The 72,089-nt window shown below is 37.6% G+C and overlaps 5 protein-coding genes, 1 long non-coding RNA gene and 1 pseudogene across 7 annotated transcripts; 2 read left to right on the top strand and 5 right to left on the bottom strand.

The window, feature by feature from the left end:
* Window positions 1-16,650: 16,650 nt before the first annotated feature.
* Window positions 16,651-18,639, bottom strand: LOC131023958 (photosystem II 22 kDa protein, chloroplastic). The gene is made up of 4 exons (XM_057953631.1): window positions 18,136-18,639; window positions 17,956-18,072; window positions 17,124-17,367; window positions 16,651-17,057 (listed from the first exon to the last, which is right to left on the bottom strand). Exons 1-4 carry the CDS (start codon window positions 18,319-18,321, stop codon window positions 16,813-16,815), a joined length of 792 nt encoding a protein of 263 aa, XP_057809614.1. The 5' UTR covers window positions 18,322-18,639; the 3' UTR covers window positions 16,651-16,812.
* An 11,463-nt stretch (window positions 18,640-30,102) lies between these two features.
* LOC131023954 (uncharacterized) lies at window positions 30,103-33,085 on the bottom strand. Its single transcript, XR_009101567.1, has 2 exons — window positions 32,344-33,085; window positions 30,103-30,458 (listed from the first exon to the last, which is right to left on the bottom strand). It is a non-coding gene; the product is annotated as an uncharacterized LOC131023954 (long non-coding RNA).
* Window positions 33,086-37,747: 4,662 nt separating this feature from the next.
* Window positions 37,748-41,866, top strand: LOC131023933 (filament-like plant protein; annotated as a pseudogene).
* A 48-nt stretch (window positions 41,867-41,914) lies between these two features.
* LOC131023941 (uncharacterized) lies at window positions 41,915-43,893 on the bottom strand. Of its 2 annotated transcripts, none has more exons than XM_057953606.1 (3): window positions 43,381-43,893; window positions 42,912-43,189; window positions 41,915-42,374 (listed from the first exon to the last, which is right to left on the bottom strand). In XM_057953606.1, exons 1-3 carry the CDS (start codon window positions 43,661-43,663, stop codon window positions 42,057-42,059), a joined length of 879 nt encoding a protein of 292 aa, XP_057809589.1. In that variant the 5' UTR covers window positions 43,664-43,893; the 3' UTR covers window positions 41,915-42,056. The 2 variants fall into 2 exon arrangements, with proteins under 2 accessions (XP_057809589.1, XP_057809597.1); XM_057953614.1 differs by having other exon boundaries at window positions 42,912-43,209; window positions 43,422-43,854.
* Window positions 43,894-50,889: 6,996 nt separating this feature from the next.
* On the top strand, window positions 50,890-54,579 carry LOC131023916 (chlorophyllide a oxygenase, chloroplastic). The gene is given in 10 exon segments (XM_057953570.1): window positions 50,890-51,184; window positions 51,695-51,931; window positions 52,289-52,393; window positions 52,556-52,825; window positions 52,913-53,060; window positions 53,156-53,340; window positions 53,432-53,544; window positions 53,684-53,834; window positions 53,836-53,979; window positions 54,076-54,579. Coding segments are annotated over 10 exon segments (1,602 nt in total). The 5' UTR covers window positions 50,890-51,103; the 3' UTR covers window positions 54,244-54,579.
* A 23-nt stretch (window positions 54,580-54,602) lies between these two features.
* LOC131023926 (uncharacterized) lies at window positions 54,603-55,315 on the bottom strand. Its single transcript, XM_057953582.1, has one exon. The coding sequence runs from the start codon at window positions 55,085-55,087 to the stop codon at window positions 54,785-54,787; it is 303 nt and encodes a 100-aa protein (XP_057809565.1). The 5' UTR covers window positions 55,088-55,315; the 3' UTR covers window positions 54,603-54,784.
* A 6,968-nt stretch (window positions 55,316-62,283) lies between these two features.
* Window positions 62,284-65,102, bottom strand: LOC131023909 (BTB/POZ domain-containing protein At1g21780-like). The gene is made up of 4 exons (XM_057953557.1): window positions 64,727-65,102; window positions 64,473-64,612; window positions 63,417-63,532; window positions 62,284-63,150 (listed from the first exon to the last, which is right to left on the bottom strand). The coding sequence occupies exons 1-4, from the start codon at window positions 64,840-64,842 to the stop codon at window positions 62,545-62,547; spliced, it is 978 nt and encodes a 325-aa protein (XP_057809540.1). The 5' UTR covers window positions 64,843-65,102; the 3' UTR covers window positions 62,284-62,544.
* Between the last annotated feature and the right edge of the window lie 6,987 nt (window positions 65,103-72,089).

Below are 72,089 nucleotides of genomic sequence, written 5' to 3'. Positions count from 1 at the left end.
CCTCTTGCGAGGAATAACTATTTCTTTTGAAGGGCAACATATGTGGATTCCTCTGAAATATGAAAGTCTCCCCATTTTCTGCTACCGGTGTGGTCTAATTGGTCATCATACACGTTCATGTGATAAAGAAACGGAGGATGATGGTAATGGTAAACAATTTGAAGACCTCTTATACGGTCCTATCCTCAAAGCTTCCCCTCTGAAACGCATCCGGTCTACCCGTCAACCTGAATCCTATACACCCAAATGCCTCTTTTCTACGCCAAACATACCACCCCCACCCTCTGGTCTTATCCAAAAGCAACAAGCGAACACCCTAACCCGTAATCCTCTGCGCAAACCCCACCCACCACCTCTATCTTTCAACCCAGTCCTTTCTGATCACACTGATAATACTACAGCCCATAAAAACAACTCTCTCTCTCATCTGAAACACACGGACTCTCATACTCATAAACACCCCTCCACTACTCTTCCCCACACCACCTTCCCATCGCCTACTATCACCCCTCCTGATACTAAAACGCACCAATCTTCCTCTTCCTTACCTACTGATAAATCTGTTCCTACAAACTTGGACATCATGCAACTACCTTTCAATCCTTCAAACCCATCCTCTAATCATGCTAAAATCAGCCCCTCATCCGAACCTATCATTTCCAAAGCAGCTCCCTTCACTCCAACTCCCAAACTTCTGAAGCTACTCAATATCCAACATATCCCCTATAACCCAAAACTCTCTCCCTCATCTGACCTTACTCAGGGAACTGAGTTTGCTGATAAAAGTGGAAAAAAGTGGAAACGTCGGGCTCGGAACCCCTCTGCCCTCCCTATACTTGACGTAGTGGGTGGTGACTTTGAGAAGAAGCGTTACTTGTGCGAGGAGGAAAGTAATACTTCTTCGACAAATCCTAAAGTTCTGGAGCTTGTTCAGAAAAAACTAAAGTGTACTGTGTTGGAATCTGAATCCCCCTCTTTTGCATCAACGGCGGAGATTGCCTCGGAGCAATCCCGCCGAGCACAATGAATTCCCTTGTTTGGAATTGTCGGGGGCTTGGGAACCCTTCGACAGTTCGTCAATTGGTTTGGTTAGCCAAACATAAGCGGCCCGAGGTGATTTTTTTGATGGAAACAAAACATTTGCAGGAGGATTGGTGTTGTATTCTCCCTCAACTTGGTTTCAGTAAGTTTTTCTCGGTTGATTGTGATTGTACGACTGGTGGACGTAAGGGTGGTCTTTGTTTGATGTGGGTAGACGATCTGTTGGTTAATATCAAATCATATTCTTTTCATCATGTTCTGGCGTCTCTGGATGATGGAGAACACGAGCCCTGGGATTTTTGTGGTTTGTACGAGTGGAGTGTTACTGACGAACATTATCTCACGTGGGAGCTTATGCTCTCCATTCTTCCCCAAGTCTCTGACAAATGGATTTGCGGAGGTGATTTTAATGAAACTATGTTTCACTTCGAGAAGCGTGGTGGTCATTTGAAAGCGGATTCCAGACTTGATAAGTTTTGCGAGACTATAGAGGTGTGTGGTCTTCATGATTTGGGTTTCTTGGGTGATCCGTATACATGGATGAACAATCAAAAAGGGGATGCGAATATTGTGGAGCGCCTTGATCGTATTTTTGGTAGTGAAAGTTGGATGTCTTCTTTCCCGGGGTTCGAAGTCCATCACCTTCTTAGAAAATCAAGCGATCACTGCCCGCTCCTTCTTTGCCTTGAGAAGAATTCAGAGGAGACGTTGAATCGGCCTAAGCCATTTAGATTTGAAGCAATGTGGCTTCGCAATGAGAGTTGTAAGCCTTTCTGTGAGAACTTATGGGCAGATGGCAGTTTGGTGACTACGACGGAGGATATTCGGGATAAAATTGAGAAAATGGGCAGAGAACTGAAAATTTGGGAAAAGAATGTCTTTGGTCATGTGAGGAAAAGGTGTTCGAAGATTAGGAAAGATTTGGAGGAGCTGCAGACAGTTCATAGGGAAGCTACTTCAAAGGATGAGCAAAAGCGGTTAGAGGATGAACTTGATGAACTTTTAAAATAAGAAGAGTTGGTGTGGAAACAAAGATCGCGGGCAGATTGGATGGCGGAAGGAGATAGAAATACGGGGTTTTTTCACAAGGTTGCTGAGGGAAGGAAGAAGAGGAATCATATTCGTGAGGTTCAGCGTCCGGATGGTACAAAAACTCGTAAGAATGAGGAGATGGATGAGGTGTTTAGAAATCACTTTCAGACGCTCTTTTCTGCGGGCCATACTCATAACCCTGATGAAGTTCTCCGCTCCATTAATCCTGTTGTTACTGAAGAGATGAATTCAGAGCTGTCCCGCCCCTACACCCAAGCTGAGATCACCCATGCTCTCAAACAAATGCCACCTCTTAAGGCCCCTGGGCCTGATGGTATGCCTGCTCTCTTTTATTCTGTTTTTTGGTCTTCGGCTAGGCATGATATTGTTCCTATGCTTCTTGATATTCTCAATAATGGTGTGTCCCCTGGCCCTATTAATTCAACTTTCATCTGCCTCATTCCGAAGAAAAAAAAGTGCACTTGTCCGTCTGATTTTAGGCCCATTAGCCTTTGTAATGTGATCTACAAAATTCTTTCAAAAGTTATTACCAATAGGCTGAAGTCGTGTCTCCCCTCTATCATTAGTGAGAGTCAGTATGCTTTTGTCCCTGGTCGGCATATAACGGATAACGCTCTACTTGCCTTTGAGATCTTTCATATGATGAAACATAATAAAGCAAAAAAGCTCATGGTGTTTTCGCTTTTAAACTAGATATGGCTAAAGCGTATGATCGAGTCGAATGGAGTTTTCTTGAGTCCATTATGCTTCATCTGGGTTTTAATGCTCCTTTTGTGGACTTGATTATGCGTTGTGTGGCTTCTGTTTCCTTTCGTGTTCTTGTCAATGGCTTTCCAGGGAACCAATTTGAACCTGGACGTGGGCTGCGTCAAGGTGATCCACTATCCCCGTTTCTTTTCCTCTTTTGTGCGGAGGCCCTCTCGAGGTTGCTGAGAAGAGCAGAAACTCATGAGCTGCTGCATGGGGCTCGTTCAAGCAGGACGGCACCAAGGGTTTCTCATTTGTTATTCGCGGATGATTGCATAATCTTTGGGAGGAGTAATGTGAATGAGATTGATCTGGTGAAGAAAATTATTTGTGACTATGAGGGTGTGTCGGGGCAACTGGTGAATTTGGAGAAATCCTCCATATCCTTTAGTGGAGGGATTGTGGAAGAGAGGCAGATTGAGCTTTCTTGTCGGTTGGGTGTTTCTCGGTCTTGTGCAAGATCGACTTATCTTGGTATTCCAAGCACGATTGGTAGATCCAAATGTGAGATCTTCCAAATGTTGATTGACAGAACTCGTAAAAAGGCGAAGGACTGGAAAAGAAGATTCCTTTCGGGAGCGGGCAAAATGGTTCTTATACAGTCGGTTCTCCAATCAATCCCGACCTATATTATGAGTTGCTTCGCTCTTCCTGAACAAATATGTCAACAACTTAACAGTGTAGCTGCCAGATTTTTCTGGGGTCAAAAGAATGAGGAAAGGCGAATACATTGGAGGAGTTGGAAGAAGTTGTGTACACCTAAAGGGGATGGAGGTCTGGGTTTTCGCGATATCTCCTTGTTCAACCAAGCGATGCTCGCTAAACAAGCGTGGAGACTTATTCTTAATGAGAGCTCTTTATTGGCTCGTTCTTTAAAGGCGAGATACCACCCGAGAAATGATCTACTCTTATCTAGTAATGCTCATTACCCATCTTTCGCATGGAAAAGCATACTAGTTGGTAGAAATTTACTGATGAAAGGTATCGCTTGGAAGATTGGAGACGGGGCTCGTGTTATGATTGGGATTGATGCGTGGCTGCCTGATGGTAAAGGCCAATTTGTGACCGCAAGAGTGGAAAATAGGCATGGTCAGTTGTGTGCCAAGGACTTGATGGATTCAGATGGTAGTTGTTGGAACGATGATGTCTTGAATGATATTTTGCAACCCGGGGATAGATGGAAGCTTCAAGCTCAGATCTCTATACGCCCAAATGAGAGTGGCAAACCATTTTGGCCAAGAGGAAAGTTTAATACTTACTCTGTAAAATCTGGATACAACTTGGCTGTTGAGCTTAATCTCCGCGATGAAGCCTCTTCTTCACGCTATCTAGGAGATCTCTGGAAGTGGATTTGGAAGCTCGAGGTCATTCCAAAAGTGAAGATGTTTATGTGGAAATGCTTATCTAACTGCCTTCCTACGGCAAAGGCACTGAGAAGCAGAGCTATTGAGATCGATGTCATGTGCAGAAGATGTGGTTCTTGTGAGGAAACGTTGGAACATGCTCTCCGGGACTGTGGGTGGGTTAGCACTCTTTGGGCTGTTTCCCCTATTCGTCTCCAGCCAGTGGCGCAAGGGATGAAATTTTCCATTGTGGAATGGTTTGACAAGATTAGATCCTGCCCTCACAATGAAGTTCATGCTCTTTTTGCTTCTCTTGCTTGGGCTTGTTGGTATGCGAGGAATCTACTTGTCTTTCAGAATAAAGAACTTTCACATATTGATTGTTTGAGAATTGCTGAACGTGCTCTCTGGTCTAAACGTATATGTGCTGCTGCTCCTCATCACTCTGCTCCCACCTTGAGCAACGAAGGGGAAGGTGTTTGCAAAATTGCTTCGGATGCGGCTATGAAGGAGGGATCAGGTGTTGGGATTGGAGCTGTACTGAGGCAAGAGGATGGCCAGCTGATGGGTTGTAGGTTTGGTTTTATGAGAGGAGCTTTTTCAGTGGTGGAGGGGGAAGCGCTTGCTTTGCTTGAAGGCCTTAAACTGTGTAGGGAGAAGGGTATGCGGGAGGTGATTGCAGAAACGGATTGTCAACAACTCTATTGGATGCTCGCTCGACAAGATAGAGATCTTTCCTACCTGGGTGACACCCTCGAAGAAATTCACTTATTGAAAGGTTCGTTCCAACGTTTAGCGTTCAGCTGGACGCCACGTGAAGAAAATTCCACTGCTGATTCTTTAGCTTCTTTTGCTCTTAGTTCTTTGTGTTGCTTGTCTTCTTTTGATGTTCTTCCTGCTGTTGTGAACTCTCATTCTTGATTTAATGAAGTCCCCTTCTTTGTCTCAAAAAAAAAAAAAAAAAATCTATCACTCCTATTTGTGGGCAATATCTCATGTGAAACAGTAGTACTAGTGCCCCCATACCCTTTTTCTTCTTGCTTTTTCCTTGTTCTTTTCTAATAATTGCTATATATATATATATATATATATATGTCATTTGCAGGGTTTTAATCCTATATAATATATATATATATATATATATATATATATATATATAGGGTGGAGTTCTATGGAGACCACTTCTTATATAGAGAATGAAGACCAAATCTTGTGCGTCGATCTTGCTTAATCTAACGGTGATCATTCGTCCATTAATTATTGTAATTTTTCCATATTTATTTATTTCCCTATTACAACTAATCAAATCTTTTATTTATGCTCAAATCTCTTCCTCACTGTTCCGTCCCTCTCTCCAAACTCACGTTCGTAGAAAATACTGATGAACATACTAATGTTCGTTGATATGTTCGTAGAAAAACAAACGAACATACTAAATTTTCTACAAACATAGCAACGAACATTAGTACGTTCATTAGTATTTTCTATGTGAACATTAGTATGTTCGTTTGTTTTTCTACGAACATATCAACGAACATTAGTATTTTCTACGAACGTGTGGGAGAGAGAGAGAACGTGAGTTTGGAGAGAGGGACGGAACAGTGAGGGAGAGATTTGAGCATAAATAAAAGATTTGATTAGTTGTAATTACGGAAATAAATAAATATGGAAAAATTACAATAATTAATGGACGAATGATCACCGTTAGATTAAGCAAGATCGACGCACAAGATTTGATCTTCATTCTCTATATAAGAAGTGGTCTCCATAGAACTCCACCCTATATATATATATATATATATATATATATATATATATATATATCATACTTTATGAATTGAAATTTTATTAAGAAGAAAAGAAAGAAAACATATAACAACCAGTTGATAGTACAAAAAAGATAATTAAGGGTCGAGCCTCATCAAAATCTTTTTTGTGAAAATCAAGTGAAAAAAACACTGATAAAAGGAAAAGAGTACCCGTCTATTACAATAAAAGCAAGAACAACAAAAAATTCAAGACAAAAGACGGAAAGATGTACGAAAAGTTGATAAGAACAGTTTGCTCCAAAAGAGACAACAACTAAAAGAGCCAGACTGAGCCAAAACCGAAACCAAAACTTAGCGCACTAGGAAACTGGGAAAATTCCTGCATAACCACTCCTAACCCCAACTTCCAAAGCTGAAAGCCAACATCAAAATGATTAATGCAATCAATCCATGCAAAAGTCGTACAAGAAATCGGCTACCCCATTCGAACCCGCATATGGTAAACCTGGTTGCTGGCCCGAAAGAAGCTGAAGAAGAGAAGTTGTTCTACATCAAAGCGACAAGCCACACCATGGGAAATGGTAAGAAGTTAATGGTGAGCAGCTAAAACCAGAGCTCAACACGGAGAATTCCAGCAACGACAATTGCGAAAGACTCCCCCTTCCCCACAGAGATGACACCAGGTGACCTATCGTCGAACCATCAGTGTTGGCTTTAATCTAAACATCAATAGGCGGCCACCAAATGATGCTTAAGAATTTCGATGGAGGAGCAGTGCAGGATTGAATACCAATTTTATGGTTAATGATATAATCACGCCAAGAATTTGACATGTGACCAAGGTTCGCACCTATAGCATCTACTTCCTTAAAAGCCACACACCCAAAATGAAGAGGTAGTTGCACATTGAACCGAACTCCTTCGAAATGACAAAGATTACACATATACCATATCGCCCAAATGAAAGTAATAATTATAATGTTCAAGCAATTGCACAGCTGAGGGCTGAAACTCACATTCCATGCAAAGACTAAAAAGATATTAATGTTAGGAGCAGGGCCGTACCTATATCTCACGGGGCCCTAAGCGAGAATTTTAAAATAGATTTTTATAGTGTAACTTTTTCATTCACGGTATCAATTAATATGGGACTAGTGTTTGATATTTAGCAAAACATAAAAACTACTCCCTCTGTCCCACCATAAATGAGACTCTTTGTATTTTGGGTGTCCCACCATAAGTGAGACTATTTTCTTTTTGGGTAAAAATTTTACCTTTTAAACACCTTTTTCACTTTTTTTTCACCTACACACAAAATACATCTTTCTTAATTCTCGTGCCAAAAAAAAAGTTTCACTTATAGTGAGACAGAGGGAGTACTAACTTTTAAAATTTGTAAAAGAAACAATATGAATTCACCCATAATAGACAAATATTTCTTACTTTAAAGCAAATACAATATGTTTTGCAATTTTAAAGGCAAAGATTTCTTACTTTTATCCAATTCAGTAACCATTTTTTAGTTTAATCTATGTGACCATGAAATCCATACTCTTTAAATTCATCAAACAATGAGATGAATTTTTGTAAAATATAATACTCTTACAATACATATAGTTATATATATATATATACACTTAAAAATGGGCCCCTAAAAATTTGGGGCCCTAGGCAAAGGCTTGTTTTGCTTATGCCTAGGTACGGCCCTGGTTAGGAGTTAGGACAATCAATACCATGAGGGAGATCAAACCAATTCAGGAACATTTTAAACTAACGTGACACTAGGACAATGCTAAAAAATGTTATTCATTGACTCTGCAACGTTGAACTAAATAGAGCAAAAATTCAGCATTATAAGACCATGGTTGATAAGACAGTCAATCATGGGGAGACGATCATGCAAAATACGCCAACACACCAAAGAGCGACGAGTAGGAATAAAGGCCTCCCATAGTCAAGTGCCCCAAGAAAATTTTGGGAATCGATGGCAGTTAGACAATAAATCAAGCGCTGTCGTTACCTGTCCGTGAATGGAGGGTTTTCAAAACCTAACATCAAAACGAGAACTAAGAGAGAAGAGCAAAATATTATAAACAATATCAGGATGAGAGTTCACAAAGTCTTCAGAGAAATGCCATGCTCCATCAAAGAAATAATCTGCAACGGAATTATCAAGCAGAGCATGCATGGAAGAGGGAATACACAATTTATCAATTAGTTTATAACTAAGCCGATCGTCCTTCCAAAAAAAAATCCTGCTCTCATTGCCTAAGAAACAATAGGTATTGTCAACCATGTCATTGATCTCCCATTTCAGACTTAGCCAAACTGAAGAAATCTCCAAAGTGCTTTTAGCTTTACTAAATGCATTTAAATAGTTGCACTTCGTAAGATCATAGCCAAAATCCTTCTAGATAATAACTTTTCAGGTCATTTTCATGAGTAAGCTTTTGTTCATGACATGGAAAGAGCGCATGCCAAGACCTCATTCTTCTTTGATAGTTCCAATGACATGGATCATAGATTTCATTAGCACACTCTACCAGCCTAGTGATGCGACGACGCATGCGCTTGGAAACATCAAAGAAGAATGAGGTCTTGGCATGCGCTCTTTCCATGCACCACTAACATTTGCAGTCCAAGCACCTATAATGAACCCAATCCACCTAGTGATGCGACGACGCATGATATTGGGAACATCATCCGCAAAATAGATATGAGACTTCTCATTACTACAAATTTGACTAGAGATGGAGGCATAGAAATCCAAAATCCGACCAATAGCCAAAACATTGCCCACTGGCGCCTTAGACTGCAAATGTCAGTGACCAATTTGCTTGTGGTCGACCAGACATGTCATTAGGTAGAATTAAAAAAAAAAGAAGGAAAAATCTGATACCAGCCTCAAGCTTCGACCGACCACGGTCTCTGTGGAACCAATATGAGACCTATGGTCTCCTTACCTTTTTTATAAAAGGGATAATTGCGTGAAAATACACAAACTTTGCCAAAAAATCATATTTGACGCGAAGTTAGGATTTTACATTTTAATACACCAACTTTCGTTGTTGTCCAAATTTGACACGATTTTCTTTTAATCTTTGATCCGCGCCTAAAATGCTTTATATACGTAAACATCATAAGGAAATATCTTGTTTTGGTTTAAATGTCCAAAATTATAACATAAGTGGGTCTTTGTATAATTATTTACAAAAATGGGTTGTTTTTTGAATTTTTAAGAATTAAGTCGTGTCAAATTTGGACAACAACGAAAGTTGATGTATTAAAATGTAAAATCCTAACTTCGCGTCAAATATGGATTTTTGGCAAAGTTTGTGTATTTAGGTGCAATTTCCCTTTATAAAATTTTGAAGATGTGTCATTATTTCATTGGTTGGATATTTTTAATTTAGATATTAAGACAAAATTTTAATATTTATTATATATTTTATATTATGTATATATTTATACTCCATCCGTCCACTAATTCAAGGCCTACATGAAAAAACACGGGTTTTAAGAAAAAGTGTATTTTTATTAGTTGAGTGGAGAAAGGGACCCACAAAATGTATTAGTTATTGATTGAGTGGAGAAAGGGACCCACAAAGTGTATTAGTATTTATTAGTTGAGTGGAGAAAAAATGTATTGATTATTGGGACCCACCAATTAAAATATGAATAAAAACTTACTAAAAATAGATAGGCCTTGAGTTGATGGACGGACCAAAAAGGAAAATAGGCCTTGAATTAGTGGACGGAGGGAGTATATATCAAAATTCATAATTTTAATTTCTCTATAAATAGAGACCTCATTTGTTATATTTGTACACACACTAAAATTTCATTTTTATTCTTTACATATTTATCTATTATCATTTCTGAAATTTTCAACTTTCTCCATTTTGCAATGGATCCCAAAAAAAAAAAAAATCAGATTTTTTTTGCAAATGTGTTTGAAACACAATTTGCTTGTTTGTAATTTCGTATTGTTATGTTATTAGTTTAGTTTGTGATTTCTTGGTACTGATATTTTCTATTTATTGCTAATTTTTATTTTTTGACAATTTTAGCATTTTTCATTAAAAAAATATAATTTATTTTTTATTTTTATTATATATAATTGTTATACTTAAAACAATATAATAATTCTCTTAAAAGTTGTGGTTGGATGGTTGGAGTGATCATTGATAAATCTCTCAAAATGTGTGTGGTTGAGTTGAAATGAATATTGGTGATATGAAAGAGAGAGAAATTAATTAAATATTGAAGAGGTTGGATGGTTGGAGTGGTTGCTGATAATAATAATAATAATAATAATAATAATAATAATAATAATAATAATAATAATAATAATAATAATAATAATAATAATAATAATAATAATAATAAGAAGAAGAAGAAGAAGAAGAAGAAGAAGAAGAAGAAGAAGAAGAAATCACCTATTCAAACACATTAAATCTCACACACACAGAAGTTAGAATGTCCAAAGGCACAGTAGTAATAAGTGTACTTGTAACCGTAAAGAACAAAACACCAAGATTGCTACCCAATTCGGTGATAAAACACCTACGTCTGGGGCCACACCCAGGGTAAATTATCCACTAATGAAGATTTAAAATATACAGAGGACTTGCATGAAAAGACACGATATTTTCTAGCCTCTATATATTCCCAAAACTCCACCAACAGTGAATAATTGAGAGCAAGACAACGACCTACTCTCTAAGCGTGAATGCTACACATTGACCACCTAAACCCAGCAATATAAGCTTACACCAACAGGCTGGTGTAAGAAAGCAAAGAAATAAACTAATCAATCAACGCTTTCAACATGAAATAAGCGAACTTACTTGACCACACACGCACACAATGTGTGCTCTGGATTAATGCACAAAAATATATTGCAAAATGTCGGGAGAGTGATAAAAACGCAGCAGTCTCTGTTCTTCTTCTTCAATGTCATTATGTAGGAAAACCCTAGAAAAGTTTGAGCTTGAATAGGTATCATAGATTAAGTTGGAGTTTATCTGTAATAACTGCTTCACATGATCTGTAGAATCATGGGCATGTATATCCATAAATCACGCAAAAGATAACTCCAAGAAATCTGCAAAAATTCACAAGTTGAAGGCTCTTAAACATCTCTGGTGCCACTTAGATCAAACACTGAAGGAGACAATACTAATTTAATGAAGAATATTCACAACTACACGCCATTGTCTACATAATAATGACAAATCAAAGTAGAGTATAGAAAAAATACACTAACAAGAGTTACAAAGGAAATCCTAGGTAGGGGATTATGAATTATATAAATTGTCTTAAAATGTCAAGTTATTATGTACGTGAATGTTAGATGTTTGGTAATTTTATTTCATGAGAACCGATACACCGCAAGCCATTTTGAGCACTGTTGATAAGGAGTTCACCTTAGCATTTATTTTTTCATTCTATTTTTTCTATTATTACTTACTCCCTCCGTCCCAATATTCAAGTCCCGTATTCCTTTTTGAGCCGTCCCATGTAACAAGTCCCCTTTCCTTTTTTGGCAATAATTAGGACTCAATTAAGCATTTAATTAAGTCTTTATACCCACTTGCTTTTCTCTCTCTCTCTCTCCTCTCTCTCTCTCGTCTCAACCCCACTGCCTCTCTCTATTTTCTCTCTCAATCTCCTCCACCGCCATCCTCTTCCACCGCCATCCTCTTCCACCGCTTCCCACCTCTCCACCTTCACCGCCTCTACCACCACTGCGCCGGACTCCAACACCTCCTGCTCCGCCTCGCATCTCCGCCGCCAACGCAACTCGCGCCGCCTCCAACACCTCCTGCTCCGCCTCGCGTCTCCGCCGCCAACGCAACTCGCGCCGCCTCCAACACCTCCTGCTCCGCATCGGGTCTCCGCCGCCTCGCGCTTCCGTCTTCACCGACTCCAACGCCACCGCCGCTTCGCGCCTCCTCCTACGCCGCCTTCCACCGCGGGCAGATCTGCTCAAATAATTAAGGGATTTGCAGGTATTTAGGGAAAATTGTCTGGTTTTGGTTGTTGGGGTGGGGTTGCATATTTACAGAGGGTGGTGCGGTTGTCGCCGGAGACAGGGAGAGAATAGGGAAGGAAGAGGGCGCTGGTGGTGGCGGCGGACAGATCTCTGGCCATGGTGGTTCTCTGCCCAGCGCCGGACTCAATTTTGCTAGATCTGGGAGAGAGACCGCCGGAGATCGCCGGAGAGAGACCACCGGAGAGAGAAGGTGGTCTGTGAGAGATAAAATTTCCAGAAGGTGGCCGGAGAAACCACCGGAAATGATTTTGATTAATTTCCAGTTTTTTAATTTTGCTATATTTGTATTAGTTAATTGAATTAGTAAATAAAATAACATTAAATAAAGTACTAATTATGTGGTCCCTACTACTTTTACATTCATTTTAACTCTCCTAAATACCCGTGTCCAAAAGAAAGGGGACTTCATTAACGGGACGGAGGGAGTATAAATTATGATGACTATCATCAAATTTAAAAATTACATAAAAATCAAAATTTTATTTAATCTATTTGACTAGTTGAAGTAACAATGAAAAGGAACAAATCATAATTTGATTTCTATTGCAATTTGTAACTCTGATATGGTCATAATTTATAGGATATATATGAGAAAAATAAAAATGAAAAGGATTTTTTTTTTTTTTTTTGATAAATGGGAAGGAAAATTGTTAACATGAACTACAAGTCAACAACGTTCAGAAATAGTATGCGACACACTGTCCTATTTATTTCATTTATTTCAAACTCCCATTTTATATATTGATAAAATAAACTCGGAAGTATCTTGAATTAGCCCATCCTTGTTGCCGACATATTTTAAAGAAGCAAACCTAATTTTGTGGCCCAAAATCAGTTTGTCATTGTATTGGGCCTAAAAATATTTTTCGACTGAAATATATCTAATCACATTATCTTGCAAGGAGTAATATTTTTGACGAAAAACTGTTATAAACTACAAATCAGTTTTCTAATAGAAAACATTTTATACTTCTAGAACTTAGTTCATTTTAGACTTCACAAATTGAGAAGCACTTTATTTGTTAGAATTAATTAGTGTCAAACAAAGAAATCAAGAAACAAAATTAAATAAGAGGAAGATCCAAATAGCACCGAATGGTGAAAAACATAAAGACGTCGGTTACTTAATTTAAATAGAGAAAATAAGAGAAAAATAAAATAAAATTAGGATTGCCATATGTCATCATCCCATATGAACTTGAAAACTCACAAATTCAAGCATTAACGATTCCGGTCTCGGTAAACTTTCTCGAGAAAAAGTTTTATGCAAAAAAAAAAATGAGTGGATTTTGAAAATAGCCACTTTTATATAGTAAAAATAAATTTTACTTATTAATATAAAAATTTTAAAAATATCCATATTTACTATTTTACCTTTACATATAAAATTTTTACAAATACCCACTGTTCACTGGTTGTGAATTCAACTCGAATTCACAATTGAAATCAAGTATTGGTTGTGAATAACAAGTGTTGGTTGTGAATTCGCGTGAATTCACAACCAACACTATTTCAAGTTGTGAATTCACAACCAATAAAATTTGAATTCACAATCAACACTATTTCAATTGTGAATTCACAACTAACGCCGATAATTCAGTTGTGAATTCAAGAACATTTGTAGAAAATTGCGCGATTTTCATCAATTTCTTCGTTACTTATATTTTTTTCGATTAAATTCAAATTGAATTCAACTAAAGTCTCCATCCCAATCATTCTCATCTCTCTCTCATCATCAACAATCAACTCTCCCCCAATTCTCCCTCTCTCTCACAATAAAAAATTAGGTTTTAATTGAATTGAAATTAGGTTTTAATTTAGAAATTCAATCGGTCATGGATACCGATTATCTGAGGGAGTTGGAGGGGAAGGCAGCGCATGACCCTACCGCAGCAAGGCGGCGCCGCGGGTGGTGGCGGGGCTGCTGATCGTGAGCGCAGGACCTTCAAGGTTGGCCACGACGGCGTGCCTGAAGGAAATCGGCGAAGTTGAATCAACAACAGCAGCTGTTATGCTAGAGATTGGCGACGAGGTTGAAGCGCAGCTGGTCGTGGAGGAGGATCACGGCGCCGGCTGATTTACAGAGAGATCGAGAGAGAGAGAGAGAGAGAGAGAGAAATCGGCACCGGCTGAGATCGGAGAAGCGGAGACGGCGGATGCGCCACCGCCGGGGTCGGTAGCTTTGCTGCTGCTGGCCTTGTCGTGGACGACAGAGTTGGCGGTGGCCGTGGGAGCATGCGGCGGCGCCGCTTGGAAGAGAGAGATCGAGAGGGCGTGTATAGAGAGAGAGAGGAGAGAGCGTGTAGAGAGAGAGAGAGAGAAATGAGAGAATTAGAGGAGGCTAGGATTTGCCCATTTATATAGAAGGGTAATTTAGTCCTTTAATACAAAAAGTGGGTATTTTTTTATATTTTTATTTGAGTGGGTAAAATTTATTTTTGCTATTTAAAAGTGGGTACTCTTATATATTAACACATAAGAAAATTAACATTTGACAACCTCTTTCAAAACAAGAAAAAGAATTTATTTCATTATACAATTTGCACCATTTGCAATTTTGTTACGTCTATACTCAGGGCCGTCTTTGAGGGCGGGCGAGCATGGGCGACCGCCCAGGGCCCATGATTTTCGGGGGCCCAAAATTTTTTATATCCTATTATATATACTATATTATTATAGGCCCTTTTTTTGTTATCTGCCAAAAAAAAAATTTAAGGCCCTAAAAATTTACATTCCATATAAATTTTGTAGCCCAAAAAATTATATTCCCAAGTACTATCTTTTAATGTGATATGAGAAAATAAAATGAGAAAATAAATTACCTAGTGGCCCAAGTATCTTTTAATTAAAGCAAAATTAGCGTAATTGCGTCTTTAATTCTGCAGCTGCAACACTTCGTCTCTCCCGCAGTCATAGCGATTATTCATCTTCTTCTCCAGAATCCAGCCGTTCTCTCAAAAATCTTTTCCCAATAATTTTTGAACCGTTAGAATCATGAAGATAAATATGAGAAATTATAGATTGTATTATCCTACAGTTTTATCTTGTTCTTCACATTTCAATCTTCAATTCCTTGCCCAAAGTAATCGCTTTCGCTTTGCAATCTCAGACTCAACTACCTAAATTCTGAAATTCGTTGGTCCAAAATTGTAAGATTCTTTTGAAGAATCGAAGAACTCAGAAGTCAGGAAATACAAGAAAATCTTAGAGGCTTCTGAGAATCTGAATTCTGATATGCTGAAATTCGTTGGTCCAAAATTCCAACTTTCGGTTAGTCTCTTTTTAACCTTTGTTTTGTTTTTATTGTTTATTGTTTTGTAAATGCATGTATTTGTTTTATTATTTATCCAACTATCGGTTAATGCTTGTAACTTGTTTATCCAATTCCAATTTCCAACTATCTGTTAGCATATATAATCTAACATTATATTAATTATTTTTCAGATTTTGATCTCAAATAGTTTGGGAATTGGGATAATTCAAAGTGCAATAATCGTCAATCTGATATTTGATATCTCAACCATTTACCATTAATTTATCCAGGTGTGCCATTGTTCTTTTATTATTGTCTTATCATTGATTTTGTTTGATGATTTGAGCTATAGCCTATATCAAAGTTTTATTTTATATAATTGTTGTGGTTTGACCGATTGAGTATTAAGCATGATTCCTAAGAAACACATTAAACACATTTCTGGAAGTGAGAAAAGGAAAAAAAGAAAAAGATTAGAAGAACTCACTAAATCGCAAAAAGGTGATATTGATAATTTTTTTGCTAAAATAGTGATAAAGCTGAAAATTCGCATGTGAATAATGCTGAAAAAAATGTGAATTCAAGTGTGTTGGTTGAAGTTGATGATATTTGTGAGAATAGAGATAACTTGAGCGAGCATGATATTTAGAGAAGAGCACGTTGAAAGCTTAGAAGCGCCTGTGTTATTGACTTTCAAGTGCGAGTCATTTTTTATCCACGTGCTTTTTCTATTTGTTATTTGCTAGGTTCTTTAGAACTCATGTCTACTCTACTTCTCAATTTTATTATTAGTGCAATGGGAGATCCACGGGGCTGCAGGGTCATTTAAATTCATGGATTTATAATTGAAAATTCAAATAATCAAAAATACACGAACTTTGATGAAAATTGCAACTAAAATATAAGTTAGACCTCCGAGCTTGTAAATACTTCTCATCATCAGAAGCAAAATCAACATCGGACGAACTTTCGATTGCCAATTAAGCCCTAATTTCACCGAAAGTCAAACTCAAGTGAAAATTGTAACTAAAATATAAGTTTATGTATTTTTTGGTTTAATTAAAAGTTCAGATAAAAATTACATTTTTTATCAAGATTTGTGTATTTTTTGGCCATAATTCCTTTCATGTATTCATGAAATTTCACTAAAATTGATATTAACTTTAGGAAATAATTAAACCATTGCATTCATGTACATAAAAAATATCTCGTTGAAATAATTTCCTTCGTGCATATTAATTTCTTCAACAACAACAAAACCGAGTTTCCTATATTAATTTTCTGACGTGGCCATTGCTCATTGGTTGTAGACTAGTAATTGGTCGTCGGCACAGTTAGTTAACCTTCCCGCCGGATTCAATCCGTTTACGAAGTTACTTTTCTCAATTCCACAAAATACGAAATATATAATAATATATAATTGTAAAATGTAACAGAAAAATCAAACCGACTAAAAGATGTTCTACTCACTAACAAAACACTACACACAAAATTAAGTTGTTGTTTCAGACTTAAAAACAATTATTCAAAAAAAAAATATGAACACATTTAATCTTCTTCATCGTCGGTGACAAATTTTCCCGTTCCCGGGTTAATTGCGGCGACGAAGAAGAAGACTATGTTGAACAGCAAAAGGGGTTCGAGTTCGCCGATAGGCACTCCGGTCTCAATGTTCAACTGCGCAAGAGCTCCTTTTCCGGTTATGATTTCTCCGATTAAAGAGAAAGCAATTCCAAGTTGAGCCAATCTCCCCACAAACAATTCATTAGCCTTTGTGAATCCGAATAGAGGACCTGCGAGTGCCCATAATCAAAATAAGTTTGATTTCAAAATGAGGTATGTGTGGTGAAATTGATTACCGTCTCCGAGGCCTAGGGCAGCCCTCAATCCCTTGCCGGGGGCAATGACGGCCTTGTCGAGGCCGGTGGCGGGGGCGTCGTCGACGAAGCGGCCACGGTCGCCCAAGGCACCGATGGCTCCAAGGAGGGTGAAAAGGATGAAGAAAAGGAGAAGAGGCTCTGCTTCATAGATTGGAATTCCAGTCTCCAAGTTTAGTTGTTGAAGGATTCCTTTTCCAGTTATTGCCTCTCCCAATAGGGAAGCCTGCACAAATCAAATTTTGTCACAAAACTAGAGGAATCAATGTTGTGCCTCCTCCAAGCATATATGATAAATCATCTTTTATCTATAACATGTATTGTTGACCAAGTATAATTTAGTTAGTAGTAATACATTTTGCCATCAAACGGTTAGATTGAAGGTTCGAGTCATCATAGAAAAGAACATGAGGAAGCATATTTAATTTTGTGATTAAAATAATCTTACTTTGTATAAATGTGCACAACATACAAGATCAGAGTTGCACATACATATTCATATATTTAATTTTCAAAACTAATGCATCACATTACATCTTTGAATGTCGTCTAGTAATTTAATCTTGTCCTGAAATATTACAGTTATACATTCTAATTTGACCCAATTGCGACATACAATTAATCTCATTAATAATGATCACTCATCACTTCACTTCAACATGAAAACTAATGTTCCCCTCTAAATTTTGGTATTTAATCACAAATACAGAAACAGCGAACAAGTACGTATGTGCGATGGCCTAATCGATGAAGTAAATTCATGAACCCTAGCAATTCACATAGCACAAAAAGATATTCAAGGAGAGAAACTGACAGCGAATCCGATCATAGCAACACGGCCAACAAAGAGCTCATTTTGTTTAGTAAATCCAATCCCACCAGATGTCCCAAAAATCCCATCTTCAACCTTAGTCTTTTCCTTCACTACTACCTGCAAAAGTTGTCAAAAATAAATTAGTAATTAAATTAAAATAATGGAAAAAAGATGAATTACCTTCTTAGCAGGAGCAGCTTTGGCTTTGGATTTGAAGAGAGCAACAGTAGTGGTTGAGGAAGAGAGAGGCGAAGCAGTGTTAATCCTGCAGATCTGAGAGAAGGGCTGAGGTTTAAGCCTTTGGATCAAGGATGGCTGCTCACCCTTCAACAAGGGATTTGCAGTGAGCAGCATTGTTTGAGCCATGATGATACTGATACCGATACTGATACTGATAATGTGTGTGTGAGAATATATGGAGTTTTGAATGTGGGAATGGTTAAGGTTTGTTTGCTTTATTTATTGCAGCAAATCTAGTGAGGAGAGTTTGTGAGTCACACAAATGGGTAGTGATGTGGATAGGGTATGAGGGAGGAGTCATGGTGCTCAGTGCATCCACGAGACCTTCGTTTTTCAATTTTGCAAATTTGTTGGTTGGAGAGAGAGACTATCAACTTCTTCTTCTCTACCTCTCTCTTTTGTTTTTTGCTTTTTGTCTTTTTTTGGACATAAACTTAGTAATATAGTGAGTTGGAAAGATCTCCAACACTATAACAAATTTAATACACTATTCTTTCATATACCCCATATGTTTAATTATTTTTAATTAATCTTAAATATTGTTAAGATTTTTGTGAGTTGTCCCAAGGGGACACCAAGCGGTGTGACCTCACTGTTCATATTAAACCTCACTGCTCTCCCCCAACTCACCCAAGTCAAAAAAAAAAAAAGATTTTTGTGAAATGGAAAGATCTGCCGTCGGGCGGCTCAACACCGGCGCTGCGCGGCAGCACTGCCTTCTCTTCGCCTCATCTATCTTTGTCATTTTCCAATTTTTAGGGTGAAATCGATCCCTAATTTTTGGGTTAAAAACAAAGCAAGGCAATGTGTCTCTCAACAAAGCAACAAAATGTAACTCAGTAAAGACCGACTTAGGGTTGTGCAGTCGCCGGACTTCGAGTAAAGAGAAGGGCTAATGTTGAAGGGGTTTAGGGATCTAAGGTTTAGGGGAAAGAGGCGATGGCGGCGGCTTAATACTGTTATTCGCTGGAAAATTAGAGGAAGAAGCAACGACGACGATGAGCGTTGCGTGTCGGATAAAGAGAGAGGTGACCGGTGAGTATGTTCTGCCGGTGGTCTATGAGAGACGCGCGAGGGACTCGTTCTGTTAGATTCAGAGGGGAAGGAGAGGTCACAAGAGGTCGAGGGAGGTGGCGGTGCGAAGGGTAGAGGCGTGAGGGTTGCGGCGTGAGGGTAGAGGCGGCGCGAAGGTGGAGACACGAGGTGGCGGAATGTGGATAATAGAGGGAAGGCGCGATCGAGAATGTGGAGAGAGAAAGAGTGAGTGATACTTTAATTAGGGTTTAGAATAGTTTAGTAGGTATAGGTGGATTAAATTAATGTTAAATAAGTCCTAATTATGTCCCAATTTAGAAACAGGTCATGAATATTGGGACAGCCCAAAAAAGAAAAACATACCATGAATAATGGGACAATGGGAGTAATAAATAAGAGAATTTTTTTTATGTTATTACTATTTTAAATAAATTAATTCAAACCATGGAACTTTGACTATTGTTTCCAAAAAAATGCAACTCTATGACAAATGGAGAAGCGAATGAGTATAATCAAATTCTGTTAACATTTGGGGGCAATGCATTTTATATAATTTTGGGCTATGATGATTATTTTGTTATGAATTTGATTTGGGATTTATGTAAGGATAAGATAGTGTTTTTATTAATGTTTCTTAAAAATGAAAGAGTTATAATAAATAGAATAGAGATTATGTATAAAATTATCCTTTTACTTTTATTTGCAACACATATGAGCTCACCTGATTTATTTGATTTTATCTTGTCATGCTCACATGGGCTGATTTTCAAATTAAATTAAGGGTAATTATATTCACAATCCCCATATTTTTCAATCTAAAATAACAATAATAAATAATTATACATTTCCCTTATCCATGAAAAAGAGTTATGTTGGGTCCCGGAGGGTCACTGAACTGGTGTATGGAGGGGGATACATCGGTAGCCTATTTTTCAAGATTAAAACTTAAACTTCTTTCGTTGACTGAAGTCAGTAGTGTTGATGTGATCAGTGAGAAGCAAGATTAGTTGAAAGAAGGTGTAGACTTGATACTGCTATTGTTTCAGTGGATAACTTCAGTATGAAGAACAAGTCGACAAACTGATAGTTCAGTTAAGGCTTCAGTCTAATCAGTTGTAATACAGAGTGAGTGTTATAAATCTTACTAACTACCCAGAGGTTTGTCAGTTAGACTGATAACACTTGGTGCGCGGAAACGATTTTAAAGAAATAGCCTTTAGTGAATCAGATTGTCAATTTTAAGGTTTCTCTTTTCAAGTTAATAGTTTTAGTATAGAAGCTTTGTGCACAGATAAAATATGAAATACTGAAAGCAGTAAATGACACAGAGATTTTTAACGTAGTTCGGAAAATCCTTTCCTACGTCCACGGTTAGTTGATCACACTGACAATCGATTACGCTTGTGCTTACGGATGCACAGCAAACCTATCAACTGAAACAATTGTTTCAGTACCAACACGTTGGGTTGGATTTCTCGTCTATTTTCTCAATCTCACATATTAGCTAAGACTTCACTTGTCTTGCTTGCGGGGGACTGAGAACTCTTTGAGTTTAGACAACCGTCTACAACTCTATCACTCAAACACTCTTTTCGCTCAGTTGAAAAGGGGTTTGAAAATCTCCAACTAGGATTACCGAGAACAGGCTCTCGAGTAATCAAGGACTAGGCTAAGGATGTATGAATATGATTGCCTAGACACTTCTAAGAGAGTGTTTATAAATCAGGAGAACTGATTTTTAGGGTTTACTCTCTTCGTCGATTCAAGATTGATTGCTAAGTAAGTGGCTGACTCGATATTTTGGCAGAGCTTCAGCGTAAGTCTTTGAATCGGTGAGGTTGAAGGTTGTTCCTTGAGCTCTATTTATAGGCGGAGGATGAGGAATAGATTCATTGGAGGAGGACCTTCTTCAAATACTGTCGTTGACACTTGATTTGATCTATGCTCAGGGTCTTCATTCTCTATCTCTTTTTTCGCCGAAAAGAGTATGATCTTCAGGCATGTGGAGATGGTGTTACAATGTAAAGTAACACGGATGAAGTAACTCTGCTCGGTGAAGGACGATTTGCCATATCCCAGCATTAAATGCACTGTCCTTTGCATTTAATGCGGCGTGTACCAGAAAATATCCTTTGTCCTTATTGGTTTAAGCGATATGTACTTGAATGCATCTTCAGTTCGTTCTTTTTGTAGCTTCAGTCCGTTGTATTCTCCTGATCCTTAAAACAAGTCTTCAGAGAATATTTCGGCTAAAGATTGCTTGCACATTCAGTACTAGTCCTTCATTTAGTCGCAATTACTTCAGGTGAACTTCAGTTGGTCGGTCTTCCAAACTTCAGTCCGCATTCTTCAGTCAACTCTTCATCAGTCTTCAGTCTTTTAGCTTTGCCTAGTGTTGCCGCCGGTTCAAGAACCGCCGGTTCCGGGCCCGAACCGGCGGTTCAGGGTCGAGAATCCGGCGAACCTGAACCGGCCCGGATGAAATGTAAAGGGCCGGTTTTCTGACCCTGAACCGGCGGTTCCGGGCTTTTTCCTTTTTTTTGTTTTTTTTCAATTTTTTTTGTATTCTTTTTTATGAAATTAAATGATTTGTGATGAAATTTCAAAATTCTAATTCAACTTAAATCTTAAAATATATAATATAAATGACTTGTGTAGAAAATTTAATGATTGTGATGAAATTAAATTATTTATGTCATATTTGTTTTCCTTTTATGCAATTAAATGATTTATGTCATATTTTAAAATTAAATTACTTGTGTTGAAAATTTATATTTTATGAAATTAAATGATTGTGAATTTGTGATGAAATTTCCAAATTTTAATTCAACTTTAAATATAAATTATAAACATGTGTTGAAATCGAAAATATAAACATGTAATAGTTTTTATGTCATATTTTTAAATTAAATGACTTGTGTTGAAAATGTATATTTTATGAAATTAAATGATTTGTGATGAAATTTCAAAATTTAAATTCAACTTTAAATATAAAATATAAACATGTGTTGAAATCGAAAATATAAACATGTAATAGTTTTTATGTCATATTTTTAAATTAAATGACTTGTGTTGAAAATGTATATTTTATGAAATTAAATGATTTGTGATGAAATTTCAAAATTTTAATTCAACTTACAATATAAAATATAAACATGTGTTGAAATCGAAAATATAAACATGTAATATCTTTTATGTCATATTTTTAAATTAAATGACTTGTTGAAAATTTATATTTTATAAACATGACAATTAATATATTTTTAACATAATATTTTGTTATGTCATCTTAATTCTTAAGTAATGCTTGTGTTTTTTTTTATTATTATTAAATGACTTGTGTTGAAAATTGAAATACAATAAAAGTACAATAATTCTAACACATTGACAATCAAAATAATGCATAAAAATTGAATTTATTCTATGTATACAAAAAATATTATAAGGATACAAATTACAATCTTCAAAATTGAATAAGTAAACAAACTAACACTAACTAAATAACTAATTCATTACAAGTTTACAATAAATTCCGAAAGAGAGTTGTCTAACAAGGGGAAAAAAAATTTAAGGGCTTGAGCTCAATTTTAATATAAATATTAAAATTAAGTGGCCTACGTATCTTCATTGAATAATGAAGAATCAAAGCCCACGTAGTTCTTTTACCTTAACTTACCTAATCGTAGTCCTCGCCGGGCTCGGATCGTTCGGACTCGGTGAATTCATCGTTTGAGCTCTCGTCGGCTTGATCCCATTCATTCTATTGTTGTCGCAACTCGGCTTTGGACCAATCATCAAGCAACATGGTGGCCTCCATGTTTCGAGGATCCATGTTGCTTCTTCTTTCGTCCAAGACAAGCCCACCAACGCTAAATGCTTGCTCGACGGAGACCGTGGAGGCCGGGACCGCGAATAACTCCTTGGCCATGGTGGCGAGTATGGGATATTCCCTCTCGTGCGTGGACCACCATCTCAAGACGTCAAATTGTATACCACCTACATTTTTGAAAGCAAATGTACTAGACAAATATATATCTAGCTCGTTAGTAGTATAGCTCCTTTGTGTATTCATAAATGAATAAGCGGCTTGAGCCCATTCGTTTTGATCAAAACTACTTCCTAAGGTGGAGGAGCCATATTGACCTTGTGAACTAGAAGTGTCACTTGAAGAGTATGAGGGGTTTGCAAGCATATATTTTTGTTCGTAGTCATTAAACAAAGTTCTAAGTGTGTTATCTATTCTATGTTTAATATCATCTAAGTTGGGAAGGTACCATTCTAGCATTTCATTGTTTCTTAATCTTGACTCATAGATATCTCTAAAGGTACCATAATAAATTTCTAATAGACGATAAACACCATCAATTTTCATTGTAGGATCTAAAATCTTAGCAATTAAAAAAATATCGGGAATTTCAAGAAAATATTTAAGCCACTTAATGATCATTTGAAGCAATACCAATAAACATGCAATGTTCTAAAACTTTAATACTAGTACAATAATAAACACCGGATAAATCCGTGGTAGCATTTTGAAAACCCTTTAAAAGTTGAAATAAACTACCACATTGTTTCCAATAAGAGGGCAATAAAAGCAACTTAGCCTCGGGAGTTGCTCTAAAAAAATCACATAAATGCTCAACATGTTCCATGGTAGATGCAAGCATGTCAAATGTTGAATTCCAACGTGTAGAAACATCTTTAACAAAATTTGTAAATTGAATTTTTTGTGACAACAATATTTTTGCCATTTTTTGCCAATAGCGGCTTTTCTATGCAACATATTAACGGCTTGTCTAATGGGATCAACAACATTATTAATAAGAGTATAAGCATCTTGTACACATCTATTTAAAATATGACAAATACAACGAGCATGAAAATACCTACCTTCAAAAGAGGGTGCGCACGCGGCAACTAACTCGGGAATGGAGGCGGTGTTGGCGGATGCATTATCAAATCCAACCGAAAATATCTTGTTTAAAATGCGATACTCATTTAAAACAGAAATAATCAATTGAGCAATGTTAGTAGCATTATGTATTTCATTAAAATCTCTAAATGCAATTAAACGTTTTTGAATTAACCAACATTCGTCAACCCAATGACAAGTAATACTCATATAAGAATATCTTTGGAAAGAATCACTCCATATGTCGGAACATATAGAAAAATTTTGATTTAAATTCTTCAAAATGTTTTCGTAAATCACGTTTTCTTTCTTCGGCTTGTCGCCGGATATTTTTGCACATAGAAGTTCGACCTATTTTTTTGGCAACCGGATTATAAGCATTTTTCATAGTATGTTCAAAAGTAAATTTATCGGCATGTCTAAAAGGCAAATGCTTCATTGAAACATAACGAGCCATGTAATCTCGAGCATTTAGTTGATCAAATTTTCATAAAACATTATCTTGTTCATTACCTTGTCGTTCGAAAGCTTCGGGATGTAGTTGAGTTTGAGTTGTATGGATTCCAAACTCGACAGTGTGCTGTCTCTCCATGTGCCTTATGAGGGTGCCATAACCCCCTCCCGCTTTCCATTGATAAGTAGCGTTGCAATAGTTGCAATAGGCAATGAACCTCTCGGGAGCATTTGGAGCATCATTTGGATGTTTAGGAGCGGGTTCCCTCCTAAAATGTTTTGTGAAAATGTTAGAAGAAAGTGATTTACTCTTACCCTTACCCTTACCTTTAGTGGGAGGGATTTCCTCCTCAAAGTTGTGACGTGTTTGCTCGGCTTCCTCCTCCGCCTCTTCGTTACGCAAAGTGCGTGCATATTCTTCATCCTCCGCTTCTTGAAGTTGCCTAGCATATGCTTCACCCGCCAAATCGGCAGCCTCCCGGCGTGCGCCGGAATGTCCTCGTTCAACTGGCACTTCCACCATTCTCCTAGAGGATGATGATGGAACTTGAACATTTTGAATAAACTCGTGAGAAGTGGGAGTGCTATCAATATCTTCTTCGTGGTCGACATTGATAGACTTGCCACGGTTACCACGACCATGAGGCATGATAACAAATAAATAAGTAGAGAAGAGAATATAGATAATAGAGGTTAGAGAATAATAAGCAAGAACAATAAAGTAAATGAGCAAGTGAGTGTAGTGATAGTGTAATTGAAATATATAGTATAGTATAGTACAGTATTTAGTACTTAATAGTAGTACTAGTAGTAATATAATGTAAAGCAAGAACAATAAATTAAAGGAGCAAGTGAGTGTAGTGATAGTGTAATTGAAATATATAGTATAGTATAGTATTTAGTACTTAATAGTAGTACTAGTAATAATATAATGTTAAGCATGAACAATAAATTAAAGGAGCTAGTGAGTGTAGTGATAGTGTAATTGAAATATATAGTATAGTATAGTATAGTATTTAGTACTTAATAGTAGTACTAGTGGTACTATAATGTAAAGCAAGAACAATAAAGTAAAGCAATTGAATAAGCAAGAGAATAGCTAAAGAATTATAGAGCAAGAGCAATAGCACATAAAGAATGGAGGAGAATTAGAAGTAGAAGAGATGAGAGTGTAGAATTGTTAATACAATCGAGTGATTTTGAAGGTGGAAGAAGGGGGGTATTTATAGATAAAATTGGGTGGGGGGAAATGTGAATTAGATAAATGTCACGACCGGCCTTAATTAGAGATAATTAATCCGGGAAATCGTGACTAGGGAAGGGATTTAAGAAGCGGGGTTTAGAAAGGGCACATTTGACTCATTCATAACTCGATTATAGACATTAATATCTAGCATTAATTCTTGAAATAAAATTTAAGACATTGAAGCATTGACGCATATAATTAAAAAAAAAATACTCGATGAACCCGAGTAAGCATTAGATATTTCTTTGAAGAGTAATTGGCATATAGTTATAGACTTGACTAAATCATAATCAGTGTTTGCAGCGGAAGGCAAGACTGAGATACATGTATGCAGACACATATCCTTTCTGAGCCTATTCTAAGTTCGACAAAAACTCCACTCAGCAACACTTCATCGCCCATCACAGCTCAACCTGCACATTCATAAACATATGCAGGGCTAAGTACAAAAGTACTTAGTGGGCAGTTGCCAAAAACTAAATTATAAGCTTAACATTTTATCATCAACCACAGCATCATATAAGCGACATGAATCTTCTTTCAAGTTCTTTGCATACTATCATTTTCAAATTCATAAATAGCGTAAGTGCATTCCTCATCATCAAAAGTCATATCAATAAGCATCGTGTCGTGAGGAAGATCCTCAACGAACACAGGCATCGCGCCGTGAGGGAGGCCTCCCTCAGCGGACACGGCATCGTACTGTTGAGGGAGGCCTCCCCCAACAGACGCTAGCATCGTACCGTTGAGGGAGGCCTCCCTCAACGGACGTTTGACCGGCCAACCCTCTCATTGACTCACGGTCGCGTTGCATATATAAATATATATCCTGACAAGATAGCTATCCGCTCAGGAATCGATTTCGTTAACATCATCACATAAGCATTAGATAATAAGCATAAAGCATTAAAGCGTAACTCACATAGGCGTTAAATAATAAGCGTAAAGCATTAAAGCGTAACAAAGCGTGAACCACATAGGCGCGTAACAAAGCGTAACTCACTTAAGCGTAAATCACTTAAAAGCGTAACAAAGCATAAATAATAAATAATAAAAATTTAAGTCGTAATTAAGCGTAAATAGCATAACGTATATTATTAAAGCGTGACAAGCGTAGATAATAAAGAGAAATAAAGTTTTAACTCATTTAAGCATAATAAAGTAAATAGCATAGTGTAAATTATTAAAGCGTAACAAAGCATAAATTACATAGGCGTAAATAGTATAAACAGCATAGCGTAAATCATTTAGCGTGAAGCATAATAAAGCTTAACTTATTTAGGCATAATAAAGCATAAAACTTGCATAGTTCTTTAATAGCATTTTATCTTACGCGTAAGAAATTGCCCACCTGATAGCAAGGTTTTGCTAAGGTACTGTGACTCCTTGAGTAATTCTTACTCTCGCGTTTGACCTTAATCACGAGAATATAAAATAAGACATTGGCTCGAAAAAAAATTCTCAATTAATGAGAAAGCGTAATTTAACTGTGCATGAATCTTGTATGCATGAACTAATCTTCTGAGCGATAATCGGGAATTCTACTATTAATCCTCGTTAATAGATTTAGCTAATTCTCGTCTAGCGTGGTCGAATAGAACTTTAAAATCCTTAATATGAATTATTTTGAATCATTTCATCTCAAGAAAACTGTAGAGACTCAACTTCAACTAATAAACTGCTTTGACTCCGAACTCATATGGAGTCTAATTTTATATCAATAGAAACCTCTTTGAGTCTAGTTTAATTGAAAAAAAAGTATGTTGAAAAACTCCAAGTAGTTTAAGAGATATAGCGATTTTCCCATCGCCTACCAGATTCGGCAGTTTCTGCCAACTGAAAGTCCAGATTTTTGAAAAATAGCAAACGTTACCGGAATGACCTAAAATTGTATATGCAGTTAGCTAACACATATATCGTTATACAATAAAACTTTGAGAGCTAAATATCAACATATGGTTACTGAAATAATTAACCTAATCATCTTCCTCATGACAGTTTCAGCAGATACTGGCAGTAGACATCTTGAATTTTAAAAGGGTAGTAAACAAAGTTCAAATGACATGAAACTTTGTACGAATATTCACCACACTCCCATCTATACCCCAAAAATTTCCCATAATATAATAGAAACGGGAATGCATCGAAATAAGGGCGTCAACTTACCCCTGTCCAAGTGAGCACTAATGGAAGTTGTTCACCGGGGGTTTTTCTGGTCGTCGTTCCGCGATGGTGTTTAGCCGCGAAGGTCTACGACTTAGTCTTCCTCGTGCGAGGTAGATCAGGCTACACAACGGTGGTTTCTCGATCCTTTTTCGTCGTAAGGATAGTGAGAAACGAAGGCCGTAAGTTGGCCGGTGGCTAAGTCGGGAATTCGACGTTGGCCTCCGAAGGATATTGCGGCCTTTGGTCAGGCAAATACAAAGAAGGCTTCGGCCTTTCGATTGTTGGATTTGGTAGCCTGAAGATGGAGGAACAAGTACACGTTCCTGGTTCACGTCCTAGTGGCTGGTCGGCGAAGAAACGGGCCGACGAAGGGAGCTTCCTTGAGCTATTGCAATTAAGAAACTTAAGATTTTACGATAATGGGGTATTGCTTTTGCGGAAGTGGAATAGGTGTGGTGACGAGTATTGAACTGATAACTTGTGAATATATAGAGGAATTTCTGCAGACAACAGAATCAAAATGGTGGAAATTTTTTTTTGGTACCGGGAGTTGCAACTTTTGAAGATTTGCATGCTGCAATTGTTGAAATTTGCATCATTTGACAATTGTGATCTTGTCGTGAAATTTCTTCCTTGGCGTGCTGAAGCTTTTGAATATTGAAGATGAATAGTTGTAGTAATGATATGATGAAGGGGTTGGTGTAATAGTGTAGTGATTCGACTATTTATCGTGATCTAATTTCTCATAGTTCGTACTTGTTTCTGTAATAATTCTCTAATTCTCGATAATTAAGTACTCGTCGTATTTATCTAAATTAAATCCTCAGACTTGGGATTTAATACTTGAAAGTCGGAATTAATTCACGACTTCCAAGTAAATAATAGAAATAATATTTCTATCGCATATAAATTAATAACTTGACTTTGCTAAGTCAGTTATTAAACTGGAAAATAAATTATTGAATGATTCAATAATTCAATTGCGATCATATCACGCAATGGCATCAAATTCAGATTTCTGAGCTGAATTAGTTGATAACTAAACACTGGATTTACCGTAACTGAAGAGGCAATATAACAATTATTGCAATCACTGGTCTTAATAAAAAAAAATAAAAGAGCGGGCTACTACAATAAAATTGTGTGGGGAAAAGTATATTATAATGTTGAAAATTTGAAAAAATAAAATAAAAAATAAAACCAAACATTTGAATTTGAAACTAAAGTTTGAAATTGAGAGAGAGAGATGGCCGGTCAAGGCCTAGGCGCCTAGCCCACTGCCCCCCCCCCCCAGCTGCTGCCTGCGCCTGCCCCCTGCTCTCCTCGGCCCCCGCGCCGGAACCGGCGATTTCGGGCCGACGGGCCGGACCGGCGGTTCAGGGTTGGCAACCCTATGAACCTTAACCGGCCCGGATGAACTGGCGGTTCGGCCCTAAACCGGCCCGTTGGTCAACGGTCCGGGCCGGAACCGTTGACCGGCGGGCCGGTTCAGCGTCGAACCGCCGGTTCCGGTCGGCCCTTGGCAACACTAGCTTTGCCGCTTCAGTCTAACTAGAGAATGAACTCTAACACTTGAGTTCGAAAAGAGTTTAGTCTAGAAAAATAAGTTATAAGGGTTTTGGGATCATCAAAACAAGGTTAAGATATTTCTTCAATTTTCCAACAAGTTCTATTTGGGATTCGACACGAATTTTAAGAAAATTATTAAAATAGGTGTTAGTGGAGTAAAAGTAAATTTGTAGGGGTAGTGTTAATGATACTTTTTGAATTCCTTAATCCCAAATTAAATTTTGAAGTCAATATGTTTAACTTTAATGAAATTATTCCATTAATTATTTCACATTTTAATTTTCATCTTAATTTAAAAATTTATTTTGAATTCAATTAATTATTCTTGGAATTTATTTACACTTCAATTCCTTCAAAATTTATTCCTTTTTCGAAACACCCTTTATTTATTTTTCGATCTTCAAATTTAGACTTATTCACACTTCAACTCCTTTATCAAAATTTATTTCATTTTGAATAAAGATGGACCAACCTGAAAATTTTTAAAAACACTTAAATTTAAAGCAGTTAACTGAAAAGACTAAAGTGAAAAATTTAGATTTTCATTTCCCTCTCAAATTTTCAGATTTCATTCCAAAAAAATGGAGGCAAATTCAAACTTCTTTTTGCTCCAAATACATCAATAAATAGAGCATCATTTAAGGCTCAAATTTGCATGTACATCAAAAGTACCACTACACAAATAAAGAGAGCAAAATGGCAGAGGAAAAAAAAAAAGCAAACATGTATGAAATTCAGAGGAACAACATAGCACAGTGGCTGCTTCAAAACAGTAAGGAAAGCAAGCTTCGGTACGGTGCGAAGAAGAAGGAACAACATTGACGTGAGGACTGTTTGGCGTATTTGGACAGCAACACGTGCACAAAAATCCATGGGGCAGCCCTGTACAACTCGTGTCAATAAAAAAATGATCAAACAAAGCGATAAAAAAGTACTTGATGTAGATAAAGTGAAGCAATTATATGTTCTAGAAAGGTCAACAATAAGGAAAATGGCGAGCAAGCTTGAAGTGAGTAAAAGCTTGCTTAGAGTGTGGATAAAGGAAACAAAAAGTGAGAGCACATACCAATGCAATTAAACATGCCCGAACACTTCAAATAATTTAAGTAGACTCACTTGGAGCCTTAGTCAATTAAGTGCAATTAATGCAAATGGAAAAATCAAATTTTAGCCTATGTATAACACAATACACATAGATGAAAAATAGTTTTATTTAACCAAAACCTCATATAAGTACTACCTCTTGCCAGATGAGATAGACCCTTATAGAGCATACAAATCTAAAAGATTCATTACAAAAATCATGTTCATGTGTGCGGTTTCAAGACCAACAAATTGACCATGTAAAATCATCTTTGATGGCAAGTTTGATATATTCCCATTCACAACAGTTGAGCCAACTATAAGGAATAGCAAAAACAAGTTGAAAGGCACTATGGAAACAATGCTAATTCTAGCAATCACAAAAGAAGTCATCAGAATTGCATAATCAACCAAGTGATCTTAGTAGTAGCTGATCAGGACAATGTGAAGCCCATCAAGAATTCAGACCCTGATTTCATAGTAGCTGTCACATCAGATGGATTTAATATCCAACTGATTTGCTGACCACCGAACTCGCCGGATACCAATGTGAATTATCTAGGATTTTTCAGAGCAATTCAGGCACTTCAAGATGATAAGTTGGCTAATGGTGTAGAAGATTTGCTTGATCTAGTGAAGTTAAACTATGTTTCCTTACACTACAGGGAGAAATCATCAAATGCAGGGGCAACAACAACTACAAAATTCCACACATCAATAAGGATAGACTCTCAAGGCTTGGGATTCTTCCAGAATGTTTGGAGGTGGAAGAGCAACTTGTAAGATAATGCTTAGATGAACTAAGGCAACAACAAATTGAACAAGGACAATCTACAACAATGATCCACTAGTGGACGGACTACAACAAGTCATTTTAATGGATTAGTTGGTGTTTTACTCTTTATTTTTGGGCTAAATGTTTACAAACATAAACACTGCCAGAAATCATCATTTTGAGTTGTTTGTAATGTAAACTTATTGCCTCAACTATATGAATTTATATTATGCATCATTAACATAAGGACTTAATCTTAGTTCAACCTCCTTAACTAGGGAATACCTAGTGGTGACACGGACATGAGATTATTTACCCTCAGACACTAAAAGTTCAGTTGTCATCACAGGGTAATATACCAAGCAGACCAAGGCAGAAGACCAACCCACCAAACTCAACAAACATAGATGTATGTTCACCCAAGAATTCAGAGATGCAAATCACAATAAATTTAGCATCACCAGCCTATATAACATAACCACAGTTTCAAACTCGAAGATCACAGTAAATATGGCATTACTGGCCCACCAATCACAACCAACATAAGAGTATTTACCCTCAGACACTGAAAGTTCAATTGTCATCACACAGTGATACACCAAACATAGATGCATGCTCACCCAACAATTCAGAGATGCAAATCACAATAAATTTGGCATCATCAGCCCAAATAACACTACCACAATTTCAGGATCGAAGATCACATCAAATATGGCATCACCAACCCACCAAACACAACCAACATAAGTGTATTTACCCTCATATACTAAAAGTTCAGTTGTCATCACAAGGTTATACACCAAATAAATCAAAACACAGGACAAAACATAGCAACATGTTCTTCCAACATAATAAATAAGGCATCATCATCCACCACCAGTAGAAATTCAAAATTAGGAACACAATCACCTGATTAAATTAGGGCCAAGGCACCCGGGCACCAAATGCCAAGTAATTGCAGGTACTGAATCCTCATCTCGTCACTCCAGACATTCCAATTGTCCGATCGACCTTCTTAATCTTCGATGAAGCCATCCACGACCAGATCTATAGGTGCTTCAGGTACCACCGTATCCGGCTCGAAAGCCCACGACCACATTGAAAGGGACTCTGTGTGGGTCGCCGTCAACGATAGCAGAACATTGGAGATGATTCAGTCAGAGGCATCGTGTCACCGAAAGGCTGACCGAGCATCCAATGAGAAATCGGGGAGTCAAGAAAAGATTCCACCAAAGGCGTTTATGACACCACAGTGTCCGACTCCGTGGGGATCATCGTTAACGGTGGCAAAAATGGTGATTTGATAAGAGAATCACTGATTTCAGAGAGAGAAGTAGGAGAGAGGGTGAGATTCATCGAAGAGGGAGGCAGAGCCTTAAGGTGAAGAACAAAGGAGCGAGGCACCGAGTTTGAGGGAGGCAATGTGGACTAGAAACACGAAGGAGATAGGCGATTTTCTATCCTCAATTTAGGGTTTTAGATGGATGAAGAAGGAAGGAAAGAGACGATTTTCTACCATCAATTTAGGGTTTCATACGGATGAACAATGAAGAAGGAGAGAGGCGGCGCACCTTTAGAGAAATCTAGAAAGTAGGGTTTGAGTGAGAGATGATATTGAGTGAGAATTCTAGATAGAAGTGAACCAGAAAGAATTCTTAGGATTTTTTTATTGTTAATCATATTTAGAGTTCTTAATTATTGAGGTGGGTCCTCCAATGACAAATAAAGTAAATATATAAAGTTATAAAGGGTATAATTGTATAAAAAGTAAAACATAACTCTTTTTTATGGACAAAAAAAAAAAGTAAGAGTCTTTTTCGTGGACGGAGGGAGTATTTTTTTTTTTGAGTTAATTATGAAATTGGCCATTTTGTTATAGTAAAAATTAAAATTTATCCACCCATATAAAAAAACTTAAAATTTGACCATTTTTTATACAAAAATACAAATTTATCTTTAATAAAAATAAAATAAAAAATGGCCTCTCTCCACTAACTCTCTTTTTCTTATGCAGCGTCAGATCTATCTCTCTTTCTCACTACCTTCTTCCTGCCCTAGTTCAGATTTACGCAGCTCCGCCCGCCTCTCTGCACAGCGACAGAGCCGGTGCAGCACCACCACCGTCGAGCGGCCCTCAACCGCATTCGCTAGTTTCGCCCCTACGGGCAGTGCTCCGCCAGAAGCTTCAACGCTGATTTGACCAGCCAGACCTACGACGGTGGCGGAGGGTTGTTCTGTCGTCCTCGTCGTCGATGCGGCGGAAGCAGCGGGGGAGAGGGGCTACCATCATCTAATTGAGCTCGCGGCTCATTCCCATTGTATCTATGAGGATTTTTTTATTTGAGTAGATGCGGCGATGGAGGAATGAGGAAGTCATAGAGAGAGAGAGATTGAAAACAAAATAAATTTATTTTTCTTAAATATATTTATAAATTTCTTATGAGTGGACTTAAAAAATGTTCAAATTGAAATATTTAAAAAAATTATCTACTAAAATAAAAATTAGTCACGCTTACAATTTTACCCTTCACATAAACAACTTAAAAATTATCCATTGATTTTTTAATTATGAATTCGAGTTTTTGAGCTCGAATTCACAACCAATACTATTTCTAGTTGTGAATTTCAGCTTTAAGACTCGAATTCATAACCAAGACTATTTCTAGTGACTTTAAAATTTAAATTCACAATCAATCTATATTTGAGTTATGAATTCTAGTTTTAAAACTCGAGTTCACAACCAAGACAGCTAGTTGTGAATTATAGTTTTAAAACTCAAATTCACAACCGAGACAACTAATTGTGAATTCGAGTTTTAAAACTTGAGACCAACACTAGAGATTGAGTTATGAATTCATTGAGTTGGTTGTAAATCCAAGAACATTAACAACACAAACTCACTCACACAATAATTTGACAGCACACAACCTCAAATATTTGATTAAATCCACAATAATTTATCAATCACTTGTATATTTTTTTTTATTGGAAAAATCACAAAAGCATAATGTACATCATTTTTTTCCAATGCATCTGATGAAATTAAAATATGGAAAAACAAAGTAGTAGTGAAGCTCATATCTAAAAAAATCGAAAGAACATGCAAGAGAAATAGTCACCACCATAGCTGCAAACCCCGGTTGCATGAGATCTAGAGAGATAGAAATGCCCTCCGGGTTTGCCCCGCCGAGATACGGGTTAGATCCGCCTCCAATTTAGAAAAACTCATCATCACAACCTCAAATGAACTGGAATTGTAGCGTTACAGACATACAGAGATCAGTACGCAATTAAACATTAGTTTGCTTAATGTTTGCTATACACACAATCTCGTAGAGAAGGGAAACTATGATCACTATTTTACTATCAATAAAAGCTGCGACTTATACAGTGTAATTGATAGCAAGCAGTAAGCAGAATATTGTATCCATATGTGCTGAAGATTTGGAAACACTATGAATAATCCTACACGAGTACTAATCCAATCTCCAGGCAAACATAAATATGATGAAGAACTAAAACTAGACTCAAGACAAAACAAATAAATCCAAAGAATAAAATCATATAATAAAGACACTGACCTTAGGGAATGTATTGACACATTAATTAAACCTATGTATTTAACCTTTGATTCAATTACCAATTTTAATACAGTCCCGATGAAATATCACAATCATATTCATAACCTTCTCTAACGAACAACTATGATCCCTATCACATTCAAGTCTTAAGAGAAAAAATTAACTCCCAAAAGCACACAAATAATAGCTTCATATAGTCCACCTATCACATTAAAGTCTCAAGGTAAAACTGTATCATGCATTCACGAATTAGTTGAACAGTTATCACATTCAAGTCTCAAATTGGGCAGCTAGACATGCAAATTATTGATCAGATAATTCACAAGAAACCAAGAATTAGGAATCATGAATCAGAAATTGAAGGATAAATTCACATAAATTCAATCAACTACATACAAACCCTGAAATTAGAAAAGAAACTAGTTAGACATAGCAAAATAAATCAAAAACAAAAATAAAAGAGAAGCAATTGAAAAGATTAAATTAAATAAAACCCGAAATAAAAGTAATGTGAACAACTTGAATCATCAATCTTGTACAAATCTGATCCAAGTTCTATAAACTAGGAAAACAATAAAATTCTAAGACCATGAATTTGAAAACATGAATGTGGACCCCTAAATAGGTCAACGCAATGACCTATTTATAGGCCTAGAGAAAAAACCCAGTACAAAATTTAGAAAATACAAATAAAATTCAAAAATTGATAAAAAAAAATGTAGATTTGGACGACCAACCCCATCGGTCGCCGAAATTTCTCTAAGCACCTTAATGATTTCGACGACCGCTGAATCCGATCGCCGTTCTTGTGCACGCATCCAACGATTTTGACGATCATTTTAGTGATTGCCAATTCTCTTCATCAACCCTTCACTATTTCGGCGATCACAACGACGATCGCCGAAATTCTCTGTTTTTCCATTCTTTCTTATTTTCTTCGACTTTTTCTCGATTTTCAAGCCCGTTTCTCTTCATTCTCGCCCTCTCCATCAATATTATTGCTACAAAACACTCATTCATGCACAAAACTGGCCAAAACTATACCAAAACGTGATATTACAAAATAATGCGAATTCATATCCAAAAAACATTACACAAAAGACACAATGCAAAGAATATACTCCCTCCCTCTCTCAAACATCTTCCTCTCTTTCTATTATGGTCCGTCCCCAAAATATCTTCCTAACCTATTTTTGAAAATAATTTCACTAATTATTACTCTTGCAATGTCACTTTTTGTGGAACTCATTCTCCACTTTCACTAACTACTCCGTATTACTCTTACAATTTCACTTTTTGTGGGATCCATTCTCCACTTATCAAATACACAATTAACTTTTATTAAAACTCATGATATCCTTATTTAGGAAGATGTTTGGGGGACGAAGAGAGTAATCCATAAAAATTATGCAAAATAAGCATTTATCAAACCACCAGAGAGGGAAAATTAAGGAAAATCATTGGCAACTACATACACACACTAATAAATATAAAGGTGATTCTATTCACTTTGATGAAATAGGGGAAATCGTCGGCTAACAGAGAGGGGCAACTATTAGATACTGAGCCTCTCCGCAGAGAAAGAGATCAACAAAGAGAGATGGAATAAAAAGAGAAGAGAAAATTATATTGAAAAATTAATGATAGGGGCAAAATTATCTTCTTATATATTTCCTCCGTCCCACTTCAATTGGCATTTTTCTAAAATAGTATGTGGTCCCTACTTTCTCTACTCACATAAAATAAGTAGACCCTACCCACTTTACACGAGTAAAAATTTGAAATGCCCACTTCCTTATCTTTTTTTGTAAAAATGCCCTCTCTTATTATACAAAGCATTCTATGCCCTATTCTTTAAGTACCCTTTGATTTGATAGGTTTGTTTGGTTTTTTGTGAAAGTCTTACACATTTGACCGATTTGACAGCTATCAATCATAAAAGTCAATGATTTGACAACTATCAGTCAAGAGTACATATGACCGGTGGGTGGCTAGAACATGTGTCCGGCCGGGCGGACACATAATTTTATCGGTCAGACACATGATCCGACCGATAAAATCATGTGTCCGGCTAGCCACTCACCGATCATATGTACTCTTGACTGATAGCTGTCAAATCGTTGACTTTTATGACCGATGGCTGTCAAATCGGTCAAATGTGTAAGACTTTCACAAACAACCAAACAAACCCATCAACATCAAATGGTAAATTAGGCACTTCACATATTTAGGGAGGGCATTTTTCAAAAAACACATAAGGGATGAGGCATTTTTGCCCATTAACACCACTTTACACTCTTAACCATTTATTCTTAATATCCGTGTTCAACTCAAAAATGTCAATTGAAGTGGGACGGAGGGAGTAAAATTTAATTAATTTCTAAATTTATTATTTTAATGAATATCTTTTATTTTTATTATATGAAATTGAATAAATTTATATGTTAACTCATTTTTAATTTCATCCTTCAAATTGAATTTATCAACGCATATTATCTCGATTCTTGTATCAATAAATCATAGCAACCAACCAAAGTCTAAACTAGAAGCAACCACCACCAATAAGGAAGCGATGTTTATTTATAAGTAAACACCCTTTTATTGGGCGGGAATAACACCACCATTAATTAACTTCCAAATAAATGTGTTTTTAGATAATTCAAAAAACATAAAATTAACTACACACATAGAAAAGCTGCAAAAGTAGTCTTGTTCTTCGCTTTGAAAACATGTATGCGGTCACCATCACATGCTCTGCTCCTCGATCACTTAAATACCAAAAGCTAAAAATAAAAGAAAAGAAAAATATTACTCTATTTTTTAGTTTATAATTCATCGGTTATCTCACATTTTAACAAGATGGTCCTCAGATCTTTGCCTGTATTTTTTTCATTTCTTATTGAGAAAATATGATTGCCCAGAACTACACCAACCTCTGCAGTTCTCGAGAAAGTGAAATTTATTAGTGTTCTTGGGGGAAATTCATCTTGATACTACTCCAAGATTGGATCTTTTGAAATGGGATTTCTTTGATTACTCATCCAATGTAAGATTTCTGTTGCTAAACTACTGTTCTATTCATCTGAAAGATTTCCTTTTCTTTATTTTTATCGGGCACGTTTGTAATTTTCGTTTGAATGCTGCAAATTCGAAGAGTTCAAATGCTGGGGTTTGAAGGGAGCGAATTTTATGGCGTATCTATTCTTTTATAAGTAAAAAAAGAAGAAAATCATATTTGATAAATTGCCGCTTTCATGTGTTAATACATAGATAGAATCATTTGTCTGAAACAGTAGTGTTAGGTAACTTGTTCTTGGATCAGCTGTAAGAAGCTGTATTTTGTGGTTTTCTTTTTTGTTTTTGGATTAGAAGTCAAGACTATAGCAACAATAGTGCTAACTATTTCTTCAAGGTTGAATTAGTCAGTTAGATTATCCATGATTTTGTGGTAGTTTTGTCCGAATTTATGCTGTGAATTTATTTGTTTCTGCAGATGAACATTTTAGTGATGCTTTGATTTGGTTGAATATGTAAGTCGAATACGAAGATGGAGAAAAGGAAATGGCCATGGAAGAAGAAATCTTCCGAGAAGAGTGGTGGTGAAAGTGAGAGCTCAGAATCCATCTCTTCACATTCTGAGAGATTCTCAGATGAGCAGGTACTTTATATTAATGTCTGTTATTTTATAACTCAAATGAATTTTTGGGTACCGAAAAACTGGCTAGGATAGTCTGAAATGTGATGTAGCATTCATGTTTGCATAGTTTGCTGTAGTTTATTTACTTAGTTTGTTGCAGTTTGGGTATTGAATGGTCAAAGTCGATAGTTCCAACATAGAAATATGAAAGTAGTAATAGTATAGGATATGATTTTGGCCTAATATTCACTCGTATAAACTTTCTTGAAAACTATAAATTTTTTCGAAGTTGTGTAGTTTTTGTTGAAGAGTTTTTGTTCTAGTGTTTAGTCAGATCCTCTATTGCATATTTATGCAACAACTCTTGGTGCACATTTTCCATGAGCAAAATATGGCAGATTTTCAAAAATTTCTTGAGACATGGCGACCATCACAAATACAATAGGAGATGTTCGGATTCGGTTTGTTACTGAACCAATGTTTGGTTGAGCTTTTTTGGAGCTTGGAAAGAGATTTAATTAATTGAATCTATTGTTTGTTGTTTTGTTTCATTACCCTTACTTGATAGTTACACAATCACCCAATTATTATCCCCTTAAAATAGAGGAGAAACAAAAGAAAAGGAAACCCTTATTAATGATTCATTTCCATTGTTGAACCAAACACTCAATAAAAATAACAATTATTGTTACCATTCTCATCCTTTTCCGTTCCTTTACTTGAACCAAACAAGCACTAATCCGTATTTTGTTGCAGCAGGAAGCAATACGGGAATCGGGTACGCAGTCCCCTGAAGTAACATCGGAAGCTAAGATAGGTGATGATGAAGTGAAGGAAGTGTCAAGAGTCTAACAGAAAAGCTATCAGCTGCTCTTGTCAATGTTGGTGCCAAGGAAGAGTTAGTTAAACAGCATGCCAAAGTTGCTGAAGAAGCTGTAGCTGGTAACACTTCTTCACTTCTCTCACTAATTTGTTCAATTTTTTTTAAGTTGAGAAAGTAACTTCTAAAGATAGGCTATGGGCCTATGAAGATGAGATAAGATGTTTAATGTTTAAAGTTTTGCATATAACAGGCTGGGAAAAGGCAGAAAATGAAGTGGCCGCGGTGAAGCAGCAGCTCGAGGCTGCGCTGCAGCAGAACTTGAGCTTGGAAGTGAAGAACAGTCATCTCGATGGCGCCCTCAAGGAATGCGTACGGCAGCTGAGGCAAGCGAGAGACGAGCAGGAGAGACGAATCTCGGATGCTCTGGCCGAGACGAACAGAGGCTGGGAGTCGGAGAAGGCTGATCTCGAGAGGCGGATCCAAGATCTTCAGGCCGAAGCAGAAGCTTCAAGAGCTGAGAACTCCGCCTGTGCTGATCTGAATACTGGCTTTGTTGTCGAGGCGTTGGAGAAGGAGACGTCGTTCTTGAAGCATGAGCTTGTTTCTTGTTGTAGGGAGTTGGAAGTCTTGACCATTGAGAGGGATTTGAGCACCCGAGCTGCAGAGACTGCTAGCAAGTTGCATCTGGAGAGCATCAAGAAGGTTGCTAGGCTTGAGGCAGAGTGTCGAAGGTTCCAATCTGTAGCACGAAAATCATCTCCTCTCAACGGTCAGAAGTCTGTTCCTGCATCTTCTTTTCACACGGTGTCCTTCACAGATAGCCGTTCGGACTTTGGGGAGAGGATGGAAGCGAATGGATCCGAACCGGACTGCTTGGATTCATGGGCCTCGACGTTGACCTCAGAGCTCGATCAATTCAAGAATGAGAAGCCATCAACTAAGAGCCTTGAGATTGATATGATGGATGATTTTCTGGAGATGGAACGCCTTGCAGCAATGTCTGAGACGAAGAGTAATACTCCGCCTGCAGCAGCACTAGAATCGGTTTCTGGGGAAGCTTCTTCGGATAAGCCATTAATAGCAGAGCTCGATTCCATGACCCGGAGAGTAGCTGACCTGGAAAATATTTTAGAAACGACGGAAGCAGAGAGATCAGAGCTTCGTAATGCTTTAGACAAAACTGTAGATGCCCTGAAGGCCGCAAAAAGTAGGATTGCAGAAGCTGAGATCAGGTTTAGGGAGCTGCAAAATGAGCTTACTGCAGCGTATGAGACGAATGAGTCACTTGAATTCCAGCTCAGCGCCATGGAAGAAGAAGCGAGAACCCAGTCCTCAAGTGTCATCTCCTTAAAGGCAGAAATAGAAGACGAAAGAAAAATATCAGCTGAAACAGAGAAAAGGTGCCAAGAGTTGGAGAACAAACTTACCAGAACAATAGAGGAATCTGAGCTTCAGCGGATCAGGTTGGACGAGCTACAAAACGAGCTAAATGCAGTCTATGAGACGAAAGAGTTGCTTGAATCTCAGCTCAGCACCATGGAAGTAGCATCCACAACCCTGTCTTCAAGTGTCGATTCATTGAAGGCAGAAATAGAAGAAGAAAAAAAGTTATCAGCACAACTAACGAAAACCCTGTCTTCAAGTGTTGATTCATTGAAGGCAGAAATAGAAGAAGAACGAAAGTTATCAGCCCAACTAACGAACAAGTGTCGAGAATTGGAGAACGAGCTTACCAGAACGATTGGGGAATTTGAGCTCCAGCAAAGTATGCACTCAAACAGTGAACCAAAAGTCAAGCAGGTAAGGTCACTCACTTAAAGTTTCCAACACTTGTACCTGTTCATTACTCTTATGCAATTATTAGCAGTATCAAATGAGAACTTTTCCAATTGCAGGAGGATCTGGCTGTCGCTGCTGATAAGCTTGCCGAGTGCCAGAAAACAATTGCATCACTCGGAAGGCAGCTTCAGTCTCTTGCAACATTAGAAGACTTCTTCATAGACACTTCAAGCATACCAGGGTTCTCAAGAGATCCATCAAGTTCAGACACAGAAAAACTGTGGAGATTACCTTCAAACGGGGCGTTACTGCCAAACTATGACGCGGGTCATCCAGGAACATCAGTGGAGAGCTATAGCCATCTTGCAAACGGGAACAAGGATTCATCACGATCCTCGTCTTCTTCATCACCATCATCAACCAACCATGTAACAGCTGCCAAGAACTGGAACAGTTTCGGGAAATTTTTCTCCCGAAGTAAGAGTGTGGTAGAGCATGAAAACAGTCAAGAATAGTGTAGAACAGAGATTAGTATTTTCCAGATAGAAAGTAGAAACACTCTATATTGTTTGCATCTTCCCCCCTAATTAAATGCTTCTCCTCATTAAATCATCTCAAAAGAAAGGTAAACGCACAAGAGAGGGAAAGAACACACTGCAGTTTACACCAAACACATAATTCTTCAGCTTTTTCATTTCTTCGTATGATGATGTGATTTACAAGATGATACAGTCATATCACAGCAGCAACACACTCTTCGACACTGCATTTAAACAAGATACTGAAAGAATTAACAAATATATTATTCCTGATGATTATTATTGTGATCCTTCTGAAACCTGCTCTCTTTTCTGTAAGCATTGAAGAGATCAATACCAAGGAAAACATTTAGCATATTCATTCCCGCCATTCCGGAGAGAGCGAGCGGGAGCTCCACACCCTTGTCGAACTTTGAAGCATCTATGACCAGCTTGACTGTGATAAGAATGTGAGACATGCATCTTGCAAACACAAATGTCAACCAGTTAAGAACCCATTCTGCTTTCACAATCTTGCTCCCAGCATCACGGATGCCAGCCATACGGCGAATTTTCCGTACATGCAAAAAGATTGAATGTAGCTGCATTGAGGAAACACTACAGCATCAGGAACAGCACCAAGATAAGAATACATCTGTCATCATGTCTTCATTTATTGAACTCATATTTGTGATATTGAGAGTTAAGAATGATCATTCTGATGCATTAACCTAGTTTTAGATAGCCAAATATATTATGCAGAACCAAACAAAACATTCCATAAGCACGCCCTTGTTCAACCTTATCTGACATGCCAAAAGTAAATTCCTGATAACTCTGATATCATTAGCATCAGATACTGCATTATTTAACAATCGTTAAGCAGTAAAGTCATCGCGGCAATCATGCACAAATGAAGCATGATAATGATGCCCTCGTTCGTCCATACCTATGACTAGTTTCATTGCATCACTTCACAAATGAAATACCTCAGAATATAACTCAGTTTCATAACTTCATGAAGGCTTTCAATTCCCAATGTTACAGTAGTCAAACAGATTGCAAATGACGAAAAAGTGCAATCCTAGATCAAAATGCAAGCGTGATATGCATTGGAACGCATAGTTTTTTTCTTTTACCTCGCAGACAAGAGTGAGGATAAGATAGTTGATGGTGATCTTCCGATACAATGCCAGCGTGAAGCAAACTAGGAGCACTAAGTGATGCACAAGGATTGAGGGGATCCAACCACTGTACAACCGATAGAGCAACATATCCAACTGATCATATGCAAAGTAACCGCACGAGAAGCACAGAGCTTGGTACGCCCACTGCCAAGTAACCTCAACCAGTTGTGAGTGTTCAAACATCTTATCCACACCAATCTCCATTGACTGATTCAGCAAGATTAGTACCACTGCGAGGCACATGAAAACTCTGTTTCAGAAACAATTAAACACGTTTTCGCTCACTGCAACTCAGGAAATCACACTCCACAAACATCTATGGCTTACGAAAAAACAATATACAGGAATATATACCTAATTTAGTATAAAATCAGAAAGCATCTAAAATCCCTAATTCAATAGCTCGAATTGCGAAGCTGACCAGAGGCAGAGGTGATGAAGGAATGGATGAGGGAAACGCACGTGTTGACGAAGATCGGGTCGCGTGAGACGAACTTCCGAATGACGGCGTTCGCCAACTGGAAGAAGGCGAAGCCGATGATGATCGGAAGTAGCTCGGAGCGCTTGTTGAAGAGGATTTCGAAGAAAACTGAGACGCTCCACATCACTAGAGTAGCCATGAAAAACGCTCCAGCTTCGCTCTCCTTCTGAACTCTGCTCGCACCTCCGCGGCCGCGACCGCTGCCGCCGCCATCCCTCGGCATATTTCGTTCGGTAATTTTTGCCGGCGGTGGAGGAGCAGAATGGTACACACACAGCTCTCACAGAATCAGACAAAAAGGCAAAAAGCGAGGCGCTAAATGCGGCTATGGACCAAAAGAAAAAGACGCAAGTAGCGTTTTTGCTTTTGCCATTACCACATTGACTAAGTAACGTTTTTCTCTTCTACTGCTAATTCTTCTTTTTCCCCCTCTTCGGCTCTTCCTACTTTTTCCATTCTAGTAGTAGTCGCAGATTCAGAAAACAGGGGGCTTAGCTCACTGGCCACCAGGTCCTCACTTAAGTGAAGTGATCTGGGTTCGATCCCTCTTGGGAGCGAATTGGAGATATAAGGTGGATTTGGTGAATGGAGAGATAAGGTGGTTCTTGGAGTGGATGGGGAACTAACTACTAACATCTAACATGACTTTGCCCGATCAAAAAAAAAAAGTAGTCGCAGATTCAGAAATTTAGATTTGACTGCAGCGAATAATTATGTAAATATAAATTTAAAAAATACTCTCTCCGTCCATGAAAGAACTTTATAGGAGGGAGTGGCACGAGTTTTAAGAAAAAATATTATTGAGTGTATTGAGAATGGAAAAGGTAGTTAAGTGTATTGGGAGTAGTGAAAGTGTGTTATAATTAATATTGAGAGTTGTGAAAAGTGAAAAATAAGAGTAATTATAAGTGGTGGGGTATAGTCCAAAAATAGGTAGGAAGTTCTTTCGTGGCAGTCCCAAAAAGGAAAGATAGGAAGTTCTTTCGTGGACGGAGGGAATGTTTAATAATGTTAAAAAAAAACATCTCTTTCAATCGAAATGATCGAATAATTATTCAAAAATTAATCACGAAATCAAAAAGTATTTACTAATATTAATTTTTTTTTATAAAAAAAACACCTCTTTCAATCCAAATGATCGAATAATTATTTAAAAATTAATCGTTCATGTTATTTTGTTATTTTTTAATCTTGACATAAATTATTTCGAGAAACATTCTCTCTACACTTTGTAGTAACAATGAAATAGTGGTGAGGATAGTTTAAATAATTGCGCAAAGCTGAAATTTGCACGCTGCACAAACACACGGCTGCGTGTGCCGCTGTTTTGAGAGCACGACCGTATGTCTTTGGTGCCAGGGCCGCGTGTTTGTTAGATATTTGATGGGTTTTGATGAATTTCAGGCCTAAATTTGATTTTCATTTGAATTCCTCAGTATCTAACACCATGATTTATAAATACCACTGAAAGCTTCAAAGAAGAGGACCTAGCCTTCATTTTCTGAATTTTTGCATATTTTACATTGTGGAGCTTGCGAGAAGAAACGAGAAAAGAATATACATGGAGTTGAAGCAATCACTAGCAAGACTCTGCAATTGTTGTATGGTTTTTATTGTGAATGATTTTGTCTACCCTTATTTATAGTTCGCTAGTTCATATGTTGTGTCTAATAATTCTTTATCTTAGGTGATGGATTTATGAACTTATTTTGATTGATTATTAATGCTTGAATGAGAATATGGAACATGTCTTTCAATATTAGCAAAGAGGACTTGAGAATTGTGTGAGGATAATAATATTATGATTTGTTGGGAGTTACATGCTTAAGTACGATTTGAGAACAATAGTCGTGCTTATAATCTATGGTTTATTCACTACAGAAATAGGTTTAGACTTCAATTATGTTTGTTCTATGAAGAATCGAGTTCTTGAATGACTAATCGATGAAGTTATTTTATTTTATATATTTTATTTTATTTCATTTCATTTGTTTACTTTAGATTAATTTAAAGCTAACTCAAGTTTTTATTAGTCTAAATAGAGGATCTTATTTCAGGATAGTAGTCATTGTAATTCTTCAGTCTATGTGGAATACAATTTTAATTATTAAAATACTCAATTGAATCTGTACACTTGCGGCATATTTAAAAATAAGTCAACACCTTATTTTAATAATTTAAACTAGACCTTATGAATCATATCCAAACTAAGGTTAGATAAATATAAATGATATGAGGACAATTGATGTTTGACTTAAGTTACATAAGCTACTAACATGTTTTCCCCTAATTAAGGCTCATTTAGTACATGATATGAGATAAGATATGATATGTTTGTGATGAGGGGTAAAATCGAGAGCTCAGCGTTGTAGAAAATATAGCTGAATCATGGATCGTAATTATCTTCATACCGGAGACATGGATAAATTTTTCTCTTTATTTTTATTATTATTGTTGTAATTTTAAATATTTGGTGCAACGCTGACTTCATAGTGTTGACTTAATCAATAAAGACGTAGAAAATGGTGAATCATTTGGGAGATAAGTTCCACGTGACATCAGAGATTCAAAAGTAAGAATAAGATGCAGCTCTGAAGATCCAGAGCTAATGACACTTCACAGAAAAAATATATTCTCAGCATGACCTATTATTGGACACCTCAGTTCCAAGAGTAGATTAATGTAACAAGGCTTGGGTCTAATAACTTGAGTTAATGGGTCCAAGTGCTAAGTTTACTTTTATGCTTATAAATGGGACTTTCATTTGTAAATTCAAGGTCATTCTCTTTTCATCATTTTATCCTTGTAATTGTAATCTCTAGCCATGGATAGTAAAAAAATTTGATTACTTCATGTGGACATAGATTTTTATGATTGAACCACGTAAATTTTGTGTGTTGTTTTTCTTTCATTTTTATCTTTTTTGTTGTTGAGATTTAAACCCGGCTTAATAGTTTGATTGAGATGTATTTCATTTATTATATGTCATATTAATATGGGGTAATTGCCTGTAAATTCCTAACGTTTACTCGGAATTGGTTTTTGCACCTTTTTTTATTTTTCTTCTTTTAAACACCTAATCTTTAGTTTTTGTCTGAAATTTATCCGATTCACTGATTTTTTCTTACACCGGCGCCGGAAATGCCACTGTGGCAGCCGGAATTCACACTGTAGCAGCCGGAATTCTCCACTTGGCTCATTTGTGACATGTGGCAAAAAAATATGAAAAAATTGAAATAAAAAATACATGTGGAAAAAAAATAAAAATAAAAAAGAAAAGAAAAGGAAAATCACCCCCCCCTCAATCGTCCTTTCTCCCTTCCCCACCCAAACCCTAACTCTCCATCTCCCACCCGGCGCCGCCCCCTGCCACCTCCACCACCGCCGGCGCCGCCACCCACCGCTACCACCACCAACGCTCCACCGCCTGGAGCAGCGGAGGAAGTCGATCGCCGCCGCCGTCCTCCGAAGCAGCAGACCAGCCTCCACTTCGTGGTAGTGCACGAGCAAGGCGCGCGACCAAGCGGCGGAGCAGCAGACCAGCCTCCACTTCGTGGTGGACTTCCGACCTCCCCCTCCCCAGATCTCGTCGGTCTCCCACTCCCCAGACCGCAATGACCTTCGCCTCCCCCATCCCCAGATCCCGCCGACCTCCGCCGCCCCCTCCCCCTCTCACCTGACTTTCCCTCTTTCCCTTCACATCTCACCAGTTCCAATTTCTCCGAATTGAAGCGGCGAAGCGCGGGGGAATTGGTGGTGGCGATGGTGGTGGTGGCGCAGCAGGGGGCGGCGCGAATTGGTGGAGATTTGCGGATCTAGGGCACGAATTGTTGCCCTTTGTGCGCTGCCGTCTTTGCTTGCGAATGTGGTGAGAACGGTGTGGGGTGGTGCCGGCAATGGTGGCGGCATGGGCGGTGGCGGGTTGGGGACTAGGGAGGGGACAGGTCGTTGCGGTCTGGGGAGTGGGAGACCGACGAGATCTGGGGATGGGAGAGGGCCGATGGGTCTGGGAATGGGGGAAGGGGTGGCCGGCGCTGGCGTATGGTGGCGGCGAGCGGCGCCGGCGGGTGGGGGGAAAGGGGGAAGAGGTGAATAAGGTTGGGGAAGATGATGACTTGGAAATTTTCTTCTTTTTTTTTTAATTTTTTTTGCCACATGTAAAAATTATGTTTAGGTGTCAATTCCGGTTGCCATCTCATCTATTCCGGTAGCCACAGTGGCATTTCCGGCGCCGGCGTTAGAAAAAACCGATGATCGGACAAATTCGAGACAAAAACGAAAGGTTAGGTATTTAAAAGTAGAAAAATAAAAAAGGTGCAAAAATCAATTCCGTGTAAACGTTAGGAATTTACAGGCAATTATCCCTATTAATATCATGTTTAGTATAATGCATTAAAATATTTATAAAAATATACTAATTCGTTGTTTAGTATAATGTATTAAAATTATATAAAGTTATTAATGATTATAATTATAATTTATATTACGTATACCACCACCCAGAGTGGTATACAAAATTATTCAAATTTGTATAATATTTTTTGAACTTTTTATTTATAAAAAACATGTATTTTATACCAAATAAAATTTTAAAATACCATAAATATATTATATATACACTATAATCACTCGTGCCAATCGAATCTTTATAATCTCAAATTAACTTGATTAGCGTAAGGGTGATTCTATTCATAGCCTCCATTTTACTCTCTATAACCCCTTATTTATTAAATTATTAAAAATATTTATATATATAGACTATTTTACCCTTTAGCCCTATATTTTTTTCTTTTGACGTGACTTTAGCCTTCAAAATTCTGTAAATAGTTGCTCTTCAATTTTTAGACTTCTTCTTTTCTCCTTTTAGCCTATTATATCTTTTGATCGTGTTTTTCACTTTGGCTATCACTTTCATTAGAAAATGGCAAGGAATTGAAGAAGAATGTAATGGAGTGGAAGAGGAAAACGGGGGAAAGAAAAATCTATACTTAACAAATTGTATGCTCATTTCGTATCGATGAGATTTTCCCCATTAATAAAAATTGCATACAATCCTAAAACTTCTTCCCAAGATCAAAACTAAAAGGCGTGGCGATTTACTAGCCATCCAATTGCTACTGCGAATTGATTTTTCTTTTGAATTTGGATCCCACTTGCTATGATTGAGCCTCAAAGTTACATGTTATCATTAGAATGCAGTCCACATGTTTGATGAAATGCTTGAATAACCGTGCTTTTAAAAATTCTGTAGAAAAATGGCGTAAGGTTTGATCTGGGCCATTGCCAAGGATTTGACGCGGAACAGTGGACGAATTTTGTTGTTAAACTGACAGATATTGAGGAGCCTCAAGAAAAGCATACGAAAGAAAAAAAAATGGGGCTAAGGGATAAAATAGTCTATATGTAAATATTTTTAATATTTTAATAAGTAAGGGGCTATAGAGAGTAAAATGGAGGCTATGAATATGTAATTGTGGTACTTTTTTTCATTTCACTCATGCACACTTCTGACTGCTCTATATTCAAATAGGGTGGGCTATTTACAAATTTGGCCCCAGACCAAAAATAGATTGGGCCGCTTCTAACATATTAATAAAAAAATAATTATAAATTTATCATCTTACTTTGTAGTCCATAATCCCCAATTAATTACCTAATAAATTTTCCTCACACTGAAACAATCCCACAGTACCTTCTCCTCAAATTCTTGCCTACTTCTACAATTTTAACAGGAAACTATAGCTAAATACTCGTTTTGTTCATGAAAAATGGGGCAATTTTAATGAACACATGTATCAATACAATATTTGATGATATTTATATAGTGAATAAAGGATCCCACCATTAAATGAAATGGGTTATTGAGTTAAATTAAGTGTGGACGAAGAATGGTTTTTTTTTTTTTTTTTTAAGCAGCGAGTATCTGTAACTAAGGGTAAAAGATAAAGAAAAAATATAAGGTCATGTACTAAAAAGAAAAATGTCCTAATTTTTGTAGATGTCAAAATTAATAAAATTGCTCCACTTTTTATGAATAGAAAAGTATGTATTGAAAAGAAATAAAGAATTTGGTGATAATAATGCTAATAAACCATGGGTGAGTATATGAAAGCTTCACCCACTCTTGAAATCAGACATGATCTGTGACTGTGAGTATGAAGCATGAGTTCTCTGTTAAGAAATGAGGTTCTCTTATGCAATTCTCAAAAACATACATATATGTAATGTTTTGAGACACAGCTATACATACTAGTTGTATACAAAGGAATATATATGAGCATATTCCCACCAACAATTATATCAAAACACAAACACAAAAACCAATTGGTTAGTGACAGTCGAGGCTGGATAATTTATTATACAAAAAAATGCATCTTAAATTTAAAGAGAAATCATTTAAACAAAACTCCCAGAAATGAAAGACGCTGCCTGACGAGGCGCTCTGGCAGTTCCACGCGAGCTACTATAAGATAAAATCCTCATAGTTGTTTTATTATTGTTATTTTAAGAAAGGATTATATTGAATAATATGGAGACTATGAATAAAATCACCCCATAATTATTTATCCTTTTGTTGTGGGAGAATTCATTGACAACTGCTCTTATCAATAACAAATTATTTTGACATGAAAGGGCAGAACATCATATCATTATCCATTAGACAAGCTCCTTGCAATTGTTCTATAATACATTAAATAGATTTAAAAAAAATATTTAAGTTTTTTGTCACAAACTCACTATCACTCCCAAAATCACTTTTATCCTCATCTCTACAATTATTGACTTCAATTTATATATATGGGTGATGATATTAATTATTCCTTATTATTCACCTGTCTGTAAACCAAATAAGAATTGTATTTTACTCATCACATGGGTTTTTATTTCTTGTTTTTTCTATTTGCGGTTCAAACTCCACCACAGGTCAATTAAGTATGAGGTCAATTGTTCAAGTCTACCACATATCAAAGTTGAAGGACAAATAAAAAAAAAAAACTTATATCCAAGAAAAATAAAAATTAACAACATTTAAGATCATGTAAGAGCAAATTTGTTTAGACAAAAACTGGTGTGAGCTCTCCCATTTATTTATAGGCATGCCTTGGAATTGCAATTGTGATTTTTTTTAATCATAGTACAAGAAAATGATAATGTAACAATGTTAGACTCACGGGTCATATAAAACTATTTATTAGAAGCATTAAACTTTTCAATTAGGGAAAGACATGCTACTTAGTTATCCATAAACAAATCATTGAGGAAAGTAACATCAAACTAAGTAAGAGAATATGAGCAACCAGTAGGGAGGGAGAGGCCAAATAAAGCAGCAAGCAAAAAATCTAGTCATCAATCAACATGGCCACAAACAAAATATCGCATATTAGAGAAATAGAGTTCCAAAAATAAGACAGCAAATTATGAGAATCGTGTGGAGAATGAAGGTGCCACGTGTAAAACCCAAGGAACCCACATCTCCGCACGTGGCTGGCCATGGAAGGGCAGCGGAGATCGCTCTCTAGCTAACTTCTTATCAATAAAATCTCTCTCTCTCTCTCAGTAAATTAAAAAACTACAAAATTCTTATATCTCTTTCTTCTTCTTCTTGATCCGGTTGCAGATAATTATCAACATAAGACCCGACCCGGATCCGAATTGAGTAGAGATGTCCGCTGCCATTGCTACTGTTGCTGCTCTCGCTCTTCCAATCTCCTTTTCTCGCTCTTCTAAGATTAGCAGCAAAAGGGTGAGCTTTTAATGCATTTTTGTATAGTTAGTTAAGTTGGTTAACTTTCTTACAACCAAACTTGTTCTTTTTTAAAACAGATTCCTTCAAAATCTTCTTGCACAATCGTCGTGTCGTTTTATGGGTTGGTTTTGGTACTTGAATTTTTTGTTTATTTTTACATGAATTATGAGAAGAGTTTATGCAAGAACGCTCGACAATATAATGTTTGTTTCTTATTTGGGATACGATTGTGTTTCTCCATTTTTAAGAAAATCTTAGACCTTTTGAATGATAAAGACAACATTTACTCCAACATCTATATATTCATATTTCAGTCTAGTGTACTTGATCTCATTTGAGCATGCAAGTTGCATTTAATATATTTCACTTGATTATCTATCAATGCCACTCAGCTGAAATCTAGTTATGGGAAGTTTTTTCTGAAGTTCATATTGATAATTACATTAATTTAAGTGGCAATTGTGGACAAATTATGACATCCATTTATGTATAATGGGATTATCTCAGGGCATGGGAGGTGGATTTAGGGTATTTGCTATAATTGGGGAGGAAGGTGGATCGATAGAGAGAAAGAAACCTTGGAATACACTGTTTGAAGTAGAAGATCCGAGGTCTAAACTTCCCCGATACGATGGCAAGTTCTTGGATGCATATCAAGCTCTAGAGGTGGCTCGATACGATATACAATACTGCGATTGGAAGGCTCGACAAGATGTCCTCGCGATCATGCTCCTACATGAAAAGGTAACTTCCATTATAAATGTCTGTGTAAGAGTGGGTGGGTCTAAATAAAAACCTTCTTATTGTGAGAAGGGTAAGAATTCTACAATGAACCTACTGCACTGGATCTATAAGTAATTCTCTGTAGAGCTCAATGCAATTACTTATAGGCTGGCCTACATGGAAAGGTAAGTGCCATTATAAATGTTTGCTGACTGTAGAGTTCAGTGCAATTACTTATAGGCTGGCTCAATGCAGTTACTTTATAAGTTGAGTGTAGAGTTCTCACAATTCTCACAATAAAAAGGTTTTTATTTGAATCACTCCTGTCTTGTGTATTTTTATCTTGGGATGTTCCTTAACTTTGGTAGTAATCTGTAGGTTGTGGAAGTATTAAATCCTCTTGCTCGTGAGTTCAAATCGATAGGAACGCTCAAAAAGGAACTTGCAGAGCTGCAGGATGGACTAGCTCAAGCTCACAATCAGGTATTGCAATATAAGCAACACAAGAATTTCAACAACAGTGGCACATTACACTATTTCTTTGACAAAAATAGCCAAAGTTGTCAGTTAAAAAGGTCTCATATATATTGATGAAAGTTGAAGATTAGACAAAGTTCTAATATTTGAATGTGTGTGTACATATAGGTGCATATATCAGAAGCAAGGGTTTCCACTGCAGTGGACAAGCTAGCTTACATGGAAACATTGGTTAATGACAAGATATTGCAAGAAAGAAACGCACCCGAAGATGATGTTTCGCCTCCAAGTACTTCCACTGGATCTGCAGATAGCATGAAGAGCAGACAGACACGAAGAAGCCTCAATGTCTCTGGCCCCGTCCAGCCATACAGTCCCCGTCTGAAGAATTTCTGGTACCCTGTTGCCTTCTCTGCAGACCTGAAGGATGACACAATGGTATGCACACGTATATATTTGCTGAAAACTTTATCTGCATATCATGTGATTGATGTATAAAGTTTTAAGCAAGGTTTCTTCTTGCAGATCCCAATGGATTGCTTTGAGGAATCTTGGGTTCTTTTTCGAGGAAAAGATGGCAAACCTGGTTGCGTGCGGAACACTTGTGCCCACCGGGCATGCCCTCTTGACCTTGGCTCGGTTCATGAGGGCCGTATCCAGTGTCCTTATCACGGTAAGATTGATCAGGAACTTCTTGATGTTCTTAACAATGTAGTATTTGGTCCTGAAACGTTACCAGAAAATGAGCTTTATCGCAAAATGTGGCAGGATGGGAATACTCAACTGATGGGAAATGTGAGAAAATGCCATCTACTAAACTACTCAATGTGAGAATCAAGGCATTACCATGCTTTGAGCAAGAGGGAATGATATGGATTTGGCCAGGAGATGATCCTCCAACGGCAAACCTTCCGTCTCTGCTACCACCATCAGGATTTCAAATACACGCTGAGGTACTTCCTACCTGCATTTATGAAATTTTAGTCAAATAATTCGTGTAATATTGCGGTAAGATCCTTTTCCTGATATCCGTGGTAACGGCAGATTGTGATGGAACTTCCAGTTGAACATGGACTCTTGTTGGACAACCTCTTGGATCTTGCACATGCTCCTTTCACACACACTTCCACCTTTGCAAAGGGGTGGAGCGTCCCAAGGTTCGTCTCGCCACTATCTTGATCATTGCTAGGACAACATTACTCATCAAATTATAGAAATGATGACAAGTAGTTCATGAAATAGTTGGGCCAAATGAAAATGAACAGGCACTTTCTGATCTTTTACTGCCAATAACAGCATGGTGAAGTTCTTGACACCTGCAAGTGGTCTACAAGGTTACTGGGATCCTTACCCAATAGACATGGAGTTCCGGCCACCTTGTATGGTTCTGTCCACCATCGGGATCTCAAAGCCCGGTAAGCTAGAAGGTCAGAGCACGAGAGAGTGTTTCGACACATCTACATCAACTTCATGTCTGCTTACCTTCATCAAGACAGAAAACCAGATTATTGTACAGGATGTCACTCGACTTTGCTCCAATATTGAAGTACGTTCCTTTTATGCAATACGTGTGGAGACATTTCGCTGAACAGGTACAGGCTCAAAACTTATTAGCTACAACCTGCATTCTTGAACAAGACACGAAAATGGCTTAACGGATCATCATGATTTCATCTCTATGCACACAGGTTTTGAATGAGGATCTACGGCTTGTACTCGGCCAACAAGATCGGATGCTCAATGGAGCAAATATATGGAATCTACCAGTTTCATATGATAAACTCGGAGTAAGATACAGGTTATGGAGAAATTCAGTCGAGCAAGGATACGAGCAAGAACCCTTCAGCAAATCATAACACAAAGTTCACCACAGTTTTGATATAATTCCATTACCCTGCTGCTCTAGCAAATCAAATTATCAGATTTTAGCTGCAATGAATTGTTTGATTTTGATCATCCAAGAAATTCTGCCAATTGGAGTAGTTCAAGAGCAAAAATTAACAGCCAAAATAGTCTCAGCTCATATTTTGTACAGCTCACTACAGCAAACCTTCCCCCTCCCCTATCCTGTACTTCAACCCCTCAAAAGCAAGCAACAGAGAGATCAAAATTGTGATGGCTGTAACAAGTGCCAATGGCAATTCATCTACTTTTATTTTTGAAGATAAGAATAAGATGTATACTTCCTTCAATCTATTGGCTCCTCTCAAGGCAATTTGAATGAACTAAAATATAAACAAAACAAAATCAAGGAAAGAACAAATACAAATCAATATCTCCTCAATTTGACTCTTCACTGCAAAAGCATAGGACTCCTCGTACAAACTACTGAGCTGATAAAACCCTAATTTCACAATCTATACAAAATTATTGAGCTAATAAGAACCATAATTCCCTCTAAAGCCCCGAGCCACAGTAGGGGCAGAACCTGAACGAGGCATCGACGTGACGAGAGCAGAAATGGCACCTCAGAGCCGCCTCCACGGCTTCCTTCTCCGGGGGGAAGAAGAGGTTGCAGTCCTTGCAGTGCATGAGCGGCTCCTTCCCCGGCCAGCGCCACACCGGCACGAAGAAGGCCTTCAGCACTTTCTCGTACTCCACGAGATCCGCCGGCGATCCGCACGATATGCAGCGACCGACGCCGCTCTTCAGTACCTGCTTCGCCTGCTGCCCCAACTCTCCCACGAAAAAGAAAAACATTTTTCTTTGTCTTACAACGATTTTCGTGATCGAATTGCTGTTTTTTTGTTTTTCAATTTCTTTATGGTGGATCAGAAAAGCAGTGGTGGAGTGTTCTAGTTACATTCGACATGGATGCCTCTAGACGTATCACTAAATAGATTTTCCCTTTTTTTTTTTCATTTCCGAAACCAAACGGAAAAAGTAATACGGAGTATTTTTAAAAATAATTCCCTCTCTCTGTTTTTAACTAGCCCATGTTCTTTTTTGCCAAAATTTATTTACACAAATAGTTCGTAAAATGTTATTAATGTGTTTGGTACATAAGTTGAAATAAGGGATGATAAATAAAACTAGGGCTATAATCGAACCGAGCCGAACCAAATAGCGGTGTGCTCAAGTTTGATTTGTTTAGTATCAAAACAAATCTCAAACTTTATTTACCGAATACTTTGAGGCTCACGAGCCTAATCGAGCCTATATGAACTTTCTAAATTTATATTTATATTCAAAATATTGATTATTTTATTTTAAAAATAAATTATTTTATTCAAAATAGTAAATATATTAATTATTTTCTTATAACAAATAAAATTAATTAGAGATTTAATACAATTATTATTATTTTTAGTAGATAAATATAAGTTGTATCTACTAATAATTTATATTTTTCAAAATGAATCACTTGACGAATATGTTCATAAGCTAACGAGCCGAATACTACTAAACTCAAGTTTCGTTTGTTTATTTATCGAGCTTCTCTAAACGAACTTGAACGAGTTTTTTTTTAACCGAGCACGGAATAGTTCGCGAGCGATTGAGTTTGTTTACAGCCCTAAATAAAACCTAGATAAATAATAGGGTTAGGGGTCATTTGATAGGGTATATTGAATGAGACAACTTGTATTTCTCACCTTAACCCTCCGTAGGCATTGTAAATAATAATACAGGCCCGCATCAAAATCGAAGCCTGCAGCAAAATCACTATAAGGCCGAGAAAGTACAACCAATGCTCACCCCCAGTTGAGTAATATCGATTTGCACAATGAAGTGAGATTAGATTTGAACTTTATATTTTTATCCCTGAAACTGCAACCAATGCTCACCCCCAGCTGCTTCTATGTTGATGCCCCATTTCCCTCTTTTAAACCCCCAGTTTCACACTCGGACCGCTAAAACCACTCTAAGAAGCATCATTTGTTCACGCGCCGCCGCTCGAATGGAGTTGTCGGCCGCCACCAACGCAACGGCGGACTCTGCCGCCGCCGCCCCAGGACACGGTGGTGGTGCAATACGTTGTGCTGCGGAGGGACCTAATCGACACCTGGCCGCTGGGGAGCGTGGTAACACAGGGCTGCCATGCCTCCGTCGATTTGGACTCACAAGGACGATCCCTACACACTCTCCTTCTGTTCTCCTCCAAATCTTGATTCTATGGACAAGGTTTGTAATTTCGAATCCAATTGTTTCTTTGTTTTTGTTCGAGATTGATGACGATGCTAATGATTCGGTACATTGGTTGATTTTTGTCCTATGCCAGATGAAAGGATAATTCCTTCTATTTTTCAGAAGATTCACGACGAATATGAGTTGCTAGCTTGCTTAGTTTGCTGTTTTTGGTAGAGTTACAATTTACTTCAATATCGATTTGCAAAGGGCTACTTTTGAAATTTTCATGTTCAAGTGCAAAGTGCTGAGGTATTTTCAACTGATAATCAACATCTTATTCGTTCTCATCAAACATCTGTAAATAATAGATCTATTTTTGTGGAGGGTATCAAACATAAAAAATGAGTTATACTGACATTAGTTAATAGCTATCAAACAATGTTGTTAGTTAATTAAACTCACTAAAAACTGGATTATAAATCCAGATATAATTAATATTCCCTCCATCCGCCAAGATTATGGCAATTTGCTTGGGCACGGGATTTAATGGTGATGATTTTGATGTAATGGAGAAAGGGTCCCACCACTTTATGAGATGAGTAATTGAGATTGAATTTTGAGTGGTTTTTTTGTAAATAAAGAGTGTTAGTAAGGATAAAATATTAAAGAGGATGGTGGGACTATTGCCATAAAAGAAAAGTGACATAATCTTGGCGGACGCCCGATATAGTAATTGTGACATAATCTTGGCGGACGGAGGGAGTATTTACATTTCTATACAACTCAGAGCATCAACAATGCTTGTTGCTTAGAGGGGTATCTTAGGAGTGGGCCCCCACCTAAGACACACCCCTCTCCAATGCATTGTGTCTTAGGTGGGTGCTTAGATCCTCATTTTCACAAAATTCATATTTCCACACTTTTATTTTTAAAATTCATATTTTATTAAAATTAAAATTCTACATTACAATAATTTAAAGACATAATTTAAATACAATAATAATAATAAAAAATTACAATAATTTTCTAGGACTCAATCGGACCAAAACGAGACCAAATGTGTATCAAACGGTCATATTTAAAAAATATATATACTAATAAATAGGAATTTCGATAATTATCATAAATTTCGATAAAAAAAATTATAATAAAATAAAATTACAATAATTATCAAACGAAAAAAAATAGGAATTTTGATTTTTTTTTTTTAAAAAGGCGCGTCAGCGGACGCGCCAAACACGCCTCGCCTTCGCCTCGGATCTCTGCTTCGCCTCGGCCTCGGAACTGGCTGGGTCTCCAGCGCGGGCAGCACTCCAGCGCACCGGATTGACGCGAGCTTCACCTCAAGCGCTGGAGTTGCTCTCAATCAAACAGGCCGTTAATGGTAAAGAATAATCATTCTCAAAGATAAAAATAAAAAAAATACCCACACAAACTAAAACATATAAATAATAGTAGCACCTATTTTTTGAAAAACTTGACACTTATACCCTTACAGAAAAAAGAATTCTCAAACAAGCATCCTTTCCCTCCCCCAAATCGCAACCCCTTTCTCTTCTCTCTCTCTCTCTCTCTCTCTTTCTCTCTCTCCTCTCCACTGATTCCCCCCTCCGCCCAGCTGCACCGCGCTTCAGTCGCACCTCCCGTCTCTGCAAATTGAAAATCAAAAACAAAATAAAACTTCACAAAATATTTATCTTCAAAACCTAGAAAGCTTCTTCTTCAATATTGGGTTTCTTCGATTTGGTTTGAAAGGTATATTGAGGTCTTCTATACAGTAGTTATTGTTATTAAAACAATTTTTATGGTTTATAAAAAATATTTTTGAATTGCAGTTGATATGTTTCGAAGATTCGTGTGTTTGTTCTACATTGCTCGAATCGCAAACTTCGCTCGGTATGCTCGACAAGTCAAGCATGTCGAGCATAGGTGGGATATGGACAAATACTCGACATGTTCAACCACTTGGAGTCGAGCATGTCAAGCATTAAGCATTTAAAATTGTTGCTCGACATGCTTGACTTATCGAGCATGCCGAGCAACGTTTGTAAGTCGAGCGATCTAGGACAACGACAATTGATCGCAAGTCATACATGTCAAGCAAAGTTTGCAAGTCGAGCGATATAGAATAACAACAGTTGCTCGACAAGCTCGAATCTGTGTGTGTGTGTGTGTGTGTGTGTATGTGTATGTGTGTCCAGATATGTCGGCTCCCCCTCCACCTCGCCTCTGCTATGGCTCGCCTCACCTCACCTCACCACGCTGCTCTTCCGCCTTACCTCACTGCGCTGCTCCTTCGCCTCTGTTTCGCCTGAAATTTGAATTAGATTCAGTGCTCGACGACACACAATGCTCAATGCTCGAGGTGTTGAGCAATAGTTCAAATGGATATAATTTATTGTTTTGTAAATGGTGGGTATTTTTTAGGTTTTATCTTTCAAAAATTGTATATCTCATTTTGCTCCTAAATAATACTCCATTCGTCCACAAAAAATAGTCCATTTCTATTTTTAAAAATTATCAATCACATGGTGGACCATATTCTCCACTCACAATACAATTAATTATCATTATAAATACTACTTCTTTTCAAGTGGGACCCTTTCTCCACTCACAATACAATAACTATTTTTATTAAAACTCGAGTGGTCCCTTAATAAGACTATTTTTTGTGGACGGATGGAGTATAGATTAGGTGAGATTGTTAATATTTCATAGGTGTTTGATAAATAAGATATAAATACTAAGATAACTAATATTATTACTTGGTACAAAAGATACAACTATTGATGGATGAGAAAAAGAGGGATAACAAAAATTTATGCCTTTAAATGTCTCATTTTTTTTCCCACATTTTACACAAAAGAGAAATTCATAATTTTCCTTCCTTATTTTCACTTCAAGGAGAGATAATATTATCCACTACTAAGGTGATGGCTGGTATGTAGGAATTGAATTAGAAGGGAATGGAATGGATTTTGGAATGGAATGAAATATAGGATTCCTATGGTTGGTATTTACAAGGAATGAATGGATATGAATGAAATAAAATTAACACAATAAGAATAATAATAATAATAATAATTAATAACAATAAATGAAAGTAATAATAATATTAATAATAATAATAATATTATTATTATTATTATTATTATTATTATTACTCCATCCGTCCATGAAAAAGAGTCATACTTACCCCATTTTTTTGTCCATGAAAAAAAGTCTCATTTAACTTTTTGAACCATCACATCATACATTTTCTCTTACATTTAACTATAAATTGTACTTTTATTCCACTTTTTAACTAAAAATATAATTTTATTCTACCTTTTTGTACTAATAATACCCCTACAAATTATACATTTATCTCACTTATACCTACTTTAACAACTTTCTTAAAACCCGAGCCGAACCCCAAATGGGACTCTTTTTCATGGACGGAGGGTATTATATATCATTGTTTTACTATTATTATCATTTATTATTTTACTATTAATTAATTTATTTTTTATTATTATTAAAATTATTTTATTATTTTACTAATATTATTTATTTATTGTTATTATTAAAATTGTTTTATTATTTATTATATTAATAATATTAAATTATTTTGATATTATTTTTTATTATTATTACTATTAATATTATTTATTTATTTTTATTATTTATTATTATTAATTTTATTATATTATATTATTATTATTTATTATATTAATAATATTAATTTACTTTACTATTATTTATTATTATTATTATTATTTAATTAAAAACTAAATTTTTATTATAGAGTAAACTCATATCCGTGAGAATACATAATACCATGAGGGAGGAGAGGAATGACTAATTCCGTATGCATGGGAATAGGCATTCCATCAGGAATGACGATTCCCATTACAAAAATCGTACCAGCAATCATCATTCCATTCCTGCATACCAGCAATGCCCTAATAAGTTAGGAGTTCGAGTCACCTAGAGAACTAGAATGCGAGTGTCTTTTATTTTAATTTTTTTGACAAAAAAAATACTCTACCATGCTTAATTTGTGCCAACATGGCAACGGCCAATTGTCTATAGTTGGCTCTCAACTCCTTTTTCTTTCCAAGAAGCAGGCAGTGCCACCGCCCTTAAGCTCCTACCACTCAACCTTACATGACATATACAACTAAACTACAATACTTGTATTAAGAGCATCCGCATTGGGGGTTCCTTGATAGCCTACTTGATAGTGTTTGTGTTATTGAGTAGGTAGTGCTGCATTGGGGTTCCTTGATAGCCTACTTGATAATATTAGTTTTGATTTTATGTTTTTCATTTAAATTTTATTGCATAATTTAAATAGCATATTTTTGTAATAGTTAAATACTGGATTAAACATAAATTTAAAATTACTTAAAACATTAAAAAAAATACATAAAAATTTAAAAACACCTAAAAAAATACATAAAAATTTAAAACACCTAAAACATCATTAAAATCACATTCCTTGATAGCCTAGGATAGACCACGACGCCTGAGCACGTCGGCGACCATGGACGCGTGCAATGCACGTTGTGCGTCCGTCATGTGCGTCGTATCCGTGTTCAGGAGCTGCATATCGAGCTCCCTCTCCCGGATATCGTTCCTCCGCTGGTACTGGGCGGTGAATGCCCTTATCTGCTTGTCGGTCCTCTCCAACCTCTCCACTATTTCTGGTGGAGGATCCGAGCTCGTATGCGACGCAGCTGCCTTCCCTTTCCCTTTCGCCACCGCCTTGGCCGCCGCCTTCGCCGCCTTGTTGCCAATGGGCCGGGCAGAAGAGATCTCCTCGCCCGACGCCGAGGTGGTGAAGCCGCCCTCTTCCGTAGTCTTTGTCCTCTTGGAGGCATGCACGTCTCCAAGGAGGTACATCGACTTGAACTTGGGATTGTTCCGGAGAACTCTCCACGCGTTCCAGAAATTGAAGGAGGCCCTGTGTGGGCTTCGAGCGTTGAAGAGGGTTTGGGCCTTTTCACGAATCATATCATCCGAGTGACCGGACGGCCAATTGTTGCGCGTCTCCATCCGCGCTCACCCGGGACCAGTGGCCTTGAAGTTGCTTGATCTTAAGGTCGACGCCGAGGATGGGGTTCACACGTTCGCGGATCCGGCCCCAGTATGCCTCTCCCTTCTGATCCGTCCCACGGATCGAGTCGTTGGTCTCCTCCGCCCAAATTTGGACGATGAGATCCGTATGCTCGGGAGCATACGTATGACAGTACCTAGCGGCCTTGTCGTGCTTGATTTTGGTGGCCATTTCCTTCCTCCGGCCGCCTTTCTTTGGTGGGGAGACACTCTGCTGAGCACTGACCGGTTCCTCCTCGGGCGGGCTCTCCTCCAAGTTGATTCCTCCCATATCAGGATGATAATCGGAGGAGAGATCGGGGCACCAATTTGGATCGTAGAAAGGGTTGTGTGGATCCATGACGGAGAAAATTGTAGGAGAAGAAGAGGTGTGAAGAGAAGAAAATTGGAGAAGAAGAGGTGTGAAGATTGTGGGGAGAAGGTGGGGTGTTTTAAAGAAGAGAAGAAGGAAAAAAAAAAATGAAAACGGTCGGTCAAAGGTGCGGAAACCGAGGAGCTACAGTCAAAATTCGAATAAAATTCGAATTTTCGAATTTTTCCTTTTTTTTTTTTTTAAATTGGGCGCGTGCATTGCACGCGCCATCTCCTCCGCCCTTCGAGCATACTCGATAACTCGAGGAGTCCTCGAGGAGCTCCACGCCGCAACGCCCTCCTCGACGCCCAGTGGCTCCTCGAGGAGCCACTCGAGTACCCGCGTTGCGGGTGCTCTAAGAAACGAGAACCATCCCTAATCAATATAACTGACTCAAGAAATTATTTAAGAAAAAGATACAATTCTAGAAATTCAAGCGCACGAGCATCCTCTATTTATGATACAAGCTGCTACAACCTAAGCCAATATAATAATTGGCCTAAGCTACACAGAATAAGAATTTTATTTTCTTACATGGCACAACGATTATTTATAGATGCACAAACTAAGATTTTGCAAAATGATGTAATAACAAATCTAATAGATGTAATAACTCCGTGATAAGAAGCCCTGCTGCTTAAGCTGGTTTCCAAACTGCAAGCAGCTCTTGGAACATCTCCACCACAAGCTCCCTATCAGCCTTCCTGAAGAAATCATTCATCTCTTCCCTAACGTCGTAGATCTTCCCAAAATCGAGTAAATACGTGAGGCACCCCTTCTTCAATTTGTCGAGCTGGTAGAGCCACGCCTCCTGCAGCCTCTCGAGGACGTTCCCCATGTTGATGTCCTCGAGGAGGCTCTCCTCGCATGAGTCCTTCAGGTCCACGATGTCATACTTGTTGGCCGCACCCAGCAGCGCCAGGCGATGCTTCCAGAAGTCATCCTGGTTTATAGTTCCGTATATGTAGCTGAGGAGGGCGGTGCACGACTCAGAGGACATATCTTCAATGTCAATTGTTGATGACTCCTTCTCCTTGAGGTCGTGCAGGAACATGCTGTGGAAGACAGGGGAGCTCGCGGAGAGTATCGCTCTGTGAGCGTGTAGCTTCCCGTCTGCCGTGTTGATGGTGATGTCAGTGAGGAGGGATTCGTCGAGCATGCGGGAGAGGGATTTGAGAGTGCTCTGGGTTGCCAGGTTCCGCGTCGTGTCTTCACTAGGCCATATGGAACTGCCGTCTCCACCCTGAGATTTAGCAGCAAATGAAGAATGGAAGTTTAGAGTAAATAATCATCAACTTATAGAATTCAGAAAAAACCGAACCCAACACATTTAGGTTAATACGAGTCGGATCATTTGGTTTTCGGGTAAGCCAAAAATCTTAAATATCTGCACAAGTATCTTCTAGTCAATTTATTCTTCACTAGTCAATGTTCCAACGAAGCAGAAAATTTGACCATTGTGCTTTTTAAGCAACATATTCTGATATAAAACATACTAATAAATCTCACATTCAGCGGGCTGATCTTAAGGTCCAAAAACTCGAGATCAATGACAAAGCGACCTTGGATGTTCATATCAATGAGGCATATAAAATCATCACTTGTGCGCAGTACTTTCTCATGAACTGCACATAAAAGCAACAACATCAACCAAACTGCATTCCAATACAAGCATACAATCCAACTGATTAATACATCGAAATTTACAGGCTAGAAATGAGCTGCAATCACTCCCAAATTTGGATGCAGCTACTTATGAGAATGCTCCAAGATGATGCAGAAGCATATTGCAATTGCAGTTTATAAGGCGAAGCTGCCTAAAACTCATATTAGTTGTTTAGTTGTGAAGGTAAACATTAAAAGAAAAGGGATAACAAGGACAAAATACATGTGTAAATAAGATAAACTAATCCAGTTTGCCTCACTCAAAAACAAAGATACCAACACATTCCATCACATTTTCATAATTATTTCCTTACAATAATTGAACAAAACTGAGAGTTTGCATCTAATTGGTCATCTCCACGGTTCCCTTTTCCATCAATGTTCTAGAACCAAAACAAGTCGAAACTTCTGAGGCAGTTTTGAGATAAAAGAATCGATCAACGGTGTGAGATCCACTACAAATCCTCTCAACTCACTGATGAGGTTGAATAACTTTTGAATGAATTTGATTTTAAATCCTTCCCACAAATCCAAAATCACAGTAGAAAAAATTAGAACAAATAAATATTCGAGGATGATCCTTCACTATTAGCATAGATAGCACCTTCAAAAATTCAGTAAAATACACTGACTATCAACGTTTTCCAGGTTGAGCTACCAATGTACAATATTTTCACAAAGTAGAACCAATATATATTCATAGAGGATTCTTCATTATTAGCATAGCATCTTCAAAAATCCAATAGAATCTATCAACGACTTCCGATTCGAGCTACCAACAATAACCCCAAATCAAACATGAATTTATATGCATATAAAAAACAACACATCTTAATTGGGAAACACAGAACTCAAATCACAACCTAAAAACACAGGAATCAAAAATAAAATACTCCATACTGGGAGAGATATAAGTTCTACGGCCGGCGTTGGTGACGCGGACGACGAACCGGGCAAGCGGCGGCTGGTCCTTGGCAACCCGGGACGGTTCGGGGAAGAGCCGGACGTAGATTGCCCGGCTCTTCTCCACTGATAAATGCCTGAAGATTTTGAATAAAGTATATTACATATATCGCCATTAATGCACAAGAGGTGTAGATATGCAGCAGCTGAAGCAGTAGAGACACAATTAAGCTAACAGATGGCGCGCGTACCAGTTCCAAATACCGATCTTAAAGGGGTCGGATCTTCTGTACGGAACGGTAGGCCCGAAGCTCTCGATTTTCCACTGCGCGTGTCGTGCTATAGTCTCCACCTTCGTATCCACCATTTGAGATATAGGGATTTTGACTTTGTGTAGAATCGAGATCGTATTTTTGTGCTCAATGTCTGTAGCTTTCTTTCTCCTATGTCGTATGTTGCTGCCGATTGGGGATTCTTTTCTGTTTGACTTTGACACTGTGCGGCCGTACCCGTCGTAAGTAATTAGGTAAATAAATTAAAGGAATAATGGCATGTAAAATTAGGGATATCCATCCTGCCCCAAATTTGTGGAGTAGTATCAAGTTAAGCCTAAAAATTTTCAACCAAATAAAATTACACTTTGAATAGCCCTTAATTGAATAGTTTGACCATTAACACGATTGGCTCGACAATTCGAGAGGATTAGGCCTACAAATTTTTAACCGGATAAAATTACAATTTGATTAAACCGTAACTGAATAGTCTAACTCCCTAATACAGTTGGCTCGAAAATAGCCCGAACTCCATAGGGTTGACCCGAAATAATTTGTTCGCTTGATTATATGAATTTTTTTCGTTATTTGATTTTTAATTTCATTACTTTGCTTCTGAAAATAAGTATAAGATTTTAATTTTTTTTTAATCGTGAAATGTATTTTGATTCAATACTAAAAAATTATACTCTTCATTTTACTTCTCGGTGTTTTTTAATCAAATACTTAACATAAAATATTTAGATAAAAAAAGATTATAAAATTATAATCAATTGACAAAAATGTGTGCATTTAAGAGTTGTATATCAATTAATCTCTTCGTTCACATAAAATAGTCTCTTTTGTCATTTTGGGACGTCAACAAAAATTAGTCCATTACCATTTTTGTAAATTTTCTCACATGTTGAATAATTTTATGCATTCACAATACAAATAATTATGATTATTAACACTACTTTTTAAGTTAGACCATTTTTTCACTTACAATACACTCATCATTTTTATTAAAACTCGTGTCATCCCATTTTAGGACTATTGTTTTGTAGACGGAGAGAGTATTATGTAAGTCGATGTTGAAATGTCACTTATTTATGTATGTTGTACAAATATAATATTCTCAAGAGAAATATACTCCCTCCGTCCCATAACAAGTGTCCTAATTTGTTTCGGCACGTGAAGCCCACTTTTATTTTGTGAGAAGATAAGATAAAAAGTGGTGGAGCTCACTTTCTTATTTTAGAAAGAGAACACTTGTTGTGGGACAACTCAAAAAGAAAAGTAGGACACTTGTTATAGGACGGAGGGAGTATCACTTTTTTTTTTAATAAATTTTTTAGCCTGACTAGCACGAAACATGAACGTTTAGGATTAAGGTTAAAAAATTTTAATCCGAAGAATTTTCAACCCGATTAGCCCGTACCCAAATAACCCGGCAACCCGATAGGGCTGGTCTGAAATTTGGTGGGTTGGTCCGATTGACATCCTTATGTAAAATCACGAACTTTAGATAAACTCGTGTCAAATCATCAATTAAACTTTAGCTCGAGCTAGGGTTCCTGGCAGGTTTTACTCGAGCTAGGGTTCCTCGCAAAACCCGACAACCCAATAGGGCTAACCCAAAATTCGGTGGATTGGTACGATTGACATCCCTATGTAAAACCACGAACTTTAGATAAACTCGTGTCAGATATAATCAAACGGAGTTTTGCTCGAGCTAGGGTTCCTGGCTGAAGTCGTCCATGTAAAACGAAGAGATCAGCGAGTTGTTGTTGCTGCTTCGATATTATTTTGAGTTGGTAGAGTATTTTTCGTGGAGTTGCCAAATCATACATTGTCTTTACGTGTGTTCTTGTTAATCATTTTTTCATTGAGTTCTGTATTCGATTGTTTCACTAATTAATTGGTGTAATCATTGTGAGGGATTAGGTGGTGAAAGCACTGAGTTGACGCCTCGGGAGTGAATCGTTGTCTTGCTTCAAATTGTCCACCGTTTATAAGGTTTTGATAAGATATAATGGCTTAGTATGATTGAGTCTTATTATGTAGGTCCATTTGTATCTTAACTTCAGATAGTGAATCGTTTTACCTAGATGATGCCCCCAGATGTAGGTGTTTTATTACCAAACTGGGTAATCATTCTTGGCATACCATTCTTTACTGTTTTGCTACATTATGTGATATTGTACGTACTTACTTTATCTGTTGTAAGATTATATGAGTTTGGATAAGTGACAATTTCAATTGGTATAAGAGCGGGTCACCCAAATTATAGGTCTTGATCATGTCTTTATATCGCTTATCTTGTTGTTGTTTCAATGTGCTCGGTGGTTTCTCACAAAGAAGGTGGTTATGTCACAAGACCATCGTTATTTGATGGCACCAATTTTGCTTACTAGAGGATGCATATGACTTCGTTCACCATATTTATAAATGAAAAGGCATGGACTGTTATTGAAGTGGGATGGTTTGTTCTTAAAGATACTGAAGGAGATGATAAGCCCATAAACAAGTGGAAGAGTGAAGAGCTTATTGCTTCAAACGCCAATCAGAAAGCGCTCAACTCTATTAAAACTACTGTATCTATGGATGTTTTCACTCTTATATCAATGTGCACTACTACAAAAGAAGCATGTGCCGTGCTTCAGAATGCTTACGAAATAAATTATAAGGCGAAAAAACAACGTCTCCAGCAACTAACCACCAGGTTTGAGCAATTAAAGATGGAGGGCAGTGAAACGATCAGTATGTTCCATTCAAAATTATTGGTGATTGCAAATGAGAGTTTCTCATTGGGAAAGAAAATGTCTTAAGAAAAACTTGTTCGCAAAGTGATGCGATCTTTGCTAGAAATATTTCATTACAAAGTTACAGCTATTGATGAAGCCATGAAACTTGAAGAACTTATGTGTTTGTTGAGAACGTTTTAAATGAATTTTAGAACTGACAAGTCAGATAAGAGAAAAAAACATTACTTTTATCGTTGATTTTGAGAGCAAGAAAACTGACACAGTTTTCATTGATCAAAATGAGTTAGTTGGATCTTTTAAATTATTCACCAAGAACTTTGGAAAGGTATTCAATTGATTCAAAAAGAAGAGTGATTCCTAAAAAGTCCTTAAAAACTCAAAGTATCAGATCTCATCTCTAGGACAGAATGAGTAGACTTTGTCCTTGAAATCAGATATTCTATGTTGTGAGTGTCATTGATTTGGACACATTCAATTTGAATGCACCAACACGATGAAGAAATCACAGAAACATAATAAGCTTTATAATGTTTCTCATAGTGATGAAGAGATGAACGACAGTGGAAGTGAATATGAAGAAGAACATGTATCTCCCACTGTTCAACAACAAAGCTCTATGAAAGAACTAGTATCTGCAGATGACCATCTGAAGAAAGGTACGAGAAATGATACAGAAGCTGATGTATTAGCTCTCATAGCAATAAAAGAGTATGTTCAGGCACATGCCTTATATGACGACTCACTAGAGAAAGTGATACAGATGAGCTGGATGATGAGTATCTTGCCAAAAACTATGAACTCATGCATCAAAAGTGTGTTGATGTCTTAGAAGTCAATAGATCATTATCCACACAACTATCTAGAGAAAGGGATGAACTTGAACTTCTGGCTGAGAATCTGCAAAAGGATATTGTTATTCATCAACAAGTTATGAAATTGAAGATAGGATAACTTGAGCATCATCAAAAAGTTGTGAAGATGATAAACATTGGTATTGAAAAGCATGAGAAATTCTTGAAAACGGTAAGAATTTAGAAAGCAAAGTTGGCACTGGATATCAAAATTAGAAGTGGATTCCCAAAGATCAGATTCCTAAAGTCAGTGACTTTCATGCTCAAGAATCAGATAAGAAGGCTGCTCCAAAACATCTCGAACCTATTTATTACAAAAACTTCCTGCCTAGAAGAAATAATCAGAAAAAGTTTGTGCCTATATGCCACTATTGTCAGAGGCGCGGTCACATTAGACCACAATACATATTTCTTATTGCTGACAAAAAGGCTAATTCAAGAAACTATCGTAAGCCCTCATACAGAAATCACAGAAGTTAGGTTGTACATATTTCTCTTTGGTCAGGCGTTCAAGACATTTGGTATCTTGATAGTGGGTGTTCAAGGCACATGATAGAAAATATGAAGTTTCTAAAGAATATTCAAACTATCACAGATGAAGAAGTTACATTTGAAGATGAACTACAAGCTAAAGTCATTAGTACAAGCACACTGGATGTACCAGGTTTCATAAACTTGAAAATGTTGGGCTTGTGGATGGTCTCAATGCCATCTTATCACTATCAAAAAACTTTGTGACAACAAGATGGATGTCCGATTTGATAAGAATCAATGCTTGGTTAAAGACGGGAAAATGACTTCATTTTAATGATAACTACTTTGTTATTATTCATAACAATACTTGTCTCAGGGTTAATAACAAACTATTCATTTACTTGTTGACTTAATAAATAAATAAATATATTAAAAGTTCATGTATAATAATAAATTTTATTTATATTAATATTTTAGGACTTCGTGATTTTGAAAATTTTTGGGAGGGCGATGGCGCACCCTCTCTCTCGCGACTCTCATCTTGGCAATGACTCATCTCGGCAGTTCTAGGGTCCCAAGCCGCCACATCCCGCCGGCTGGCTTTTCTCCGGCCCGATGACATGCTTCTATCTCCTCGTGATTTCTTTGATGAATTCCCTCCACTGTCCTCTCACGCTCGAGGGACTGTTTATGCGTCTATCCCCTCTGGCGCCTCACTGCGCCTCACTATCTTCATATGTTGCGGCCTCAGATCTTGATTTGATTTTTTTCCAGAAGCCTATCCACTTTTCCCGAAGCCGCCCTTGGATTCTAGGGTTTCTGATCAGCCCTTGGATTCTAGGGTTCCTAAGCAGCCGATTGTTCCTGTCATTGTCGGAGCCTTTTCCGATGACTTGCACCAGCCGAACACTGATCAAAGGGCTCGAGTGAATGCACCGTTCACTATTCCCAACCCTACTCCCCCTCATGATCGTGTCACTTACGCCTCTACTCTTACGAAGAATACGGCTCAGCCTACCGATTTTCTTGCCCATGATTTCACTGTGCTGAAACCATCGATCGTTGAAGATAAACCTTGCCTGATTATCTCGCCCAATTTCATAAGCGTCAAGTTCGGAAATTTGAATATGCCTTGCACGGACGACTCTTTTTGCACAAGGTGATAACCCTAGGTACGCCGAGGATTTACGTGAGGAGCTTACTATTTTATGGAAGATTTCTGAGCCATGGCATATCGCCCCTCTCAGAAGGCGATACTTCACGCTGCATTTCTCTGCTGCTGCGGACTCTGCAGCGGCCCTCGCCAAAACCTCTTGGCGCCTTCGATCCGGCTACCTTCGTCTCCAGCAGTGGGTCCCCTTTTTTGATCCGTATAAAGCCTCTTCCACTTTAGCCCAAGTCTAGATTCGTATTTTTCATCTTCCTCATGAACTATGGCACCTGGAGGTAATTTCTGGTATTGCCCATCACGTGGGAACCCTGATCAAGGTTGATGGCCAATCTACTTCCACGTTTGTCAAATATTTTGCTTGTGTCCTCATTAAGATGGATGTTACAGACTTCTTCCCCAAATCCTTGGATATTCGGTGCGGTGATCGCTCTTTCGTTGTGGAATTCGGGTACAAAAATCTTCTGTATTATTGCAATTTTTGTCTTGTTATTGGTCATTCTACTCACGAGTGTAGGAGAGCTGCTGATTCGGAGAACCCCCCCTCCTGCTACTACCGACGAGGGGTTTGTGAAAGCCAAAAGCTGGCGTAAGAATAAAAAACTGGGCTGGCGTCGCGTGGCTCATAATCCCACGCTAACTGGAAATGTTCCAAACATTAACAAGCCACCCCAGTCTAGGTCCCGCTTATTGCCCAACTCCGGAGATTCTACACTGGAGTTTGATGTTCCGTAGGAGCCTAATACCTCTTCTACGGTGCCAGGTGTTAGGACGGATACTAAGAAAAGTAGTTTTTCCTTTGCGGATTTTCCTCGAACAGGTGGCGGGATTTCTTCTCTGCCCAAGGCATGTGCGAATCAAGGAAATGTTCAGAATCCTTTCTCGGTTTTGGGCTCTCTTGACTCGGCGAGTGGTTCCTTTAGAGGTGAGATGGATATAATTTCGAAAAAGAATTCGAAGCTCGCAGCGGACGGCGTTCTGCCTGAAGTGCTCGGGAAGGAGGCTGGCTAGTCTCCTCATAGTCAAGAACAGGTGGAGACACAAAATGGTGAAGGGTGGCTTTCTCGATCTTCCTCTCATAAAGCTAGCACCCATTCGGAAACCGAAGGATGACCTCTTCCTGTAGGGATATCGGATGCGGAGGCTGCAACTGATGGTGTTCGCTCCAGATGGTTGGCTGTTGATCCGACACTAGCTCGCAAGGATGGTGAGAACGTGCCATCGGGTACTATGGTAAAGGAGGTGGAGTCTCAGGGGCTCACCCCTGATCAGGTGGACATTGCTAATCGTATTAGCAGACTTGAGGCACAGGTTAGTCATGGGATGCAACTGCTCGTTGAGCAAGTGCTGCCTAAGCGCGGACCGGGTCACCCTAAAAAGGGTATGGAACATCCGCGCGTGCCTCAAAATCCAGCTGATAGCATAAAAAGCTGCCTCAGAAATGCGGAGGATCTGGGATTTCAGCCGAGCAACTTTGTTGTTGATCATAGTAGCAGCAGCGCGATGCGTACTATGAACAATATTACGAAGGGTCGTTGGTCGGATGAAATGGATTTGGAAGATTATCACAAGGATGATTATCACTCCAACATAGATTTTCCTTATTGATTTTTGTTTTTTGCGGTAACGTTTAGGCTTTTCTGCGCGTTGTCGTTTTTGTTTTACGAGCTCTCTTAGAGCCTCGGATCCTTAGCTTGCGTCCTGTGCATTCAAGGTTTTTTTTTATATATATTAAACTTCTATTTCATCAAAAAAAATTAATATTACTCCCTTCGTCCACGAAATAAACTCCTATTTGCCCTTAAATATTTGTCCATGAAACAAACTCTTAATCTGCTTTTTGGACAATTATACCCTCTCTTATTTCCTAAATTTACTTTACCATTCATGGGCCCCACCCCGCTACACATTTATCACTTGTGTATTCTATATTTAGTTCCTTTTATCATTCATGGACCCACCCTATAATACATTTATCATTTTTATATTCTATATTATTTTTTACCACTCATGGGCCCACCCTACTACACCTTTATCACTTTTAGTCAACTACCATTTATTTCACCCACAATACCTTTATCAGCTTTCTTAATTTTCGTGCT

The sequence above is a fragment of the Salvia miltiorrhiza genome, chromosome 1 (genome assembly GCF_028751815.1).
Source record: "Salvia miltiorrhiza cultivar Shanhuang (shh) chromosome 1, IMPLAD_Smil_shh, whole genome shotgun sequence".
Lineage (NCBI taxonomy): Eukaryota > Viridiplantae > Streptophyta > Magnoliopsida > Lamiales > Lamiaceae > Salvia > Salvia miltiorrhiza.
The sequence above is the reverse complement of the archived record's forward strand: the minus strand, read 5'-3'. Positions and strand labels throughout refer to the sequence as shown.

Excerpts from the sequence above, each read along its gene's own strand:
- LOC131023958 (XM_057953631.1), bottom strand. The coding sequence starts at position 18,321 with ATGGCTCAAACAATGCTGCTCACTGCAAATCCCTTGTTGAAGGGTGAG. Across the intron at positions 18,073-18,135 it reads AAGCTGCTCCTGCTAAGAAG|GTAGTAGTGAAGGAAAAGAC; the intron begins GTAATTCATCTT and ends CAACTTTTGCAG. Across the intron at positions 17,368-17,955 it reads TTGCTATGATCGGATTCGCT|GCTTCCCTATTGGGAGAGGC; the intron begins GTCAGTTTCTCT and ends TGATTTGTGCAG.
- LOC131023941 (XM_057953606.1), bottom strand. The coding sequence starts at position 43,663 with ATGCCGAGGGATGGCGGCGGCAGCGGTCGCGGCCGCGGAGGTGCGAGC. Across the intron at positions 43,190-43,380 it reads CTTCATCACCTCTGCCTCTG|TGGTACTAATCTTGCTGAAT; the intron begins GTCAGCTTCGCA and ends TGTGCCTCGCAG. Across the intron at positions 42,375-42,911 it reads TCCTCACTCTTGTCTGCGAG|CTACATTCAATCTTTTTGCA; the intron begins GTAAAAGAAAAA and ends TCCTCAATGCAG.
- LOC131023926 (XM_057953582.1), bottom strand. The coding sequence starts at position 55,087 with ATGTTTTTCTTTTTCGTGGGAGAGTTGGGGCAGCAGGCGAAGCAGGTA.
- LOC131023909 (XM_057953557.1), bottom strand. The coding sequence starts at position 64,842 with ATGGTGGATACGAAGGTGGAGACTATAGCACGACACGCGCAGTGGAAA. Across the intron at positions 63,533-64,472 it reads TAGAACTTATATCTCTCCCA|TTCATGAGAAAGTACTGCGC; the intron begins GTATGGAGTATT and ends TTTTATGTGCAG. Across the intron at positions 63,151-63,416 it reads TTAAGATCAGCCCGCTGAAT|GGTGGAGACGGCAGTTCCAT; the intron begins GTGAGATTTATT and ends GCTAAATCTCAG.